Source organism: Lolium rigidum, chromosome 4 (genome assembly GCF_022539505.1).
Source record: "Lolium rigidum isolate FL_2022 chromosome 4, APGP_CSIRO_Lrig_0.1, whole genome shotgun sequence".
Taxonomy (NCBI): Eukaryota; Viridiplantae; Streptophyta; class Magnoliopsida; order Poales; family Poaceae; genus Lolium; species Lolium rigidum.
Window position 1 is genome coordinate 56,760,721 of NC_061511.1, and position 72,089 is coordinate 56,832,809.

Genomic DNA, 72,089 nt, shown 5'->3' on the forward strand with positions numbered 1-72,089 from the left:
CGCGACCTCCTTCCCAGTCCATCCATCCATCACATCGCCTGCACTCCCGAGTGCCCCTACTTGTTCATCAATCCAATTGACCTCAATTGCCCCTCCCGGTCGCCTCCTCTCCGCGTCCTCTTTGACTCTCTGGTATACGCCGCCGCGTGCCGGCGCATCGCCAGTTACTACGGTCCTACGCCCACGCTCTCCGACCCGCTCCCAGTCGCCCCGCTCTCCACTGCATCCCACAGATCCGGTGGCAAGCTGCAGTTCACCTGCATCCGTGCTGTCTGGCGGCAGATTGCATCTCCCCTACACACCGAGATGGTGCTTTGGCCGATGATATCGAGTTGAGGCCCAGCTCCTCCTCATCTCTGGCAGCAGGTCGGTCTTCTTCGGCAAAGGAGTCCCCCGCTACGACGAAGTCAGTTTGGAGTATTTATATGTTGCCCCTCGTGATTCTTCCAGCGTCAGTATACAGAAACCAGCCTGCAGTGAAGCCTAGCAGGCAAAGGTCAGACCTGAGCTGTGTGGAAACGGCCAGTAGTAGCAGATAGGTATCATTGAATCGATATATTTTCGTCTCACGGTTGTATTAGTTCGGCAGATTTTGGGGGAGTTTGATGGCTGATCTAGATTGGTGGGAAGTTGATGGATGAGTTGGTCTTGGTAAGTAACCAAGTTTGTTTATAGTGGCTATTTGATGCAATTGATAGCAATATTTTTGTTCCTTATGGAATATTTCTGATGAAATTGTTTGTTGTGATGGCCACATCGCATCCTATGATCCTTTGAAGTTTGTTGAACTTTACTATTGCAAGTAGATGTGATGTATTCATGTAGAAGGAAAAGGTAGGATCAGAAGCAGCATATGTTGTGTAGTGATAGATTAGATGGATAGACTAATGATGGTTGATCAGAAGTGCTAGAATAACTAAAAGGAGATTAGAGGTAGTGGTGGTCATTAGCAGATTGGGAATCCAGTTTTCAGATTTTGTTTGCATCTCTCTCGGTTATTTTACTTAAATTCTGTTATAATCCAGTTTTCATTTTTTTTTGTTCTGAAAAGCCCACCTCAAAGCTACATTAATCCATTAATTTTCTTTGAGTTCTCTGTGCTGGTGAGATGGGAATGTATTTCTTGTTAAATTGGTTGATGTGCCCTATGGTAAGGGATACATGCCAAAATGAATCTTATTTTTCCCTTTATGAAGTGTTTAGAATTTTATCGGATACATGTAAAGTCATGAGCAAGTGCAAAAGGATCTTGGCAAGGTGTAGGCAACGCGACGATTGACACTTGAACGGAATGGGCAGCTCTGTGGTGGGTTTGTCAATTCTTCAAATAGTGTACATGCATGCAGAAGCCACAACCATAACAGAGGGGAGGGCGCTCTCTATCGGAGATGCCACTCCGATCGCTTTGGCGTCGGCGACCAGACCACACCAGACCAGAGGAGAGGACGCTCGACAACGCAGAGGAAATGGCGCCCGTCGGCGACCGGATCAGAGGAGAGGGCCCTCTGTATCGGCGAGGCACAAGAGAGAGCGCTCCGAGGTAGAGGAGACGCCACTCCGAATCGCTTCGACAACCGAGCACCGTCGGCGACCAGACCAGACCAGAGGAAAGGGCGCTCTATATCAGCGACGCAGAGGAGATGCCACTCCGGATCGCTGTGAGCACGAATTGACGGCCGCGACCTCCTTCCTGGTCCATCCATCCATCACATCGCCTGCACTCCCGAGTGCCCCTACTTGCTCATCAATCCCATTGACCTCAAGCATCTCCCTGTAAGTTACTTCTTCTTTTCATTCCCACACCCCCTCCAATCTTCAAACAACTCGCCAGGACGCACAGTTCAGCTTGGCAGCCACTGCTCGACCGGCCTGACATGTATCTACATCCATGGCCGGTCAATCTACGAGGCCTAGGGTCGTGCCAAACTGCTAGGAACATGGCTCACATTATCGTGGGCGAGCCGGTGCAATCGAAAGCAGACCCACATTCTCCCTCCCAGGCCTATAGTAGTAGTGTCTCCATCGACCGGCCATCAAAGTACCAGAGACCAACTCATCGGTGGATTTTCAAGGCAGCTAATTAACTCGCATTCGTTCCAGATTGATGCCTCGATGGACTAATTCCTGTCATGAATCGAGGCTATATATTAACCAATCTTTCAAGACCTGAGTTTTCATGATCTCGCTCTCTACCTCATCGGTGGATGCTACTGCCGTGGAGCTCGACAGCTCATGACAGGAATAGAGACACACGCACATAGCTGCCGACCGAGCTAGCTGATGGAGGCGGCAGCTAGCTCACATGAACGTACCGTACTCGAGTGGGAAATTAGTCAATTGGCTCACGCATTTAATTGCATCGCATTATTTCTCTTAGCCTGGCTCGATCGGTTTTCTCAGACCACACCAGAGCTACCACATCGGAACAGCTACCATGCATCAAAAGTCGACCAAAAGTATTCATGCTCTACATCGGTTTCACGATTCCACGACCTCCCTTCATACGCCGGAACCAGCAACACGAACAACAGCTAAAACACGGATCGATTCGAGTGAGCTAGCTACTTTTGTTTCTTCTTCATCTGCTAGCTTGCTCACGTACCGCAGCGATGATTGATTCTAGCTTTGACTGCCTCACAGTACCAGGAAAGATTCTAGCTTTCATATGTGCACTTATGAAACTAAACTGCTTTTACTGATTGATTTATCATTTAATGGTGTTGCTTCGAGGAGCTTGAAGAGATAAAAAAAACAAAGTATTCAATAAATAGCTAAGCCGATCAAACATTCCAATACCAGCGAATTATAACCTATTAGTGTCAATTCTAACTTCTTATTTCTCTTCTCGCACCAGCGAATTATAACCAACTAATAAAGGGGAGAACAAATACCCAGCTACATGAATAAAAAATGGCAGGGGGTGCTTAAATTTTTGGCATGACCTTGCCTGCTTTGGGACATCCAAACATGTACAGCAAATAGAGTACTTCGATTCAAGGCAATATAAGTAGCCCATGCGACATACAAACTCGACCGCAACTCTAATCAGCGGGAAAACTGCCCAATAATCAGCATCAAATCAAAGCTGATGCACTAAAGCACAAGTTTCCGCAAATCCCGTCCTAGGCTCCGAGCTCACTGTTACACATACAACAGCGACATGATGCAATACGAGATTCTTCCAAATCTGAAGTCTCAGCTGTGTTGCATTAATTACAACCAGAGTAAATAAATAGAGCTGCTGCACCTAGCAAGGCGTGTATAAAGACGGCTCCTTCCTCAATTGATCATCAGGCTGCAGGTTCCTTGCTGCCATGTTGCCCTCCTATTGTATATCCTTCCTAAATGAAGGGAGTTCATGTCCAGTTCTTGCTGCTTAAATCCTCACAAGCATACCATTCTCCAAAGCACCAATCTGATATCCACAAACCTGGAACACAATAGGATAGCAGATCAAATATTACAAGCCTGAAAGCACTCTAGCAATTCAATGAAGACTAGCTGGAACACAACACCATAGCAGATCAAATCATTTTCGAGCTAAAGTTACAGGAATCATAACTTGGTGCGTCAACACGATACGCCTCCTTTAAATCATCAACTGTATATAACTGCCCTGCCAAGAATCACAAATCAATATTCGACTGTAACAACAACAACAAAGAATGGTATTTTTCTGTGAGATCAGCTTGCCACCTGGGGATGAAGATGAAGAAAGTAAGGGCAGGCATGTGTGAGTCTTCTACTTCTTCGGCTGCTCATAAGGGCTGGCTCGCCCTTTGGGGGGCTCCTGTTCCAGGAAAGGTGAAGATTCATGTGTGGAGGCTGTTGAAGAATGGCTTAGCCGTTGGCTCTGAGTTGCAGGCTTGCAGCACAGGAAAATCAAGGTAGGAGTTCGATGTGTCGCTTGTGACCGAGAGGAGATGGCCTTACACTGCCCTCATTCCATGCAGACCTGGGAATTCGTGGCACAACTTTTCGGCTCCTTGGCGATCCACCTGTGAACGTGAGTACTCATCGTGATCTGACTCAATGGATGCTAGAGTGGCTTGGGTTGGTCAAGGATTCAGATATGGACATTACCATGATGGTCCTTTACCAACTGTGGCTGGCGAGAAATAATGCCAGGGATACAAGGATGATGGAGAACCCGGAGTTGATTGCCAAGAGGGCTTTGCACCTCACTGAGGAGTGGCGGAACATCCAGAATCCAAAACCTGCTAAAACCCCTGTTCAGAAGGAGCACTGGCTCCCTCCGACAATGGGATGGACGAAGATAAATGCACACGGTGCGTTGGCAAAGCCTTCTGGAAATGGAGGCGGAGGAGTGGTTGTCCGTGACCACCATGGAAGTTACCTTGCTGGTGCTTGCCATTTTTTCCCTTCTGTTTCTCACCCTGAGGAGGCGGAGCTTCGAGCCTGCAAACAGGTGTTGACCCTGGCAAAGGAAATGAACCTCGCGAAGGTTATCCTGGAGACGGACAGCAAGGGGGTGGTGTCGAAGCTAACAAACAAGGAGCAGGACAGATCGGTCCTTGGACCTCTGGTTGAGGAAGTTAAAAGTATGCTTCATTTGGTTGATGACCATTCGGTCAGGTGGGCTAGGCGTTCAGCAAATGAAGTAGCTCACAAATTAGCTAAGGCTGCGAATCTGAATTATGTAATTCTTGGTTTCTTTTACCTCCGATTTGTATTGTGAGCTTTTGGCTACGGACATGTCCGGGCAGTAATAAAACGCAGCTTTTCCCTCAAAAAAAAAAAAAAAACAACAACAGCAACAACAGCAAAAAGCTACCAACTTGTTCGACATGGAAAACTTTGGACCTGGCATGAACATGTAAAATACAAATAGATGAACCTTTGATTCTATCCGTTCCGGATTTGTCAACACAAGAAAGAATACCAACAGCAAGTGAGTTGTTTGAAACAGAAACCGAGATCATTCCAAGCACCGCAAGAGTGACATGCACTAATAACACAGTTTGAAATTCTAATCATGACCATCCAAAGACTGAAGTACATTAATGCATAAAGTGAACTTAGGCTATTATTTAGCATGGGAAATTCAGCTCCGCAGACTGTACTTTAGAACCAAAACAACATGCACTAACCAGATTAATAGCCAGCAGACCAACAAGATCATGGCATGACCAAATCCTAGAAACCATCCCACTACCACCAAAGTCAAAACCAACACTTCACCTGCTTGATTGCTGGAGCAAATTACAGCCACGACTCCACGGCTGGGGTGTCACAGAGCACACAAATGAGAAAGGATATGAATCGGAAACTTTACCTGGAGGCAGAGAAGGAAAGCCACTGCTGCCTGAAATTGTCAGGCCACGTCATCCTCGACACCGATCGATGTCACGCTCCCTATACCAGACCAAGCGGAATCAGCAAAAAACAGAAAATACATTATTAATATGGTCATCATCAGATTTTTATTCAAATAATAAAAGCTTGAAATTTTTGTATGGACTTCCTTCATTTCTGAACATTTATAAACCACAAATTCAGGTTGGCACGTGATAATATTAACATTCACCCAACATGGTATATCCACAAGCTCAGACTTCACAATCCAGGAAGAGTACAAACAATGGAAGTGCTCCACTAATTAATTCAATCAAACAACAAAGGAAACTAACATTGCATAGCAAGTAGTTAGTCACAAAACTTCTCAACTTCATCATATGCAAATAAGATAGACCATTTTTTTCAAATAATATGGATTGAGAATTGAGCATGTCAAAGTAAGAGTAAAAGTTAAACAACTAACTTGCTACATGCAGCGGATAGCTACTTTGATCTCTGTATGGCTAGTTAGAGAGGTCCCAGGCTCCCAGGTGAAAAGAATGAAAAATAGCACAAATGGTCCCAGGTCTAGGACCAACGAGTTGACATCACCCATTCCAATAATTTGATTCGAAAGAATGGAATACAAAAAATAGTATTTTTTTTCCAATCACAGAAGTAACCAGGAAGCTACTAAGTGGAAATTCCTGACACACACAAACACGCAGAAAAAGTGCTCATGAACTGGTACAATTCTTAAATTCTTATGAAAAGAAGGAATTACTAAAGCAAATTCCCAAAAAATATTTGTCCCAAAATCCCTCACCTCCTAGGCACATTTTGCATTTAATGTGGGAGTAAACTAATTCATTTTTGCATGCAAACACTTCTCTTTTCATCTCCCACCACGCACTAGTACTCCATGCATGTGAAACCACCGCGCACTAGTACTCCATGCATGTGAAAGGCAAAGTTTTTGCATGTTTTAACGTGCAAATTTAGAGCCAATGAGAATTCACCTTGGGCCAAGATATTTGAAAACTTTGCCTTGCGAACTGGGACGGAGGGAGTACATGTAGATGTCATTTCCAAGCTAGGCAAGAATTTGTCTACTGTCTCCACACTTAATTCAAACTGGAAAAGAGAAACAATTTCCAAGTCACAACAGGGATATATCGTGCATTTTAATCGACCAATTGCAGCTGGCCCACACCGACAATCAACATACATGCAAAACAACCAATATTTGCTTCACTGACCCAAGTCTGAACCTAGCAACTTACACATCATCCTAAAAGCCAAGTAAATACTATATACATCTAGAGAGCATTTTGGAGCAAAATTTAAAAGGAACCACAAATTGGTCCGGTTTCAATATTCCTTGCTAAAACAAGTTATCAAGCTAGCAAATATTCTCCAAGTCAGGCAACAGTCAGTTTAGGGGCATCTTTAGATAAGGAAGCAACAAAATTATTCTCTAAAAGGAAGCAATTTGTTTGTTGAATTAAAAAAAAACTAACTTTGATCTAGTCCGGATATGAGCTCTAGAAGCGCAACCAAGCCCACACACTACCACAATAATATACAACACACCCTCTTAAATAAGAACTCAAGCTCCAAATGAAGCCCACACTAAAAAAAAATCCAGTTCATGGTTGACATCAATAAATTCAACAAAACCAAGCCAGCAAGCACATGACATTTGCGCCCTCTGGTTTAATGGAGTTTACCATGTCAGCATTTGCTGCGTCTGCCTGCATCCGCTTCATGGTTGGTTGGCTGCACCTGCACCGAAACAAGCAAACTGTAGCGAGTGAACCAACACGGCAAACCCAACAGAGAGGAAAAAGACACTTGTGCTGCTAGTACAAAGGCACCACCACAACACAAACATGGACAAGCTTGCAGACTAGAAGGAGCAGCAAGAGCACGAACATTAGTGTTGTAACCGAAGCAGAACACCACCGCCATCACCATAGTTGCGGTGCAATGGTCACACCACCACCACACGACAGCGGGACCACTTAAAGCCACCGAATAACACCAAAAAACATCATCGCTGCGGGATTTCCTTTGCGATATGCTGAACAGCTTCTTCCAGTTTCCCTGCAAAGTAAAACCAAAAATACCCATAGTTTAGTAAACGAAGCAAACTTTGATGTGAACTAATGGAGAGGGAAACAGGAGCACCTTGTGCCACATGGCTTCCATCATCATGCCCATTCCTTCCTAGGAGACGTCGCTGCTCTCCTCGGTCGCCTCCACCGAACATCCCCTAGTTGGAAACATAGGTAAAAGGTAAGTGCTATAATTTGATTCATCATGTGATGATCAGACCAGATGGATAGATAAGGATAACAAGCAAGAAGAAAGAAGTTGTGTCCTGAGACTGCAGTCCACAACATGTACATGACGTACCAAACAACCACAATATCAAATGAATCATTCTTCAAGACAATGTATATATGATAACATCAGACTTTACATATGTTTTCACCATCACAGAGAACACCCAACAGCAATATCGACTACTTGGCTAATGCAAGCAATCAAACAATTAGGAACTAGAAACTTACCTAAAACAGCACATGGAGTCAAAGACGAAGGACACAACTGTCATTGTTTAGCCCTCCTCGTTATCCTCGAATAAGAACAATGCATGGTCAGCAAAGCAAATACTGATAGTTAGAAAAGACTCCAAAATAACTGCCACTACAAAATACACTTGTACCCTGCATTAACTCATTCCTTACCCAGCAAGCAAAAAACACTTGAACATAAGAAGCATGCCAATATGTATGAACTACAGAGATCGACAAGTCTAAGTAACTGTGAGTGCAATGAATAAATCCTAGCGCCAGCTCTTATCAGATTGATAAAAACAAAGTGAGAAAATGACTTGGGCAACTTGAATAAAATCCATTTTAACCAAACCAAACAGTAGAGTTCTTTTAACACCCAACACGAGCATATATTGTTCTTATAAGCTGCCTGGGTAAGAGTGCAAGTATGTCTATTGGCTAATAAACACACTTGTTCTCTTCATTCATTCATTTACTCAAGACCCAGCAAACCAAAAACTAATATTTATAAAAGAACAAACCATGTTCAGGTCAACAAAAAAGAAAACACTAACACTTCAAAAATTGTAACTCCAAATAATAGCCGGTAAAGAACACACGTTTAAGCTAGTTAATCAATCGAAATTAATTAGCAGAGAGTGCTCAAAATTTGGAGCACGATTTAAACAACAAGGAGGATAATAAAGTAGGCAAGCACAATGTGTAACATGTAGTGTAATTTTCAAATTCAGGAACAATGGAGGAGTCTAAATCTCGCAACAAGAAACAAGACAGCAAAAGAAGTCTGCTGCTAATTTAGAGCAGCACATTGACTAATCTACTTGTACAGACCAAGGCTTGATATATTTATACCACATGGTTAACGACTAATAGACATCTACATAAAGGTAAAATATCCACAACTTCATAACTGAGGATATACAAACAAACAACACTGACAGTGTCATGTCAAGTTTAACTCGGAAGCTACACCATAACATGACCGCAAACAAAGACTTGCAAATTTTCGACCAAAATGCTATATCACTCATACTACGATGTGCATATGTTTCAATCAAGCCAATAGCAAAACTGATTAGAAAGGCGGCAAGCTTCTAGAAATATTTGGAAGGCAATCCAGAGACAACATGAGAACAATGGGATATGCAAGGCCTACATGACTCAAATAATATTACATTAGTAAAGTACTTCTGCACATACTGCCATACTAGTTGTGCTAGTGAACACAACTAATCTATGAAGCATATGAATAATCAAGAGCTCAGCATAGTTCACTCAAGACCTGATGTGCCAGGCTATATGTGGCAGGCTTGTAATATTCAGCACTAAAGAATTTTCAAATATGTGCTCAGACCATTGTATCCATCCCTAGCTCTGATGCAATGACTCAAAACAGCCTAACCTGATGCGTGACATGCCACTGAACTACTCAAATATAACAAGGCAAATAACATCATGCATTCGTCCATGCATTTGGCATATAATAAGCCAAGTGATAATAAGTACGCAACTGCGTTCGTCCATGACCACATGTTCAGTAGCTACAACTAGATAACAAAAACCATCAAGTGAGCAAGTGAATCCTTAATAATTTCATAGCTACACAATATAATTTCCCTTGGAGATCAACACATGATACTAAACCAAAGCAGTGCCAATACAAAATTCTAAGCAGCATAAGCAAGCAATGCTGACATAGACCAGCCATAAAAACACCACAGGCCGTCAAATTTCCTAGCTACCTAATATAGCTTCCATTGGAGATCATAACAGAACACTAAACCAAAGCAACGCCAATGCAATATATTTACAACCACACCACCAATGTCCTAATTCAGAAGAGACAAGTGAGGAACCTGACAATCACCTAGAACCACCAAGTCGAAGACGATGGTCACTACTACCAGCCAGATAGATCCAGCAGCCATGGCTACCAAGTGGAAATTCCTGACACACACAAACACGCAGAAAAAGTGCTCAGGAACTGGTACAATTCTTAAATTCTTATTAAAAGAAGGAATTACTAAAGCTAGAAAACTTTCAAGTCAGGCAACAATTTCCAAGCTAGGCATACAGCGTACATGTAGATAACATTTCCAAGCTAGGCAAGAATTTGTCTACTGTCTCCACACTCAATTCAAACTGGAAAAGAGAAACAATTTCCAAGTCACAACAGGGATATATCGTGCATTTTAATCGACCAATTGCAGCTGGCTGACACCGACAATCAACATACATGCAAAACAATCAATATTTGCTTCACTGACCCAAGTCTGAACCTAGCAACTTACACATCATCCTAAAAGCCAAGTAAATACTATATACATCTAGAGAGCATTTTGGAGCAAAAGTTAAAAGGAACCACAAATTGGTCCGGATTCAATATTCCTTGCTAAAAAAAGTAATCAAGCTAGCAAATATTCTCCAAGTCAGGCAACCGTCAGTTTAGGGGCATCTTTCAATAAGGCAGCAACAAAATTAATCTCTAGAAAAAGGAAGCAATTTTTTGTTGAATTAAAAAAAAGCAACTAACTTTGATCTAGTCAGATCATATGAGCTCTAGAAGCGGAACCAAGCCCACACACTAAGCGAGGTCATGCTAGCAAATATTCTCACAAGTCAGGCAACAGTCAGTTTAGGGGCATCTTTAGATAAGGCAGCAACAAAATTATTCTCTAAAAGGAAGCAATTTGTTTGTTGAATTAAAAAAAAACTAACTTTGATCTAGTCCGGCCCACACACTACTACAATATACAACACACCCTCTTAAATAAGAACTCAAGCTCCAAATGAAGCCCACTCTAAAAAAATTATTCAGTTCATGGTTGACATCAATAAATTGAACAAAACCAAGCCAACAAGCACATGACATTTGCGCCTTCCGGTTTAAGGGAGTTTACCATGTCGGCATTTGTTGCGTCTGCCTGCATCCGCTTCATGGTTGGTTGGCTGCACCTGCACCTAAACAAGCAAACTGTAGCGAGTGAACCAACACGGCAAACCCAACAGAGAGGAAAAAGACACTTGTGCTGCTGGTACAAAGGCAACACCACAACACAAACATGGACAAGCTTGCGGACTAGAATGAGCAGCAAGAGCACATACATTAGTGTTGTAGCCAAAGCAGAACACCCCCGCCATCACCATAGTTGCGGTGCAATGGTCAGACCACCGCCACACGACAGCGGGGCCACTTGAAGCCACCGACATAACAACAAAAAAACATCATTGCTGCGGGATTTCCTTTGCGATATGCTGAACAGCTTCTTCCAGTTTTCCTGCAATGTAAAACCCAAAATACCCGTAGATTAGTAAACGAAACAAACTTTGATGTGAACTAGTGGAGAAGGAAACAGGAGCACCTTGTGCCACATGGCTTCCATCACCATGCCCATTCCTTCCTAGGAGACGTCGCTGCTCTCCTCGGTCGCCACCACCGAACATACCCCTTGTTGGAAACATAGGTAAAAGTTAAGTGCTACTATTTGATTCATCATGGGATGATCAGACCAGACGGCTATATACGGATAACAAGCAAAAAGAAAGAAGTTGTGTCCTGAGACTGCAGTACACAACATGTACATGACGTACCGAATAACCACAATATCAAATGAATCATTCTTCGAGACAAAGTATATATGATAACATGAGACTTTACATATGTTTTCACCATCACAGAGAAGACCCAACAGCAATATCGACTACTTAGCTAATGCAAGCAATCAAGCAAATCTGCACAAACAGTCTATGCATAAGAAGAAAATTCATGTGTTCTGCACCTCATAAGTGCAAGATTCAGCACTGTCCTATGCATAATCATCAGCAAACTACCCAAAAAAAAAACACTCTACCGCTGACCAAATAGTTTGCCCATATAAGCATCTATGCATAAGCAGAGAAAATCGTATGTGCCGTGAACCTGGAACTGTACAAAATTCAGTGTTGCCTATTGGCACAACTCCATTTGTTGCTACAATGCACGGATAATGAATGAGCAGCAACCAATAATAAAAAAAAAGAATAGCAACTGTAGTTGCTACGCATGTAGTACCAATTCAGACGCCGGAGTTTAATTAGTGGAAACGATTTCCATGGATGCATCTACCGTCTGTCTACACATTCGATTCAGCAGCAAAAGGAAGGATTTTTTTTTTGGCAAAAACACAAGTAGGAGGGGGAGGAGATGGACCTCACCGGCAGCAGCAGCAGGTCGGGGATGTCGCGCGCCGGCAGCAGGAGGAGAAGCTCGGCGCTGTGGCCGGCGGCTGCAGCAGCATGTGGAGGAGGTCGGTGAAGTCGCCCACTTCTTCCCCGGAGGGGACGCCGGCAGCAGCGCCTCGGAGGCGACCACCAGAAGCAGCTCGGGGAACCAGGGAGCACCTAGGATTTCGCGGCTGCGACGCTTCACAGTCGATTGGAGTCGAGGGATTCGATGGCGGGGAGGGTGCTGGAGGTTAGGCGGACGATGGTGAGGTCGGGCGGCGTTGGAGCTGGGGCGTGGCTGGGATCTCACGGGAGGTCATGGAGAGAGGGGGTTTCGGGAGAGGATTGGGTCGACGGAGGGGAGGTCTTGGGCCGGTGGCCGGCCGGCCGGCCGGCGGCTGTGGGTGGAGGTGAGGAATCGGGCTGTGGGTGGAGCGTGAGATAGGTTTGGTCTCCCGCTGGGTCTGGTCACGCCGCTCTCATGTGTTTGTACCTACGAAGCGACGCCTCTTTGATTAACGAGACCTACTCCTCGTAAGTGGTAATACATAATTAATCAAGCTATAATGGCCTCTTGGCTCCTCGGGACTATGCAGATATGCGTCTTATTACTATTCATGCATGGCTATTAATTAACTAGGCTGAGTTCACTTGCATCTCACATGTGGTTATATCAAATCACCTAACATCGAGGAGTTCCCTTTTTTATTAAGAAGAAGCGATGTGGTTATATCAAATCACCCAAACATCTGACACAAGAAGGTTCTAAACAATGCTAGCTCGCAGCCAAGACCTAAAAATTTGCCTTATTTTGCTAACACATGTGCATCACCATTTGTTGTTCTTCGTACCGCACTAACTGAGGCATCATCAAAATCTTTTAGGAGAAGCTTTATTTCCTCCATGAGGGAACTATATAGAGATCTCGTTCCTCCTTTTCAAGCTTTATCGCAACCCTAGAGTTGTCTGTCTCCAGCACCACTCGTTGTTACTAACGATCTTTATCAATCAACAAACCATGTTGACACGCGAAGAGTTTAACGCCCTCGGCATCAACAACATGGGTGAAAAAAATGGCATGCTCCCACTTCGAAGCATCCATTGTGGTCTCTAATGACCACCACCCCCCCCCCGCCAGTTGCCCTCCGCTTGACAAAAAGCAGCAGCAATCTTCACTGCCACTGCGTTCGGGTTTTGCAAATTCTTAGTTTCTCTAGCATCGTTCGTGGATTGCTTGACAAAGATTGTACAACACCATGAACATCCATGAAACCTGACCCACATAACTCTTCCCCATCCAGTCCGGGAGCCACCCTTAAGTTATACGTGACATGCTAATTTCTTTGGAGGGGCCTCATCGAGGAGATCCTATATTAATTGTTGTTCACCTGAAAATAGCCATGACCATGCAAAGACGAGCTCCATCTTAATTTGGTGTGCCTCTACTTTCTTTAGCCTCTCATGCATCTTTTTATGTACAACGTATGATCTTTGGAGTATACGCGTGAGCACAATTTCTTGTCACTAGATTATCTGGCTAGAATAGTTATGCACGAACGATAGTGCCGCACTGCCGCCTCCCTCGTCCCGCGCCCCCTCCTCATCCCCCCTACCCCGCTATCATCGGCGTGCGTCGTCGGGCAAGGCCTGGACGGCGGCGGGCCCTCGGCTTTCCCTCTCGGTGTTGCACCTGCGCAGGGTAGGTGCGGCCGGGTGGTGCTCGTCTGCCGTCGGCGGTTCGGCGTGGCGGCTTGAGACCCGCATGTCGAGTGGGAGGAGGTGTAGCGGCGCCATCGTTGGCGGCGAAGCGGTGCAAGCGGAGGTGCTAGGCGGGCTAGTTCGACCCAGATTGGGGCCCATATAGGCGGGATGGGCCGTCTGTCCCTGGCGCGCCGGCGATGCTCCCTGGAGGCATAGAAGGTGCGGCGGTAGTGGCTAGGTGGCAGCGGTGCTCCGACCGGCCTACTGCAGTATGGCTATGGGGACTTTGCGGGTCTGTGAGGGCCCGACCGGGCCAGTGTGGGGTAGGTTTGACCTCGATGCCATGTCCGGTTGGCTACCGCGAAGGCAGGTAGTTCCCTCCCGCGTGGCTGAGGTGCTGCTACCCCCGACCCGGCTGTCTCTCTTTTCTACGTCCATGCCCTGCTCCGGTGACCATAGCGAGATGGCGAGGATGGCTTCAAGACCACGGTGAAGTATGCTGGTGTGGGCGGAAAGTTAGGTGGAGCACCTCGAATCGTCCGGGTTTGTGGGTTCGGTGGGTAGGAGAAATCCAGGTCGGCATGCCCGACACCAATGCGGTGATGCATGCTTGTATCGGTTGGTTGCTATATTAATATAGCGGGGTGAAAACCTATTGAGAGAGAGAGAGAGAGAGAGAGAGAGAGAGAGAGAGAGAGAGAGAGAGAATAGTTATGCCTGGCTAGCTATAGGTAGCTTTGTACTTTTAGTGGGGAGAGAAAACTTCGAGAATAGTATATGCATGGATTTTATTATTTTAAAAAAGTCAAACTATGTTAAGTATGATCGAGGTTCTACCAAAAAACGTTAACATGCAAAATATAAAATCAATACCATTAGACAGATAATGAAATATATTTTCATATGGCATCTATAAAATATGATATTTTTTGATAGATTCTTCAAAAAAATCATCAAACTTTACTTGCTTTGACTTTCTAAAAAAATCTAAACCTTAAACTTTGGGATGGAGGTAGTATATGCATGGATTTTCACACGCACCGAATTGTTTGGAAGCGGCCAGACCAAGGTAGCTATATTCACACGTGTAGAGTTTTCTGATTTATCCTCAGATAAATGAGTGTAGGCTATAATTTTATATGTTTAAAAAAATTTAAATATTATGTTTACAATGATGCATCTCACATAAAATCACAGGGATCTCTTTGTTATTGTCACCGTCGGGGAGAAACCACCTCCCCTCGAATGGGGTCATAATATGAGCTTATAAGCGTGGTTTGAAGAGGAAAACCCCTATAGTCAACTGTGAATAAAAAAGAGCTTTTGTTGAGTGTCCAAGATTCTACACTAGACAAAGGGCTTAAGGTGGTGCAAAAAGCCCAGCCATGCCCTAGATCGAGCCCCCTCTACTTTCGCAAGACATTGGTGTCGCTAGGTAGTCTCGTCTATTATGCTCTTGGTGTCTAACCAATCTCCCTTATGTTCTTCCCAGAGGAGGAGCTACTACATGGTTGGGTTAGCTAGAGGGACTTGAGCCCTGCAATGGCGAGGAGGATGGGACGTTTAGTCGTCCGAGGTTCTGGCAGTTGTAAGGCCTAGAGAGTTTCTCCATATACATAGCCCTGTAGTGCAAGTGTGTAGTATATGGGTGCTCCTTGTGAAAGGAAAAAAACATGGGTCCGATGTATCTAGGCGGGATGGGTCGTCTGCCCCTGGCGCGCCGGCGATGCTCGCTCGAGGCAGAGAAGGCGCGGTGGCGGTGCTCCAGCCAGCCTGCTGCAGTATGGCTGTGGGGACTTTGCGGGCCTGTGAGGGCTCGGCCGAGCCAGTCTGGGCCTGGTTTGACCTCGCTGCCATGTCCGGTTGGCTACCGCGAAGGCGGTGGAGGTAGTTCCCTCCCGCGTGGTTGAGGTGCTGCTACCAACGACCCGGCTTCCTCTCTTCTCTACGTCTAGGCCCTACTCCGGTGACCATAGAGAGATGGCGAGGATGGCTTCAAGACCGTGGTGGAGTGTGCCAGTGGGCGGCAAGTTAGGTGGAGCACGTTGAATCGTCCGGGTTTGTGGTTTTGGTGGGCGGGACAAATCCTGGTCGGCATGCCCGACACCGACGCAGTGACGCCTACAGGTGTCACCCAACCTTCCTGAAGGGCGTCGGTTGTCCCTCTTCTCCAATCCCTTCCGCGTATCCGGGGAAACCCTAGGACTAGTCCGTGCAATAGCGACGTTGTCATCACTTTCTTTGTTGAAGGCGTTGCCTGATATGCAGCGCTTCGGTGCGCTAGGAGTGTTGTGGAATTCTCCGGAGGGCGCAATGGTTGCGAGTCGTGGGAGAGATGCATGCTCTCGGTGCCCAACCAGTCTCGTCTATTAGATGCATTCCGATCATGGGAGAGATGCATGCTCTCGGTGCCCAACCAATCTCCCCTATGTTCTTCCCAGGAGGATGGGACGTCATCGGAGGTTGTGGCAGCTATAAAACCTATAGAGTTTATCCATATACATAACCGTGTAGAGCAAGTGTGTGTAGTATATGGGGTGCTCCTTGTGAAAGGAAAAACATGGGTCCGATGTATCTATACACACACACACACGTTTGAGAAGCTTGTATAAGGTGACAAAATACATCAATAGACATGCATGCTTGTGTAAGGTGACGAAATACAACAGTTCATACTAATCGAGCGCCAAAACCAAATTTAGAAAGTCAGCCATGGAAAACGAAAACTGATTTTAGAGCCGAAATTTAGACCAGACCAGATCAGAGGAGAGAGCGCTCTCTATCGGAGATGCCACTCCAATCGCAGAGGCAGAGGAGATAGCGCGCTGCATCGGAGATGCCACTCCGATCGCTTTGGCGGCGGAGCACCATCGGAGAGGGCGCTCTGTATCAGCGACGCGAAGGAGATGCCACTCCGAATCACTTCGCATTGTCAGCGAGGGCGCCGTGAGCGCGACTTGCCGGCCGCGACCTCGTTCCAGGTCCATCCATCCATCCATCACCCCTACTTGTTCATCAATCCCATTGACCTCAATTGCCCCTCCCGGTCACCTCCTCTCCGTGTCCTCTTTGCCTCTCTGGTATACGCCGCCGTGTGCCGGCGCATCGCCGGTTACTACGGTCCTACACCCACGCTCTCCGGCACGCTCCCAGTCGCCTCCTCTCCATGTCATATCTGTATACGACAGCGTGTCGGCAAATCGACAGCGTGATTGACATCCATTCCTTCTTCAGTGGTGAGGAGCGGACTCGGCCATTAGAGCTCCAGGCCTCCAGGCCGGGGAGAGACGTGATCTGCTTGCCGTGGAGTGGCACGCGCGGTCGCTGCCGGTGTCGAGCAGGCAGCAGCATCGATATGTCCATGGCTGCTTCCGTGCGTTGGTGCGTGTGCTGCTTCGCTAACTCTTTGAACAAACAGTTCTATCTCAACTATTTCCGTAAACGGTTCTAACCCACGGTTGAAGACATGGTTTAGTTTCGGGAGTTTATCCTGGGCGAGCCGGTGCAATCGAAAACAGACCCACATTCTCCCTCCCAATCTAATAGTACTACAGTAGTGTCTTCATCAATCGGCCATCAAAGAACCAGAGAGCAACTCATCGGTGGATTTTCAAGGTAGCTAATTAACTCGCATTCGTTCGAGATTGATGCCTCGGTGGACTAATTCCTGTCATGAATCGAGGCTATACATTAATCAATCTTTCAAGACCTGAGTTTTCATAATCTCGCTATACCTCATCGGTGGATGCTACTGCCGTGGAGCTCGATAGCTCATGACAGGAATAGAGACACACGCACATAGCTGCCGACCGAGCTAGCTGATGGAGGCGGCAGCTAGCTCACATGAACGTACCGTACTCGAGTGGGAAATTAGTCAATTGGCTCACGCATTTAATTGCATCGCATTATTTCTCTTAGCCTGGAGCGATCGGTTTTCTCAGACCACACCAGAGCTACCACATCGGAACAGCTACCATGCATCAAAAGTCGACCAAAAGCATTCATGCTCTACATCGGTTTCACGATTCAACGACCTCCCTTCTTAAGCCGGAACCAGCAACACGAACAACAGCTAAAACATGGATCGATTCGAGTGAGCTAGCTACTTTTGTTTCTTCTTCATCTGCTAGCTTGCTCAGGTACGACAGTTCTAGATTTGACTGCTCACAGCACCAGGGGAGATTCTAGCTTTCATATGTGCACTTACGAAACTAACTGCTTTTACAGATTGCTTTATCATTTATTGGTGTTGCTTCGAGGAGCTTGAAGAGATAAAAAAAAAACAAAGTATTCAATAAATAGCTAAGCTAATCAAACATTCCACTACTCAATCACCTCAAGTACCTATTAGTGTCAATTCTGACTTCTTATTTCTCTTCTCACACCAGGGAATTATAACCAACTAATAAAGGGGAGAACAAATACCCAGCTACATGAAAAAAAAAATGGCAGGAGGTGCTTAACATTTTGGCAGGACCTTGCTTGCTTTCGGACATCCAAACCTGCACGGCAAATAGAGTACTTTGATTCAAGACAATATACGTTGCCCATGCGACATACAAACTCAACCGCAACTCAAATCAGCGGGAAAACTGCCCAATAATCAGCATCAAATCAAAGCTGATGCACTAAAGCACAAGTTTCCGCAGATCCCGTCCTAGGCTCCGAGCTCACTGTTACACATACAACAGCGACATGATGCAATACGAGATTCTTCCAAATCTGAATTCTCAGTTGTGTTGCATTAATTACAACCAGAGTAAATAAATAAAGCTGTTGCACAGAGCAAGGCGTGTATAAAGATGGCTTCTTCCTCCATTGATCATCAGGCTGCAGGTTCCTTGCCGCCATCTCGCCCTCCTATTGTATATCCTTCCTAAATGAAGGGAGTAAGGGAGTTCATGTCCAGTTCTTGCTGCTTAAATCCTCACAAGCATCCCATTCTCCAAAGCACCAATCTGATATCCACGAACCTGGAACACAATAGGATAGCAGATCAAATATTACAAGCCTGAAAGCACTCTAGCAATTCAATGAAGACTAGCTGGAACACAACACCATAGCAGATCAAATCATTTTCGAGCTAAAGTTACAGGAATCAGTAACTTGGTGCGTCAACACGATACGCCTCCTTTAAATCATCAACTGTATATAACTGCCCTGCCAAGAATCACAAATCAATATTCAACTGTAACAACAACAACAAAGAATGGTATTTTTCTGTGAGATCAGCTTACCACCTGGGGATGAAGATGAACAAAGTAAGGGCAGGCATTTGTGAGTCTTCTACTTCTTCGGCTGCTCATAAGGGCTGGCTCGCCCTTTGGGGGGCTCCTGTTCATGGAAAGGTGAAGATTCATGTGTGGAGGCTGTTGAAGAATGGCTTAGCAGTTGGCTCTGAATTGCAGCACAGGAAAATCAAGGTAGGAGTTCAATGTGTCGCTTGTGACCGAGAGGAGATGGCCTTACACAGGTTTTGGCAGTGCCCTCATTCCATGCAGACCTGGGAACATATTCGTGGCACAACTGTTCGGCTCCTTGGCGATCCACCTGTGAACGTGAGTACTCATCGTGATCTGACTCAATGGATGCTAGAGTGGCTTGGGTTGGTCAAGGATTCAGATATGGACATTACCATGATGGTCCTTTACCAACTGTGGCTGGCGAGAAATAATGCCAGGGATGCAAGGATGATGGAGAACCCGGAGTTGATTGCCAAGAGGGCTTTGCACCTCACTGAGGAGTGGCGGAACATCCAGAATCCAAAACCTGCTAAAACCCCTGTTCAGAAGGAGCACTGGCTCCCTCCGACAATGGGATGGACGAAGATAAATGCAGACGGTGCGTTGGCAAAGTCTTCTGGAAATGGAGGCGGAGGAGTGGTTGTCCGTGACCACCATGGAAGTTACCTTGCTGGTGCTTGCCATTTTTTCCCTTCGGTTTCTGACCCTGAGGAGGCGGAGCTTCGAGCCTGCAAACAGGTGTTGACCCTGGCAAAGGAAATGAACCTCGCGAAGGTTATCCTGGAGACGGACAGCAAGGGGGTGGTGTCGAAGCTAACAAACAAGGAGCAGGACAGATCGGTCCTTGGACCTCTGGTTGAGGAAGTTAAAAGTATGCTTCATTTGGTTGATGACCATTCGGTCAGGTGGGCTAGGCGTTCAGCAAATGAAGTAGCTCACAAATTAGCTAAGGCTGCGAATCTGAATTATGTAATTCTTGGTTTCTTTTACCTCCGGTTTGTATTGTGAACCTTTTGGCTACGGACATGTCCGGGCAGTAATAAAACGCAGCTTTTCCCTCAAAAAAAAAAAAACAACAACAACAAAAAGCTACCAACTTGTTCAACATGGAAAACTTTGGACCTGGCATGAACATGTAAAATACAAATAGATGAACCTTTGATTCTAACCGTTCCGGATTTGTCAACACAAGAAAGAATACCAACAGCAAGTGAGTTGTTTGAAACAGAAACCGAGATCATTCCAAGCACCGCAAGAGTGACATGCACTAATAACACAGTTTGAAATTCTAATCATGGCCATCCAAAGACTGAAGTACAGTAATGCATAAAGTGAACTTAGGCTATTATTTAGCATGGGAAATTCAGCTCCGCAGACTGTACTTTAGAACCAAAACAACATGCACTAACCAGATTAATAGCCAGCAGACCAACAAGATCATGGCATGACCAAATCCTAGAAACCATCCCACTACCACCAAAGTCAAAACCAACACTTCACATGCTTGATGGCTGGAGCAAATTACAGCCACGACTCCACGGCTGGGGTGTCACAGAGCACACAAATGAGAAAGGATATGAATCGGAAACTTTACCTGGAGGCAGAGAAGGAAGCCACTGCTGCCTGAAATTGTCAGGCCACGTCATCCTCGACACCGATCGATGTCACGCTCCCTATACCAGACCAAGCGGAATCAGCAAAAAAACAGAAAATACATTATTAATATGGTCATCATCAGATTTTTATTCAAATAATAAAAGCTTGAAATTTTTGTATGGACTTCCTTCATTTCTGAACATTTATAAACCACAAATTCAGGTTGGCACGTGATAATATTAACATTCACCCAACATGGTATATCCACAAGCTCAGACTTCACAATCCAGGAAGAGTACAAACAATGGAAGTGCTCCACTAATTAATTCAATCAATGAACAAAGGAAACTAACATTGCATAGCAAGTAGTTAGTCACAAAACTTCTCAACTTCATCATATGCAAATAAGATAGACCATTTTTTTCAAATAATATGGATTGAGAATTGAGCATGTCAAAGTAAGAGTAAAAGTTAAACAACTAACTTGCTACATGGAGCGGATAGCTACTTTGATCTCTGTATGGCTAGTTAGAGAGGTCCCAGGCTCCCAGGTGAAAAGAATGAAAAATAGCACAAATGGTCCCAGGTCTAGGACCAACGAGTTGACATCACCCATTCCAATAATTTGATGCGAAAGAATGGAATACAAAAAATAGTATTTTTTTCCAATCACAGAAGTAACCAGGAAGCTACTAAACACTTTCGGAAACCTGAGTTTCATAAAGTGTCCTTCCACTGTAAAACCTTGAGTAGTAGAAGTTTGTACAAACAAACAGATAAAACATGAGGCCAACAATCGGAAGGCACATGTACAAAGAAATCACAACAATTAGGAACCAGAAACTTACCTAAAACAACCGTCATTGTTTAGCCCTCCTCGTTATCCTCGAACAAGAACAATGCATGGTCAGCAAAAGAAAATACTGATAGTTAGAAAAGACTCCAAAATAACAGCCACTAAAAAATATACTCGTACCCTGCACTAACTCATTCTTTACCCAGCAAGCAAAAAACACTTGAACATAAGAAGCATGCCAATATGTATGAAATTCAGAGATCCACAAGTCCTCGACATAACACTAGTAAGTAACTGTGAGTGCAATGAATAAATCCTAGCGCCAGCTCTTATCAGATTGATAAAAACAAGTGAGAAAATGACTTGGGTAACTTGAATAAAATCCATTTTAACAAAACCGAACAGTAGAGTTCTTTTAACACCCAACACGAGCATATATTGTTCTTATAAGCTGGCTGGGTAGGAGTGCAAGTATGTCTATTGGCTAATAAACTTCACTCATTCATTCATTTAATCAAGACCCAGCAAACGGAAAACTGACATTTATAAAAGAACAAACCATGTTCAGGTCAACAAAACGAAAACACTAACACTACAAAATAATTGCCGGTAGAGAACACACGTTTATGCTTCGTTCACTACCCAACCGGTAATAAAAGCTAGTGATTAATCTAGTTAATCAATCGAAATTAATTAGCAGGGAGTGCTCAAAATATGGAGGACGACAAACAACAAGGAGGAGAATAAAGTAGGCAAGCACAATGTGTAACATCTAGTGTAATTTTCAAATTCGGGAACAGTGCACGAGTCTTAATCTCGCAAACCACAACAAGTCAGCAAAAGGAGGCTGCTGCTAATTTAGAACAGAACATTGACTAATCTACTTGTCCAGACCAAGGCTTGACATAAAGGTAAAACATCCACAACTTCATAACTGAGAATATACAAACAAACAACACTGACTGTGTCGGATTTATTCTAACTCGGAAGCTACACCATAACATGACCGCAAACAAATACTTGCAAATTTTCAATCAAAATTCTATATCACTCATACTACAACGTGCATATGTTTCAATCAAGGCAAGAGCAAAAATGATTAGAAAGGCGGCAAGCTTCTAGAAATATTTGGAGATCATCACAGAACACTAAACCAAAGCAGCGCCAATACAATATATTTACAACCACACCACCAGAGTCCTAAATGAGAAGAGACAAGAGAGGAACCTGACAATCACCTAGAACCACCAAGTTGAAGACGAAGGTCACTGCTACCAGCCAGATAGATCCACCGTCCATGGCTACCAAGGGGAAATCCCTGACACACACAAACCCGCAGAAAAAGTGCTCAGGAACTGGTACAGTTCTTAAATTCTTATTAATAGAAGGAATTACTAAAGGTAGAAAACATTCAAGTCAGGCAACAATTTCCAAGCTAGACATACATAGTACATGTAGATGTCATTTCCAAGCTAGGCAAGAATTTGTCTACTGTCTCCACACTCAATTCAAACGGGAAAAGAGAAACAATTACCAAGTCACAACAGGGATATATTGTGCATTTTAATCAACCAATTGCAGCTGGCCGACACCGACAATCAACATACATGCAAATCAATCTATATTTGCTTCACTGACCCAAGTCTGAACCTAGCAACTTACAAATCATCCTAAAAGCCAAGTAAATAATATATACATCTAGAGAGCATTTTGGAGCAAAAGTTAAAAGGAACCACAAATCGGTCGGGTTTCAATATTCCTTGCTAAAACAAGTTATCAAGCTAGAAAATATTCTCCAAGTCAGGCAACATGCAGGGAAGGAAAACAAGTTATCAACGCACAAAGTAAACTTAGGCAATTATTTAGCATAGTAAATTCAGCTCCGCAGACTGTTCTTCAGAACAAAAACAACATGCAGTAACCAGATTAATAGCCAGCAGAACAACAAGATCATGGCATGACCAAATCCTAGAAACCATACCACCATCACCAAAGTCAAAACCAACACTTCACCTGCTTGATGGCTGGAGCAAATTACAGCCACAGCTCCACGGCTGGGGTGTCACAGAGCACACAAATGAGAAATGATAGGAACCGGAAACTTGACCTGGAGGCAGGGAAGGAAGCCACTGCTGCCTGAAACTGCCAGGACACATCATCCTCGACACCGATCGATGTCACGCTCCCTATACCAGACCAAACGGAACCGGCAAAAAACAGAAAATACATTATTAATATGGTCATGATCAGATTTTTATTCAAGTAAGAAAAGCTTGAAATTTTTGCATGGACTTCCTTCATTTCTGAACATTTATAAACCACAAATTCAGGTTGGCACGTGATAATATTAACATTCACCCAACATGGTATATCCACAAGCTCAGACTTTACAATCCAGGAAGAGTACAAACATGGACTTTGGCGACGGCGACCAGACCAGAGCAGAGCAGAGCAGAGGAGATGACGCTCGACGAAGGAAATGCCACTCCGATCGCTATGGCGATGGAGCACCATCGGAGAGGGCGCTCTGTATCGGCAAGGCAAAGGAGATGCCACTCCGGATTGCTTCGCACCGTCGGCGAGGACATGAGCGCGACGTGACGGCTGCGACCTCCTTCCCGGTACATCCATCCATCACATCGCGTCCACTCCCTACTTGTACATCAATCCAATTGACCTCAATTGCCCCTCCCGGCCGCCTCCTCTTTGCCTCTCTGGTATACGCCACCACGTGCAAGCGCATCGCCAGTTACTACGGTCCTACACCCACGCTCTCCGGCCCGCTCCCAGCCGCCTCCTCTCCATGTCCTATCTGTATACAACAGCGTGCTGGCAAATCGACAGCGTGGTGGTGAGGAGCGGACTCGGCCATTAGAGCTCCAGGCCTCCAGGCCATTAGAGGAGCGGACTCGGCCATTAGAGCTCCAGGCCTCCAGGCCGGGGAGAGACGTGATCTGATTGCCGTGGAGTGGCACGCGCGGTCGCTGCCGGTGTCGAGCAGGCAGCAGCATCGATATGTCCATGGCTGCTTCCGTGCGTCGGTGCGTTTGCTGCTTCGTTAACTCTTTGAACGAACAGTTCGATCTCAACCATTTCGTAAACGGTTCTAACCCACGGTTGAAGACATGGTTTAGTTTCGGGAGTTTGGCTTTGGTTGGACCAACATAAAGATCAAATAGGTTCAGTTTTGGTTCGGCTGCCATTTGGTCACGTGGATTTGGTTGAGGTATGGTTCAGTTGTCCAACCATCCTCAGGTTTACTCCACTCCCAAGTGACCCTATTTGTTCATCAATTCAATTAACCTCAGGCATCTCATATAAGGTCGATCTTCTTCTTTTCATTCCCACACCCCTTCCATTCTTCAAACAACTCGCCAGGACGCACATTTCATCTTGGCAGCCGTTGCTCGACCGGACTGCTATGTGTCTACATCCATGGCCGGTGAATCTACAAGGCCGGGGCCGTGCCAAACCGCTAGGAACATGCATGGTTCACATTATCCTGGGCGAGCCGACACAATCGAAAACAGACCCACATTCTCCCTACCAGCCCTATAGTGGTACTGTCTTCATCGACCGGCCATCAAAGAACCAGAGAACAACTCATCGGTGGATTTTCAAGGTAGCTACTTAACTCGCATTCGTACGAGATTGATGCCTCGATGGACTAATTCCTGTCATGAATCAAGGCTATTAATTCATATTTCAAGACCTGAATTTTCATGATCTCGCTCTACCTCATCGGGATGCTACTGCCGGAGAGCTCGACAGCTCACTGTGGATTTTCAAGGTAGCTAATGGACACATAGCTAGCTGATGGAGGCGACAGCTAACTCACGCGACCGTACCGTACTCGATCGAGTGGGAAATTAGTCAATTGGCTCACGCATTTAATTGCATCGCATTATTTCTCTTAGCCTGGCTCGATCGGTTTTCTCAGAGCCAAAACAGAGCTACCACATCGGAATAGCTACCATGCACGGTTTTCTCAGAGCCAAGATAGAGCTACCACATCAGAACAGCTACCATGCATCAAAAGCAAGAATTCATGCGCTACATATCGCTTTCACGATTCCACGACATCCCTTCATAAGTCGGAACCAGCAACACCAACAGCTAAAACATGGATCGATTCGAGTGACCTAGCTACTTTTGTTTCTTCTTCATCTGCTAGCTTGCTCACGTACCACAGTGATGATTGATTCTAGCTTTGACTGCTCACAGTACCAGGAAAGATTCTAGCTTTCATATGTGCCCTTACGAAACTAAACTGCTTTTACTGATTGATTTATCATTTAATGGTGTTGCTTCGAGGAGCTTGAAGAGATAAAAAACAAAGTATTCAATAAATAGCTAAGCTGATCAAACATTCCAATACTCAATCACCTCAGTACCTATTAGTGTCAATTCTGACTTCTTATTCCTCTTCTCACACCAGGGAATTATAACCAACTAATAAAGGGGAGAACAAATACCCAGCTACATGAATAAAAAATGGCAGGAGGTGTTTAACATTTTGGCATTACCATGCTTGCTTTTGGACATCCAAACCTGCACAGCAAATAGACTACTTCGATTCAAGACAATATAAGTAGCTCATGCGACATACAAACTCGACCGCAACTCTAATCAACGGGAAAACTACCCAATAATCAGCATCAAATCAAAGCTGATCCACTAAAGCACAAGTTTCCGCAAATCCCATCCTAGGCTCCAAGCTCAAGCTCACTGTTACACATACAGCAGCGACATGATGGAATACGAGATTCTTCCAAATCTGAAGTCTCAGCTGTGTTGCATTAATTACAACCAGAGTAAATAAATAGAGCTGCTGCACCTAGCAAGGCGTGTATAAAGACGGCTCCTTCCTCAATTGATCATCAGGCTGCAGGTTCCTTGCTGCCATGTTGCCCTCCTATTGTATATCCTTCCTAAATGAAGGGAGTAAGGGAGTTCATGTCCAGTTCTTGCTGCTTAAATCCTCACAAGCATCCCATTCTCCAAAGCACCAATCTGATATCCATGAACCTGGAACACAATAGGATAGCAGATCAAATATTACAAGCCTGAAAGCACTCTAGCAATTCAATGAAGACTAGCTGGAACACAAAACCATAACAGATCAAATCATTTTCGAGCTAAAGTTACAGGAAGTAACTTGGTGCATCAGCACGATACGCCTCCTTTAAATCATCAACTGTATCTACCTGCCCTGCCAAGAATCACAAATCAATATTCGACTGTAACAACAACAACAACAACAACAACAAGCTACCAACTTGTTCGACATGGAAAACTTTGGACCTGGCATGAACATGTGAAGTACAAATAGATGAACCTTTGATTCTATCCGTTCCAGATTTGTCAACACAAGAAAGAATACCAGCAGCAAGTGAGTTGTTTGTAACACAAACAGAGATCATTCCAAGCACCGCAAGAGTGACATGCACTAATAACAGAGTTTGAAATTCTAATCATGACCATCCAAAGACTAAAGTACAGTAATGCACAAAGTGAACTTAGGCAATTATTTACCATAGGAAATTCAGCTCCGCAGACTGTGTACTTTAGAACTAAAACAACATGCAGTAACCAGATTAATAGCCAGCAGAACAACAAGATCATGGCATGATCAAATCCTAGAAACCATCCCACCACCACCAAAGTCAAAACCAACACTTCACCTGCTTGATGGCTGGAGCAAATTACAGCCACAGCTCCACGGATGGGGTGTCACAGAGTAACAGAGCACACAAATGAGAAAGGATAGGAGCCAGAAACTTGACCTGGAGGGAGAGAAGGAAGCCACTGCTGCCTGAATCTGCCAGGCCACATCATCCTCGACACCGATCGATGTCACGCTCCCTATACCAGACCAAGCAAAACCGGAAAAAAACAGAAAATACATTATTAATATGGTCATCATCGAATTTTTATTCAAGTAAGAAAAGCTTGAAATTTTTGCATGGGCCTCCTTCATTTCTGAACATTTATAAACCACAAATTCAGGTTGGCACGTGATAGTATTAACATTCACCCAACATGGTATATCCACAAGCTCAGACTTTACAATCCAGGAAGAGTACAAACAATGGAAGTGCTCCACTAATTAATTCAATCAATGAACAAAGGAAACAAACATTGCATAGCAAGTAGTCAGTCACAAAAGTTCTCAACTTCATCACATGCAAATAAGATAGACCAATTTTTTCAAATAATATGGATTGAGAATTGAGCATGTCAAAGTAAGAGTAAAAGTTAAACAACTAACTTGCTACATGCAGCGGATAGCTACTTTGATCTCTGTATGGCTAGTTAGAGAGGTCCCAGGCTCCCACGTGAAAAGAATGAAAAATAGCACAAATGGTCCCAGGTCTAGGACCAACGAGTTGACATCACCCATTCCAATAATTTGATCCGAAAGAATGGAATACAAAAAATAGTATTTTTTTCCAATCACAACAGTAACCAGGAAGCTATTAAACACTTTCGGAAACCTGAGAAGTTGAAATTTTTGTAAACAAACAGATAAAAACATGAGCAGATGATCACTGCTGGGACCTGACCTAGAAACCTGAGTTTCATAAAGTGTCCTTCCACTGTAAAAAACTTGAGAAGTAGAAGTTTGTACAAACAAACAGATAAAACATGAGGCCAACAATGGGAAGGCACATGTACAAAGAAATCACAACAATTAGGAACCAGAAACTTACCTAAAACAACACATGGAGTCAAAGACGAAGGCCACAACTGTCATTGTTTAGCCCTCCTCGTTATCCTTGAACAAGAAGAATGCATGGTAAGCAAAGCCAATACTAATAGTTAGAAAAGACTCCAAAATAACAGCCACTACAAAATACACATGTACCCTGCATTAACTCATTCTTTACCCAGCAAGCAAAAAACACTTGAACATAAGAAGCATGCCAATATGTATGAACTACAGAGATCGACAAGTCCTCGACATAACACTAAGTAAGTAACTGTGAGTGCAATGAATAAATCCTAGCACCAGCTCTTATCAGATTGATAAAAACAAAGTGAGAAAATGACTTGGGCAACTTGAATAAAATCCATTTTAACCAAACCGAACAGTAGAGTTCTTTTAACACCCAACACGAGCATATATTGTTCTTATAAGTTGGCTGGGTAAGAGTGCAAGTATGTCTATTGGATAATAAACACACTTGTTCTCTTCATTCATTCATTCGTTTACTCAAGACCCAGCAAACCAAAAACTGATATTTATAAAAGAACAAACCATGTTCAGGTCAACAAAAAGAAAACACTAACACTTAAAAATTGTAACTCCAAATAATAGCCGGTAAAGAACACAAGTTAATGCTTCGTTCACTACCCAACCAGTAATTAAAACTAGTGATTAAGCTAGTTAATCAATCGAAATTAATTAGCAGGGAGTGGTCAAAATTTGTAGGACGGTTTAAACAAGGAGGAGAATAATGTAGGCAAGCACAATGTGTAACATGTAGTATAAGTTTCAAATTTGGGAACATTGCAGGAGTTTAAATCTCACAACAAGCAACAAGTCAGAAAAAGGAGGCTGCTGCTAATTTAGAGCAGAACATTGACTAATCTACTGTCCAGACCAAGGCTTGAGATATTTATACCACATGGTTAACGACTAATAGACATCTACATAAAGGTAAAAGATCCACAACTTCATAACTGAGAATATATAAACAAACAACACTGACAGCGTCAGGTTTATTCTAACTCAGAAGCTACACCATAACATGACCGCAAACAAAGACTTGCAAATTTTCAATCAAAATGCTATATCACCCATACTACGACGTGCATATGTTTCAATCGAGGGCAAAACTGATTAGAAAGGCGGGAAGCTTCTAGAAATATTTGGAAGGCAATCCAGAGACAACATGAGACCAATGTGATATGCAAGGCCTACATGACTCAAATAATATACTAAGGGGACAACGAACATTAGTAAAGTACTTCTGCACATACTGCCATACCAGTTGTGCTAGTGAACAAAACAAATCTAGGAGCATATGAATAATCAAGAGCTCAGCACAGTTCACTCAAGACGTGATGTGCCAGACTATATGTGGCAGGCTAGTAATATTCAGCACTAAAGAATTTTCAAATATGTGCTCAGACCAAAGCTTTTTTTTTGTATCCATCCCTAGCTCTGATGCAATAGCCTAACCTGATGCGTGACATGCCACTGAACTACTCAAATATAACAAGTCAAATAACATCATGCGTGCAAGCATGCATTTGGCATATAACAAACAAGTGATAATAAGTACGCAATTGCAGATAGTTCCATGACCACATGTTCAGTGGCTACAACTAGATAACAACAACCATCGAGTGAGCCAGCGAATCCTTAATAATTTCATACCTACACAATATAATTTCCGTTGATCAACATAGGATACTAAACCAAAGCAGTGCCAATACAAAATTCTAAGCAGCATAAGCAAGCAATGCTGACATAGACCAGCCATAAAAACACCACAGGCCGTCAGTTTAGCCTAACCTGATGCGTGACGTGCCACTGAACTACTCAAATATAACAAGGCAAATAACATCATGCGTTCGTCCATACATTTGGCATATAACAAGCCAAGTGATAATAAGTATGCAACTGCGTTCGTCCATGACCACATGTTCAGTAGCTACAACTAGATAACAAAAACCATCAAGTGAGCCAGTGAATCCTTAATAATTTCATAGCTACACAATATAATTTCCCTTGGAGATCAACACATGATACTAAACCAAAGCAGTGCCAATACGAAATTCTAAGCAGCATAAGCAAGCAATGCTGACATAGACAAGCCATAAAAACACCACAGGCCGTCAAATTTCCTAGCTACCTAATATAGCTTCCATTGGAGATCATAACAGAACACTAAACCAAAGCAGCGCCAATGCAATATATTTACAACCACACCACCAGTGTCCTAATTCAGAAGAGACAAGTGAGGAACCTGACTATCACCTAGAACCACCAAGTCGAAGACAAAGGTCACTGCTACCAGCCAGATAGATCCAGCGGCCATGGCTACCAAGTGGAAATCCCCGACACACACAAACACGCAGAAAAAGTGCTCAGGTACAATTCTTAAATTCTTATTAAAAGAAGGAAGTACTAAAGCTAGAAAACATTCAAGTCAGGCAACAATTTCCAAGCTAGACATACAGCGTACATGTAGATGACATTTCCAAGCTAGGCAAGAATTTGTCTACTGTCTCCACACTCAATTCAAACTGGAAAAGAGAAACAATTTCCAAGTCACAACAGGGATATATTGTGCATTTTAATCGACCAACTGCAGCTGGTACGACACCGACAATCAACATACATGCAAAACAATCAATAATTTCCAAGTCTGAACCTAGCAACTTACACATCATCCTAAAAGCCAAGTAAATACTATATACATCTAGAGAGCATTTTGGAGAAAAAGTTAAAAGGAACCACAAATTGGTCCGGATTCAATATTCCTTGCTAAAACAAGTTATCAAGCTAGCAAATATTCTTCAAGTCAGGTAACCGTCAGTTTAGGGGCATCTTTCAATAAGGCAGCAAAAAAATTAATCTCTAGAAGGAAGCAATTTGTTTGTTGAATTTAAAAAAAGCAACTAACTTTGATCTAGTCAGATCATATGAGCTCTAGAAGCGAAACCAAGCCCACACACTACAACAGTATACAACACACCCTCTTAAATAAGAACTCAAGCTCCAAATGAAGCCCACTCTAAAAAAAATTATTCAGTTCATGGTTGACATCAATAAATTCAACAAAACCAAACCAACAAGCACATGACATTTGCGCATTCCGGTTTAAGGGAGTTTACCATGTCGGCATTTGTTGCGTCACGCTCGCATCCGCTTCATGGTTGGTTGGCTGCACCTGCACCTAAACAAGCAAACTGTAGCGAGTGAACCAACACGGCAAACCCAACAGAGAGGAAAAAGACACTTGTGCTTCTGGTACAAAGGCAAACCACAACACAAACATGGAAAAAGACACTTTGATTCTATCCGTTCCGGATTTGTCAACACAAGAAAGAATACCAATAGCAAGTGAGTTGTTTGAAACAGAAACAGAGATCATTCCAAGCACCGCAAGAGTGACATGCACTAATAACAGAGTTTGAAATTCTAATCATGACCATCGAAAGACTAAAGTACAGTAATGCACAAAGTGAACTGAGGCAATTATTTAGCATGGGAAATTCAGCTCCGCAGACTGTACTTTAGAACCAAAACAACATCCAGTAACCAGATTAATAGCCAGCAGAACAACAAGATCATGGTATGAACAAATCCTAGAAACCATCCCAGCTCCACCAAAGTCAAAACCAACACTTCACCTGCTTGATGGCTAGAGCAAATTACAGCCACAGCTCCACGGCTGGGGTGTCACAGAGCACACAAATGAGAAAGGATAGGAACCGGAAACTTGACTGGATGCAGAAAAGGAAGCCACTGCTGCCTGAAACTGCCAGGCCACGTCATCCTCGACACCGGTCGATGTCACGCTCCCTATACTAGACCAAGCGGAACCGGCAAAAAACAGAAAATACATTATTAATATGGTCATCATCAGATTTTTATTCAAATAAGAAAAGCTTGAAATTTTTGCATGGACTTCCTTCATTTCTGAACATTTATAAACCACAAATTCAGGCTGGCACCCCCGTGATAATATTAACATTCTCCCAACATGGTATATCCACAAGCTCAGACTTTACAATCCAAGAAGAGTACAAACAATGGAAATGCTCCACTAATTAATTCAATCAATGAACAAAGGAAACTAACATTGCATAGCAAGTAGTCAGTCACAAAACTTCTCAACATCATCACATGCAAATAATATAGACCAATTTTCTCAAATAATATGGATTAAGAATTGAGCATGTCAAAGTAAGAGTAAAAGTTAAACAACTTGCTACATGCAGCAGATAGCTAGTTTGATCTCTGTATGGCTAGTTAGAGAGGTCCCAGGTGAAAAGAATGAAAAATAGCACAAATGATCCCAGGTCTAGGACCAACGAGTTGACATCACCCATTCCAATAATTTGATGCCAAAGAATGGAATACAAAAGATAATATTTTTTTTTCAATCACAACAGTAACCAGCAAGCAATTAAACACTTTCAAAAATCCGAGAAGTCGATTTTTTTTATAAAAAAACAGATAAAAACATGAGCAGATGATCACTGCTGGGACCTGATCTAGAAACCTGAGTTTCATAGTGTCCTTCCACTGTAAAAAAAACTTGAGTAGAAGATGTTTGTACAAACAAACAGATAAAACATGAGGCCAACAATGGGAAGGCACATGATGTCCTTCAAATATGTGCTCAGACCAAAGCTTCTTTTTGTATCCATCCCTAGCTCTGATGCAACGACTCCAACAGCCTAACCTGATGCGTGACATGCCACTGAACTACTCAAATATAACAAGGCAAATAACATCATGCGTGCATGCGTGCATTTTGCATTTGGCATATAACAAGCCAAGTGATAATAAGTACGCAACTGCAGATAGTTCCATGACCACATGTTCAGTAGGTACAACTAGCTAACAAAAACCATCGAGTGAGCCAGCGAATCCTTAATAATTTCGTAGCTACACAATATAATTTCCGTTGGAGATCAAAACAGGATACTGAACCAAAGCAGTGCCAATACAAAATTCTAAGCAGCATAAGCAAGCAATGCTGACATAGTGCAGCCATAAAAACACCACATGCCGTCAAATTTCCTAGCTACATAATATAGCTTCCATTGGAGATCATCACAGAACACTAAACCAAAGCAGCGCCAATACAATATATTTACAACCACACCACCAGAGTCCTAAATGAGAAGAGACAAGAGAGGAACCTGCCAATCACCTAGACCCACCAAGTCGAAGACGAAGGTCACTGCTACCAGCCAGATAGATCCACCGTCCATAGCTACCAAGTGGAAATCCCTGATACACACACACACGCAGAAAAAGTGCTCAGGAACTGGTACAATTCTTAAATTCTTATTAAAAGAAGGAATTACTAAAGGTAGAAACATTCAAGTCAGGCAACAATTTCCAAGCTAGAATACATAGTACATGTAGATGTCATTTCCAAGCTAGGCAAGAATTTGTCTACTGTCTCCACACTCAATTCAAACCGGAAAAGAGAAACAGTTTCCAAGAGACAACAGGGATATACTGTGCATTTTAATCGACCAATTGCAGCTGGCCGACGCCAACAATCAACATACACGCAAAACAATCTATATTTGCTTCACTGACCCATGTCTGAACCTAGCAACTTACACATCATCCTAAAAGCCAAGTAAATACTATATACATCTAGAGAGCATTTTGGAGCAAAAGTTAAAAGGAACCACAAATTGGTCCGGATTCAATATTCCTTGCTAAAACAAGTTATCAAGCTAGCATATATTCTCCAAGTCAGACAACCGTCAGTTTAGGGGCATCTTTCAATAAGGCAACAAAAAAATTAATCTCTAGAAGGAAGCAATTTGTTTGTTGAATTAAAAAAAAGAAACTAACTTTGATCTAGTCAGATCATATGAGCTCTAGAAGCGGAACCAAGCCCACACACTACAACAATATACAACACACCCTCTTAAATAAGAACTCAAGCTCCAAATGAAGCCCACTCTAAAATAATTTATTCAGTTCATGGTTGACATCAATAAATTCAACAAAACCAAACCAAGGTCACTGCTACCAGCCAGATAGATCCAGCAGCCATGGCTACCAAGTGGACATCCCTGACACACACAAACACGCAGAAAAGGTGCTTAGGAATTGGTACAATTCTTAAATTCTTATTAAAAGAAGGAATTACTAGAGTTAGAAACCATTCAAGTCAGGCAACAATTTCCAAGCTAGACATACATATTACATGTAGATGTCATTTCCAAGCAAGGCAAGAATTTGTCTACTGTCTCCACACTCAATTCAAACTGGAAGAGAAACAATTTCCAAGTCACAAAAGGGATATATTGTGTTCTCCAAAAAAAAAAAAGGAATATATTGTGCATTTTAATCAAACAATTGCAGCTGGCTGACACCGACAATCAGCATACATGCAAAACAATCTATATTTGTTTCACTGACCCAAGTCTGAACCTAGCAACTTACACATCATCCTAAAAGGCAAGTAAATACTATATACATCTAGAGAGCATTTTGGAGCAAAAGTTAAAAGGAACCACAAATTGGTCCTGTTTAAATATTCCTTGCTAAAACAAGTTATCAAGCTAGAAAATATTCTCCAAGCCAGGCAACAGTCAGTTTAGGGGCATCTTTCGATAAGGCAGCAACAAAATTAATTTTAAAAGGAAGCAATTTTTTTGTTGAACTAAAAAAAAGCAACTAACTTTGATCTAGCCCGGATCATATGAGCTCTAGAAGGGCAACCAAGCCCGCACACTATAACAATATACAACACACCCTCTTAAATAAGAACTCAAGCTCCAAATGAAGCCCAGACTAAAAAAAAATCAGTTCATGGTTGACATCAATAAATTCAACAAAACCAAGCCAACAAGCACATGACATTTGCGCCTTCTGGTTTAAGGGAGTTTACCATGTCGTCATTTGTTGCGTCTGCCTGCATCCGCTTCATGGTTGGTTGGCTGCACCTGCACCTATACAAGCAAACTGTAGCAAGTGAACCAAGACGGTAAACCCAACAGAGAGAAAAAAACACTTGTGGGAATTAACAAGCCTCAAACAACTACAGTAACAGACAGTTGCAAGCTATTGCTGCTGGTACAAAGGCACCACCACAGCACAAACATGGACAAGCTTGCGGACTAGAAGGAGCAGCAAGAGCACGTACATCACCATAGTTGCGGTGCAATGGTCACGTCACCGCCACACGACAGCTGGACCACTTGAAGCCACCGACATAACACCGAAAAACATCATTGCTGTGGGATTCCCTTTGTGATATGCTGAACAGCTTCTTCCAATTTCCCTGCAAAGTAAAACCAAAAATACCCATAGTTTAGTAAACGAAGCAAACTTTGATGTGAATTTATGGAGAGGGAAACAGGAGCACCTTGTGCCACATGGCTTCCATCATCATGCCCATTCCTTCCTAGGAGACGTCGCTGCTCTCCTCGGTCGCCTCCACCGAACATCCCCTTGTTGGAAACATAGGTAAAAGTTAAGTGCTATTATTTGATTCATCATGTGATGATCAGACCAGATGGTTATATATGGATAACAAGCAAGAACAAATAAGTTGTGTCCTGAGACTGCAGTACACAACATGTACATGACGTACCGAATAACCACAATATCAAATGAATCATTCTTCAAGACAAAGTATATATGATAACATCAGACTTCACATATGTTTTCACCATCACAGGGAACACCCAACAGCAATATCGACTACTTGGCTAATGCAAGCAATCAAGCAAATCTGCACAAATAGTCTATGCGTATAAGAAAATTCATGTGTTCTGAACCTCACAAGTGCAAGATTCAGCACTGTCCGATGCATAATCATCAGCAAACTACCAAAAAAAACTCTAGCGCTGACCAAATGGTTTGCCCATATAGCCATCTATGCATAAGCAGATAAAATCGTATGTGCTATGAACCTGAAACTGTACAAAATTCAGTGTTGCCTATTGGCACAACTCCATTTGTTGCTACGGTGTACGGATAATGAGCAGCAAACAATAATAAAAAAAAGAATAGCAACCGACGCATGTAGTACCAATTCGGACGCCGGATTTTAATTACTCGGAAACGATTTCCATCAATGCATCTACTATCTACACATTCGATCCAACAGCAAAAAGAAGGAATTTTTTTTTGGCGAAAACACAAGTAGGAGGGGAGGAGATGGACCTCACCGGCAGCAGCGAGTAGCAGCAGGTCGGGGACGTCGCGCGCCGGCAGCAGGAGGAGCAGCTCGGCGCCGTGGCCGGCGGCTGCAGCAGCATGTGGAGGAGGTCGGTGAAGTCGCCCACTTCTTCCCCGGAGGAGACGCCGGCAGCGGGGCCTCGGAGGCGGCCACCGAAGCAGCTCGGGGAACCAGCGAGCACCTAGGATTTCGCGGTTTACAGTCGATTGGAGGCGAGGGATTGGACCGCGGGGAGGGTGCTCGAGGTTCGGCGGAGAATGGCGAGGTCGGCCGGCGGTGAGAATGGAGCGGTGGAGCTGGGGCGTGGCTGGGATCTCACAGGAGGTCATGGAGAGAGGGGTTTCGGGAGAGGATTGGGTCGACGGAGAGGAGGTCTAGGGCCGGTGCCGGTGGCCGGCCGGCGGCGCCGCGGTGAGGGGAGGAAGTGGCCGGCGGCTGTGGGTGGAGGACCGGAGGTGAGGTAGGTTTGTTCTCCGCGCGGTGGGTCGTCGTCATGTGAGAGATAATGGGAGAGTTGGAGTGCTCACCCGATGTGTTTGTCGTGCGTGCCCGAAGGCCGAAGCGACGCCTCTTTGAGTAACGAGACGTTAATTAATCACGCTATAATAATGGCATCTTGGCTCATCGGGACTATGCAGATATGCGACTTTTACTCCTCGGAGTAGGACTACTATTCGTGCATGGCTATTAATTAACTAGCCTGAATTCACGTATTTTAGATGACATCCAATACTACTAACAATATGCATACACTTCATCTACCCAACACATGCACTTATACCCAAGTAATTGGGACAAACACAATAGCTAAATTCTCCCCTCTTCCTCCGCCTCTCGTTGCGACCATGATGCAACTCGTCAAGCGGGTAACCACACATGCCCTTGAACGTCGCCACCATTTCCCACATTTCAATGAAAAGCAGCGACGGCGGTTTCACACTAGCGATGTCTTTGTCGGCGATCTGTCCCTTGCCAACAGCAGGGGGTTGAAGATGCGAGCCGCGAGGGTATGTGTCGCTTGCTTTCTACCGCTAGATCGTCCCTTTCGATCGATCCCCACCGCCATGCTGACTACGGCTCGCCTGTCCGTGTCGCGGCCTTTGTCATGGGCGGAAATGTGTGTAGGCTGCCAAGGCCCTCACCCAATGGCATCGCCAAGGACAAAATCTTTTATAAGGGTCGAAAATTCACCAAAGTGGTGGACAGGCCTGTTATGTTCTTGATGAAATGTTCGTTCTTCCTCGTGCTCATTTACCCATTTGACGACCGAGAGAATCCACATTGTAAAATAATGTTATGCATGAGAATGAGTTCACTGCAACAGGAAAACCCCACTCGCGACCTGCGTTGTCCCCCGCGAACGATAGTGCCGCACCGCCGCCTCCCTCGTCCCGCGCCCCCTCCTCATATTCTCCCCCGCCATCATCAGCGTGCGTCGTCGGGCAAGGCCCGGACTGCGGCGGCGGACCCTCGACTTTTCCCTCTCGATGTTGCGCCCGCACGGGGTAGGTGCGGTCGGTTGGTGCTCATCCGCCGTCGGCGGTTCAACGTGGCGGCTTGAGACCCGCACGCCGGGTGGGAGGAGGTGCAGCAGCGTCGTCGTTGGCGGCGAAGCGGTGCAAGCGGAGGTGCTAGGCGGGCTCGTTCGGCCCGGATTGGGGCCCATCCGGGCGGCACGGGCCATATGCCCCCGGCGCGCCGGCGATGCTCCCCGGAGGCGGAGAAGGCGCGACGGTGGTGGCTAGGTGGTGGCGGTGCTCCGGCCGGCCTGCTGCGGTATGGCTATGGGGACTTTAATTTGCGGGTCCGTGAGGGCCCGACCGGGCCGGTGTGGGCTAGGTTTGACCTCGCTTCCATGTCCGGTTGGCTACCGCGAAGGCGGTGGAGGTAGTTCCCTCCGCGTGGCTGAGGTGCTGCTACCCCCGACCCGGTTGCCTCTCTTTTCTACGTCCAAGCCCTGCTCCGATGACCATAGCGAGATGGCGAGGATGGCGAGAATGGCTTCAAGACCGTGGTGAAGTGTGCTGGTGGGTGCCAAGTTACGTGGAGCACGTCGAATGGTCCCGGTTTGTGGGTTTGGTGGGCGGGAGAAATCCTTGTCGGCATGTCTGACACCAACGCGGTGACGCCTGCGGGTGTCGCCCTACCTTACTAAAGGGCGTTGGTTGTCCCTCTTCCCCAATCCCTTCCGTGTATCGGGGGAAACCCTAGGACTAGTCTGTGCAGCTGCGATGTTGTCGTCACTTTCTTTGTTGAAGGTGTTGCCTGATATGCAGCGCTTCGGTGTCGTCGATTGGAGTCGAGGGATTCGACAACTGGGAGGGTGCTGGCGGTGAGAATGGAGCGGTGGAGTTGGGGCGTGGCTGGGATCTCACAGGAGTTCATGGAGATAGGGGGTTTCGGGAGAGGATTGGGTCGACGGAGGGGAGGTCTAGGGCCGATGCCGGTGGCCGGCCAGTCGGTGCAGCAGATGAGGAGACATAGTGGCCGGCGGCTGTGGTTGGAGGTGAGGAATAGCGGCGGTTGTGGGCGTGAAATAGGTTTGGTCTCCCGGTGTGTTTGTTGAGCGAGTGGACGGTTGTCGCGCGTGCCCGAAGCGACGCCTCTTTGAGTAACGAGACGTTAATTTTTTTTTAGAGGAATAAGACGTTAATTAATCAAGCTATAATGGCCTCTTGGCTCCTCGGGACTATGCAGATAGAGTACGCGACTTTTACTCCTCGGAGTAGGAGTACTATTCGTGCATGACCAACTAGGCTGCATCTCACGTGTTAGATGACATCCAATACTACTAACAACATGCATACACTTCATCAACCCAACACATGCACTTATACACAAGTAATTGGGACAAACACAATAGCTAAATTCTCCCCTCTTCCCCCCGCCTCTGGTTGCGGCCATGATGCAACTCGTCAAGCGGGTAACCGGCGAGCTACACATGCTCTTGAACGTCGCCACCATTTCAATGAATAGCGGCGACGTATGTGTCGCTTGCTCTCTACCGCAACATTGTCCCTTTCGATTCATCCCCGATCCCCACCGCCATGCTGACTACGCTTCCCATGTCCGTGTCACAACCTTTTTCATGGGCGGCAATGTGTGTAGGCAGCCAAGGCCCTCGCCCAATGGCACCTTCAGGGACAAAATCTTCTGTAAGGGTTGAAAATTCACCAAAGTGGTGGACATACCTGTTATGTTCTTGATGAAATGTTCGTTCGTCCTCGTGCTCATTTACCCATTTGATGACCGAGAGAATCCACATTGTAAAATAATGTTATCGCTACAAGCAAAAATATTTGCAAGTCACCCCTTGATGACTTGTATGTCTTTGGCAAGGCCATGATGATAACACATGAGAGACACCAGCCGTCATCGAGGAGTTCCCTTTTTCGATTGAGAAAAGGCGATGCGAATATATCAAATCACCCAAACATCTGATAGAAGAAGGTTCTAAACAATGCTAGCTGGCATCCAAGGCCTACAAATTTGCCTTCTTTTGCTAACACATGTGCATCACCATTTGTTGTTCTTTGTACTGCACTAACCGATGCATCATCAAAACCAACATCAAACCGATGGCCACGATGCTCGTTCGGACCAGATTGGGGCCCATCTGGGCGGGATGGCCCGTCTGCCCCAGGTGCGCCGGCGATGCTCCCTCGAAGCAGAGAAGGCGCGGCGGCGGTGGCTAGGTGGTGGCGGTGCTCCGGTCGGCCTGCTGCAGTATGGCTGTAGGGACTTTGCGGGCCTGTGAGGGCCCAGCCTGGCCAGTGTGGGTCTGGTTTGACCTCGCTGCCATGTCCGGTTGGCTACCGCGAAGGTGGTGGAGGTAGTTCCCTCCCGCGTGGTTGAGGTGTTGCTACCCCCGACCCGGCTTCCTCTCTTCTCTGCGTCTAGGCCCTACTCCGGTGACCATAGAGAGATGGCGAGGATGGCTTCAAGACGAGTGTGCTGGTGGGCGGCAAGTTAGGTGGAGCACGTTGAATCGTCTGGGTTTGTGGTTTTGGTGGGCGGGAGAAATCCGGGTCGGCATGCCCGACACCGACGCGGTGACGCATGCGGGTGTCACCCTACCTTCCTAAAGGGCGTCAGTTGTCCCTCTTCCTCAATCCCTTCCGCGTATCGGGGGGAAACCCTAGGGCTAGTCCGGGCAGCAGCGACCTTATCGCCGCTTTCCTTGTTGAAGGTGCAACTACTATTTGTATAGTCTAATTAAGCATTGACGTGCAAGTCCATGCAAAAACTACCTAGCAACATTTCCTGGCGACGTTTCATATATTACCTCCATGCAAAGGCTTGTATTGTTTTAAAAAAAAGTCAAACTATGTTAAGTATAACCAGGTTTTTACCAAAAAAAAAGTTAGCATGTGAGATACGAAATCAATACCGTTAGATAGATAATGCAATATATTTTCATATGATATCTATAAAATATAATATTTATTGATAGATTCTTCAAAAAAATTGGTAAAACTTTACTTGGTTTGACTTTCTAAAAAAATCTAAGCCTTAAGCTTTGAGATGGAGCTAGTATATGCATCGATTTTCACACGCACCGAATTGGTTGGAAGCTGCCAGACCAAGCTAGCTATACTCACACGTGTAGAGTTTTCAGCTGAAACCTCAAATAAATAAGTTTAGGCTATAATTTTATATGTTTTTAAACATTAAATATTAACTGAAGACGTTTACAATGATGCATCTCACATAAAATAATTGATAAGAGGAAATTTTTCCAGTTAACAAAGCATCCCGCCAAAGGATCTCACCGATACAAAATATAGAATCTAATTTATAGGTTGGCTCAGGAAATTTAGAAGGACCGAAAATACACAATTAATTAGAGGAAGAGATAGAGTGAACAGTGGAGAGATCTGAAAGTGCGGTCTCCAAAGCACCAATCTGATATCCACGAACCTGGAACACAATAGGATAGCAGATCAAATATTGCAAGCCTGGAAGCACTCTAGCAATTCAATGAAGACTAGCTGGAACACAACACCATAGCAGATCAAATCATTTTCGACCTAAAGTTACAGGAATCAGTAACTTGGTGCATTAGCACGATATGCCTCATTTAAATCATCAACTCTATCTAACTGCCATGCCAAGAATCACAAATCAATATTCGACTGTGACAACAACAACAACAAAAAGCTACCAACTTGTTCGACATGGAAAACTTTGGACCTGGCATGAACATGTAAAATACAAATAGATGAACCGTTGATTCTATCCGTTCCGGATTTGTCAACACAAGAAAGAATACCAACAACAAGTGAGTTGTTTGTAACAGAAACAGAGATCATTCCAAGCACCGCAAGAGTGACATGCACTAATAACAGAGTTTGAAATTCTAATCATGACCATCCAAAGACTAAAGTACAGTAATGCACAAAGTGAACTTAGGCAATTATTTACGATAGGAAATTCAGCTCCGCAGACTATGTACTTTAGAACTAAAACAACATGCAGTAACCAGATTAATAGCCAGCAGAACAACAGGATCATGGCATGATCAAATCCTAGAAACCATCCCACCACCACCAAAGTCAAAACCTACACTTCACCTGCTTGATGGCTGGAGCAAATTACAGCCACAGCTCCACGGCTGGGGTGTCACAGAGCACACAAATGAGAAAGGATATGAATCGGAAACTTGACCTGGAGGGAGAGAAGGAAGCCACTGCTGCCTGAATCTGCCAAGCCACGTCATCCTCGACACCGATCGATGTCACGCTCCCTATACCAGACCAAGCGGAACCGGCAAAAAACAGAAAATACATTATCAATATGGTCATCATCGAATTTTTATTCAAGTAAGAAAAGCTTGAAATTTTTGCATGGGCTTCCTTCATTTTTGAACATTTATAAACCACAAATTCAGGTTGGCACGTGATAATATTAACATTCACCCAACATGGTATATCCACAAGCTCAGACTTTACAATCCAGGAAGAGTACAAACAATGGAAGTGCTCCACTAATTAATTCAATCAATGAACAAAAGAAACTAACATTGCATAGCAAGTAGTCAGTCACAAAACTTCTCAACTTCATCACATGCAAATAAGATAGACCAATTTTTTCAAATAATATGGATTGAGAATTGAGCATGTCAAAGTAAGAGTAAAAGTTAAACAACTAACTTGCTACATGCAGCGGATAGCTACTTTGATCTCTGTATGGCTAGTTAGAGAGGTCCCAGGCTCCCAGGTGAAAGAATGAAAAATAGCACAAATGGTCCCAGGTCTAGGACCAACGAGTTGACATCACCCATGAGCTTGTAATCTAAAAAGGATTATCAATGGGAAGAGTAAAATTCTGTTCTACACCTACTTTCCTAAATTAGATGACCTGGCAAAAAATTATCGCTATGTCTTATATCCGAAAAAAATGCAAGCAAACACAACACAACAAGCTTCCTAAATTAGTATCCAAGCTTAAAACTGGATTACCACACCTATGGGTTTTCAGAAAAGGACCCATAGGGCTTAGGACAGCCATACCTCACCGCCAAAACTCCACAACTCCAGCACACAATAGACCACGGTGACAGTATACACTCAAAAGTCAATACCAAAAGCAATAAGGGGCTCACAGGTGTTCGGTCAAGAAGCGCCCCAGAATGACGCCGTAGCCAACCAGCGTAGCCCAACCCCTAACAATGACCACAGCAACATATAACCTACAACAGCAGCAACAAAAAAAATAGAGCAGTGCATCCCATTGGTTTCGTCCATGAACGAACAGAGGTTAGCTAAAAACAATGAATCCAGCCTGATGAGTCCACTACTTCTAAGGCAGTGTCAAGAAAGTAAGAGTTGAGCAATGCAGCCTACAACAGCTGTACACTCATATCTAAGGCAGGAACCACACACTGATACATAATAGTTCCATTTTAACATGTAATACATTCTTGTCTTAAACCAAAAACATATCAAGTTTCTCTAGGCATCGTACGTCCAAGGGAAACATGTGAAGCATGCATTACTATCGTAACTTACGAAAAACTCAAGTAATCTAGCATAAGGATATCATCAAACCTATCACATGACCTAACTAACTTGATTTCAAAACTAAATACACATCACTAGCATGTTTAGTGTTGAGACGATTCAATCAAACTAATCCACGCCTTCCATAACTCATCTCGAGTTTGCATTCACATAGCCATTACTTGCACTATACTCTACCTAAATCCAGGCAAAGACTTTGGAACAAAAAGTAGCACTTATGACACTACCCTTGAGTAGGAATTTACATCCATTCACCATTTTCCATAACCAAAACTTGAGTAAGATGATTAATGCCTATAACAAGGGAACTACACCAATAAGAACGATTATTTAGCATGGCGATTATTGTACCATACTGGAAGCGTAGAATTATTTGAATGGAAATCCGTAACACCTTGATGAGCCGCCATGTCCTCAGGTATACCAAATGTTCCCATCAGGTCAGAGTCCTCTAAATAAAAGAAAGAAGACTATTGTATATAGGAGGTTTCTCCACTATCAGTTCACTCATGAGCTAGAAACAACTTCCATCTCACTACAAAAGAACTGCACCTAGCACACACAACTTAACTAGCTAGGCTCCAGGAAAACACATACATCACACTCATGCATCCTAATGGGTTAACCTAAACCCACACAGTAACATATCTTGGGCATCAACTTTCTTGCTTGGACAATGCACCAAAAGCAGAGGCGTGAATTCAGGTGCCAACTACATAGGAGAAATGCAAAATATCTAGAAAACACTCTCTTCCAAAGTATGAACAGATTCCTTTTACCCAATATTTTTGGACAAAACGAATCACTTAAGGTGATGGAAGTTAATAGCAGAGGGGTTTTTTTTTGAGCTGGAGGGCGTGTTGTGAGCATGTAAATTGAGTTTTAATAAAAAGCTAGGCCACTAGAACTTTCATGACCATCCAAAGACTAAAGTACAGTAACGCACAAAGTAAACTTAGGCAATTATTTAGCATAGTAAATTCAGCTCCGCAGACTGTTCTTCAGAACAAAAACAACATGCAGTAACCAGATTAATAGCCAGCAGAACAACAAGATCATGGCATGACCAAATCCTAGAAACCATACCACCATCACCAAAGTCAAAACCAACACTTCACCTGCTTGATGGCTGGAGCAAATTACAGCCACAGCTCCACGGCTGGGGTGTCACAGAGCACACAAATGAGAAATGATAGGAACCGGAAACTTGACCCGGAGGCGGGGAAGGAAGCCACTCGCTGCCTGAAACTGCCAGGACACATCATCCTCGACACCGATCGATGTCACGCTCCCTATACCAGACCAAACGGAACCGGCAAAAAACAGAAAATACATTATTAATATGGTCATGATCAGATTTTTATTCAAGTAAGAAAAGCTTGAAATTTTTGCATGGACTTCCTTCATTTCTGAACATTTATAAACCACAAATTCAGGTTGGCACGTGATAATATTAACATTCACCCAACATGGTATATCCACAAGCTCAGACTTTACAATCCAGGAAGAGTACAAACAATGGAAATGCTCCACTAATTAACTCAATCAATGAACAAAGGAAACTAACATTGCATAGCAAGTAGTCAGTCACAAACTTCTCAACATCATCACATGCAAATAAGATGGACCAATTTTCTCAAATAATATGGATTGAGAATTGAGCATGTCAAAGTAAGACTAAAAGTTAAACAACTAACTTGCTACATGCAGCAGATAGATAGTTTGATCTCTGTATGGCTAGTTAGAGAGGTCCCAGGTGAAAAGAATGAAAAATAGCACAAATGATCCCAGGTCTAGGACCAACGAGTTGACATCACAAATTCCAATAATTTGATGCGAAAGAATGGAATAAAAAATAGAATTTTTTTCAATCACGGCAGTAACAAGGAAGCAATTAAACACTTTCGGAAACTTGAGAAGTTGAAATTTTTATAAACAAACAGATAAAAACATGACCAGATGATCACTGCTGGGACCTGACCTAGAAACCTGAGTTTCATAATGTGTCCTTCCACTGTAAAAAAACTTGAGTAGTAGAAGTTTGTACAAACAAACAGATAAAACATGAGGCCAACGATGGGAAGGCACATGTACAAAGAAATCACAACAATTATGAACCAGAAACTTCCCTAAAACAACACATGGTGTCAAAGACGAAGGCCACAACTGTCATTGTTTAGCCCTCCTCGTTATCCTCGAACAAGAACAATGCATGGTCAGCAAAGCAAAATATAAATAGTTAGAAAATACTCCAAAATAACAGCCACTACAAAATACACATGTAACCTGCATTAACTCATTCTTTACCTACCAAGCAAAAAGCACTTGAACATAAGAAGCATGCCAATATGTATGAACTACAGAGATCGACAAGTCCTCAACATAACACTAAGTAAGTAACTGTGAGTGCAATGAATAAATCCTAGCACCAGCTCTTATCAGATTGATAAAAACAAAATGAGAAAATGACTTGGGCAACTTGAATAAAATCCATTTTAACCAAACCGAACAGTAGAGTTCTTTTAACACCCAACACAAGCATATATTGTTCTTATAAGCCGGCTGGGTAAGAGTGCAAGTATGTCTATTGGCTTATAAACATACTTGTTCTCTTCATTCATTCATTTACTCAAGACCCAGCAAACCAAAAACTGATATTTATAAAAGAACAAACCATGTTCAGGTCAACAAAAAGAAAACACTAACACTTCAAAATTGTAACTCCAAATAATAGCCGGTAAAGAACACACGTTTATGCTTCGTTCACTACCCAACCGGTAATAAAAACTAGTGATTAAGCTAGTTAATCAATCGACATTAATTAGCAGGGAGTGCTCAAATTTTGGAGGACAGATTAAACAACAAGGAGGAGAATAAAGTAGGCAAGCACAATGTGTAACAAGTAGTGTAATTTTCTCGGGAACAGTACAGGAGTCTAAATCTCGCAACAAGCAACAAGTCAGCAAAAGGAGGCTGCTAATTTAGAGCAGAACATTGACTAATCTAGTTGTCCAGACCCAGGCTTGAGATATTTATACCACATGGTTAACGACTAATAGACATCTACATAAAGGTAAAACATCCACAACTTCATAACTGAGAATATACAAACAAACAACACTGACTGTGTCAGGTTTATTCTAACATAGAAGCTACACCATAACATGACCACAAACAAAGACTTACAAATTTTCAATCAAAATGCTATATCACTCATACTACGACATGCATATGTTTCAATCAAGGCAAGAGCAAAACTAATTAGAAAGGCGGCAAGCTTCTAGAAATATTTGGAAGGCAATCCAGAGACAACATGAGACCAATGTGATATGCAAGGCCTACATGACTCAAATAATATAATAAGGAGTCCGACGAACATTAGTAAAGTACTTATGCACATACTGCCACACCAGTTGTGCCAGTGAACAAAACTAATTTATGGAGCATATGAATAATCAAGAGCTCAGCACAATTCACTCAAGACCTGATGTGCCAGGCTATATGTGGCAGGCTAGTAATATTCACCACTAAAGAATTTTCAAATATGTGCTCAGACCAAAGCTTCTTTTTGTATCCATCCCTAGCTCTGATGCAACGACTCCAACAGCCTAACCTGATGCGTGACATACCACTGAACTACTCAAATATAACAAGTCAAATAGCATCATGCGTGCAAGCATGCATTTGGCATATAACAAGCAAGTGATAATAAGTACGCAACTGCAGATAGTTCCATGACCACATGTTCAGTAGCTACAACTAGATTACAAAAACCATCGAGTGAGCCAGCGAATCCTTAATAATTTCATACCTACACAATATAATTTCCGTTGAAGATCAACACAGGATACTAAACCAAAGCAGTGCCAATACAAATTCTAAGCAGCATAAACAAGCAATGTTGACATAGACCAGCCATAAAAACACCACAGGCCATCAAATTTCCTAGCTACATAATATAGCTTCCATTGGAGATCATCACAGAACACTAAACCAAAGCAGCGCTAATACAATATGTTTACAACCACACCACCAGAGTCCTAAATGAGAAGAGACAAGAGAGGAACCTCACAATCACCTAGAACCACCAAGTCAAAGACGAACGTCACTGCTACCAGCCGGATAGATCCACCGGCCATGGCTACCAAGTGGAAATTCCTGACACACACAAACACGCAGAAAAAGTGCTCATGAACTGGTACAATTCTTAAATTATTATGAAAAGAAGGAATTACTAAAGCTAGAAAAAATTCAAGTCAGGCAACAATTTCCAAGATAGACATACAGAGTACATGTAGATGTCATTTCCAAGCTAGGCAAGAATTTTTCTACTGTCTCCACACTTAATTCAAACTGGAAAAGAGAAACAATTTCCAAGTCACAACAGGGATATATTGTGCATTTTATTCGACCAATTGCAGCTGGCCCACACCGACAATCAACATACATGCAAAACAACAAATGTTTGCTTCACTGACCGAAGTCTGAACCTAGCAACTTACGCATCATCCTAAAAGCCAAGTAAATACTATATACATCTAGAGAGCATTTTGGAGCAAAATTTAAAAGGAACCACAAATTGGTCCGGTTTCAATATTCCTTGCTAAAACAAGTTATCAAGCTAGCAAATATTCTCCAAGTCAGGCAACAGTCAGTTTAGGGGCATCTTTAGATAAGGAAGCAACAAAATTATTCTCTAAAAGGAAGCAATTTGTTTGTTGAATTAAAAAAAAAACTAACTTTGATCTAGTCCGGATCATATGAGCTCTAGAAGCGCAACCAAGCCCACACACTACCACAACAATGTACAACACACCCTCTTAAATAAGAACTCAAGCTCCAAATGAAGCCCACACTAAAAAAAAAATCCAGTTCATGGTTGACATCAATAAATTCAACAAAACCAAGCCAACAAGCACATGACATTTGCGCCCTCTGGTTTAAGGGAGTTTACCCTGTCATCATTTGCTGCGTCTGCCTGCATCCGCTTCATGTTTGGTTGGCTACACCTGCACCCAAACAAGCAAACTGTAGCTAGTGAACCAAGATGGCAAACCCAACGGAGAGAAAAAAGACAAGCTATTGATGCTAGTAGAAAGGCACCACCACAACACAAACATGGACAAGCTTGCAGACTAGAAGGAGCAGCAAGAGCACAAACATTAGTGTTGTAACCGAAGCAGAACACCACCGCCATCACCATAGTTGCGGTGCAATGGTCACACCACCACCACACGACAGCGGGACCACTTGAAGCCACCGAATAACACCGAAAAACATCATTGCTGCGGGATTTCCTTTGTGATATGCTGAACAGCTTCTTCCAGTTTCCCTGCAAAGTAAAACCAAAAATACCCGTGGATTAGTAAACAAAGCAAACTTTGATGTGAACTAGTGGAGAGGGAAACAAGAGCACCTTCTGCCACATGGCTTCCATCATCATTCCCATTCCTACCTAGGAGACGTCGCTGCTCTCCTCGGTCGCCTCCACCAAACATCCCCTTCTTGGAAACATAGGTAAAAGTTAAGTGCTATTATTTGATTCATCATGTGATGATCAGACCAGACGGCTATATATGGATAACAAGCAAGAAGAAAGAAGTTGTGTCCTGAGACTGCAGTCCACAACATGTACATGACGTACCAAACAACCACAATATCAAATGAATCATTCTTCAAGACAATGTATATATGATAACATCAGACTTTACATATGTTTTCACCATCACGAGAGAACACCCAACAGCAATATCGACTACTTGGCTAATGCAAGCAATCAAACAATTAGGAACTAGAAACTTACCTAAAACAGCACATGGAGTCAAAGACGAAGGACACAACTGTCATTGTTTAGCCCTCCTCGTTATCCTCGAATAAGAACAATGCATGGTCAGCAAAGCAAATACTGATAGTTAGAAAAGACTCCAAAATAACTGCCACTACAAAATACACTTGTACCCTGCATTAACTCATTCCTTACCCAGCAAGCAAAAAACACTTGAACATAAGAAGCATGCCAATATGTATGAACTACAGAGATCGACAAGTCTAAGTAACTGTGAGTGCAATGAATAAATCCTAGCGCCAGCTCTTATCGGATTGATAAAAACAAAGTGAGAAAATGACTTGGGCAACTTGAATAAAATCCATTTTAACCAAACCAAACAAGTAGAGTTCTTTTAACACCCAACACGAGCATATATTGTTCTTATAAGCTGCCTGGGTAAGAGTGCAAGTATGTCTATTGGCTAATAAACACACTTGTTCTCTTCATTCATTCATTTACTCAAGACCCAGCAAACCAAAAACTAATATTTATAAAAGAACAAACCATGTTCAGGTCAACAAAAAGAAAACACTAACACTTCAAAAATTGTAACTCCAAATAATAGTCGGTAAAGAACACACGTTTAAGCTAGTTAATCAATCGAAATTAATTAGCAGAGAGTGCTCAAAATTTGGAGCACGATTTAAACAACAAGGAGGATAATAAAGTAGGCAAGCACAATGTGTAACATGTAGTGTAATTTTCAAATTCAGGAACAATGGAGGAGTCTAAATCTCGCAACAAGAAACAAGACAACAAAAGAAGTCTCGCTGCTAATTTAGAGCAGCACATTGACTAATCTACTTGTACAGTACCAAGGCTTGATATATTTATACCACATGGTTAACGACTAATAGACATCTACATAAAGGTAAAATATCCACAACTTCATAACCGAGGATATACAAACAAACAACAACGACGAGTGTCATGTCAAGTTTAACTCGGAAGCTACACCATAACATGACCGCAAACAAAGACTTGCAAATTTTCGACCAAAATGCTATATCACTCATACTACGATGTGCATATGTTTCAATCAAGCCAATAGCAAAACTGATTAGAAAGGCGGCAAGCTTCTAGAAATATTTGGAAGGCAATCCAGAGACAACATGAGAACAATGGGATATGCAAGGCCTACATGACTCAAATAATATTACATTAGTAAAGTACTTCTGCACATACTGCCATACTAGTTGTGCTAGTGAACACAACTAATCTATGAAGCATATGAATAATCAAGAGCTCAGCATAGTTCACTCAAGACCTGATGTGCCAGGCTATATGTGGCAGGCTTGTAATATTCAGCACTAAAGAATTTTCAAATATGTGCTCAGACCATTGTATCCATCCCTAGCTCTGATGCAATGACTCCAACAGCCTAACCTGATGTGTGACATGCCACTGAACTACTCAAATATAACAAGGCAAATAACATCATGCATTTGTCCATGCATTTGGCATATAATAAGCCAAGTGATAATAAGTACGCAACTGCGTTCGTCCATGACCACATGTTCAGTAGCTACAACTAGATAACAAAAACCATCAAGTGAGCAAGTGAATCCTTAATAATTTCATAGCTACACAATATAATTTCCCTTGGAGATCAACACATGATACTAAACCAAAGCAGTGCCAATACAAAATTCTAAGCAGCATAAGCAAGCAATGCTGACATAGACCAGCCATAAAAACACCACAGGCCGTCAAATTTCCTAGCTACCTAATATAGCTTCCATTGGAGATCATAACAGAACACTAAACCAAAGCAGCGCCAATGCAATATATTTACAACCACACCACCAATGTTCTAATTCAGAAGAGACAAGTGAGGAACCTGACAATCACCTAGAACCACCAAGTCGAAGACGAAGGTCACTGCTACCAGCCAGATAGATCCAGCAGCCATGGCTACCAAGTGGAAATCCCCGAAACACACAAACACGCAGAAAAAGTGCTCAGGAACTGGTACAATTCTTAAATTCTTATTAAAAGAAGGAATTACTAAAGCTAGAAAACTTTCAAGTCAGGCAACAATTTCCAAGCTAGGCATACAACGTACATGTAGATAACATTTCCAAGCTAGGCAAGAATTTGTCTACTGTCTCCACACTCAATTCAAACTGGAAAAGAGAAACAATTTCCAAGTCACAACAGGGATATATCGTGCATTTTAATCGACCAATTGCAGCTGGCTGACACCGACAATCAACATACATGCAACAATCAATATTTGCTTCACTGACCCAAGTCTGAACCTAGCAACTTACACATAATCCTAAAAGCCAAGTAAATACTATATACATCTAGAGAGCATTTTGGAGCAAAAGTTAAAAGGAACCACATATTGGTCCGGATTCAATATTCCTTGCTAAAAAAAGTTATCAAGCTAGCAAATATTCTCCAAGTCAGGCAACCGTCAGTTTAGGGGCATCTTTCAATAAGGCAGCAACAAAATTAATCTCTAGAAAAAGGAAGCAATTTGTTTGTTGAATTAAAAAAAAGCAACTAACTTTGATCTAGTCAGATCATATGAGCTCTAGAAGCGGAACCAAGCCCACACACTACAACAATATACAACACACCCTCTTAAATAAGAACTCAAGCTCCAAATGAAGCCCACTCTAAAAAATTTATTCAGTTCATGGTTGACATCAATAAATTGAACAAAACCAAGCCAACAAGCACATGACATTTGCGCCTTCTGGTTTAAGGGAGTTTACCATGTCGGCATTTGTTGCGTCTGCCTGCATCCGCTTCATGGTTGGTTGGCTGCACCTGCACCTAAACAAGCAAACTGTAGCGAGTGAACCAACACGGCAAACCCAACAGAGAGGAAAAAGACACTTGTGCTGCTGGTACAAAGGCAACACCACAACACAAACATGGACAAGCTTGCGGACTAGAATGAGCAGCAAGAGCACATACATTAGTGTTGTAGCCAAAGCAGAACACCCCCGCCATCACCATAGTTGCGGTGCAATGGTCACACCACCGCCACACGACAGTGGGACCACTTGAAGCCACCGACATAACACCAAAAAAACATCATTGGTTCGGGATTTTCCTTTGCGATATGTTGAACAGCTTCTTCCAGTTTCCCTGCAATGTAAAACCCAAAATACCAGTAGATTAGTAAACGAAACAAACTTTGATGTGAACTACTGGAGAGGGAAACAGGAGTACCTTGTGCCACATGGCTTCCATCATCATGCCCATTCCTTCCTAGGAGACGTCGCTGCTCTCCTCGGTCGCCCCCACCAAACATCCCCTTCTTGGAAACATAGGTAAAAGTTAAGTGCTATTATTTGATTCATCATGTGATGATCAGACCAGACGGCTATATATGGATAACAAGGAAAAAGAAAGAAGTTGTGTCCTGAGACTGCAGTACACAACATGTACATGACGTACCGAATAACCACAATCATTCTTCAAGACAATCAAATGAATCATTCTTCAAGACAATGTATATATGCATGATAACATCAGACTTTACATATGTTTTCACCATCGCAGAGAACACCCAACAGCAATATCGACTACTTGGCTAATGCAAGCAATCAAGCAAATCTGCACAAATAGTCTATGCGTATAAGAAAATTCATGTGTTCTGAACCTCACAAGTGCAAGATTCAGCACTGTCCGATGCATAATCATCAGCAAACTACCAAAAAAAACTCTAGCGCTGACCAAATGGTTTGCCCATATAGCCATCTATGCATAAGCAGATAAAATCGTATGTGCTATGAACCTGAAACTGTACAAAATTCAGTGTTGCCTATTGGCACAACTCCATTTGTTGCTACAGTGTACGGATAATGAGCAGCAAACAATAATAAAAAAAAAGAATAGCAACTGACGCATGTAGTACCAATTCAGACGCCGGATTTTAATTACTGGAAACGATTTCCATCAATGCATCTACTATCTACACATTCGATCCAACAGCAAAAAGAAGGAATTTTTTTTTGGCGAAAACACAAGTAGGAGGGGGAGGAGATGGACCTCACCGGCAGCAGCAGTAGCAGCAGGTCGGGGACGTCGCGCGCCGGCAGCAGGAGGAGCAGCTCGGCGCTGTGGCCGGCGGCTGCAGCAGCATGTGGAGGAGGTCGGTGAAGTCGCCCACTTCTTCCCCGGAGGAGACGCCGGCAGCAGGGCCTCGGAGGCGGCCACCAGAAGCAGCTCGGGGAACCAGCGAGCACCTAGGATTTCGCGGTTTACAGTCGATTGGAGGCGAGGGATTGGACCGCGGGGAGGGTGCTCGAGGTTCGGCGGAGAATGGCGAGGTCGGCCGGCGGTGAGAATGGAGCGGTGGAGCTGGGGCGTGGCTGGGATCTCACAGGAGGTCATGGAGAGAGGGGGTTTCGGGAGAGGATTGGGTCGACGGAGAGGAGGTCTAGGGCCAGTGCCGGTGGCCGGCCGGCGGCGCCGCAGGTGAGGGGAGGAAGTGGCCGGCGGCTGTGGGTGGAGGACTGGAGGTGAGGTAGGTTTGTTCTCCGCGCGGTGGGTCGTCGTCATGTGAGAGATAATGGGAGAGTTGGAGTGCTCACCCGATGTGTTTGTCGTGCGTGCCCGAAGGCCGAAGCGACGCCTCTTTGAGTAACGAGACGTTAATTAATCACGCTATAATAATGGCATCTTGGCTCATCGGGACTATGCAGATATGCGACTTTTACTCCTCGGAGTAGGACTACTATTCGTGCATGGCTATTAATTAACTAGCCTGAATTCACGTATTTTAGATGACATCCAATACTACTAACAATATGCATACACTTCATCTACCCAACACATGCACTTATACCCAAGTAATTGGGACAAACACAATAGCTAAATTCTCCCCTCTTCCTCCGCCTCTCGTTGCGACCATGATGCAACTCGTCAAGCGGGTAACCACACATGCCCTTGAACGTCGCCACCATTTCCCACATTTCAATGAAAAGCAGCGACGGCAGTTTCACACTAGCGATGTCTTTGTCAGCGATCTGTCCCTTGCCAACAGCAGGGGGTTGAAGATGCGAGCCGCGAGGGTATGTGTCGCTTGCTTTCTACCGCTAGATCGTCCCTTTCGATCGATCCCCACCGCCATGCTGACTACGGCTCGCCTGTCCGTGTCGCGGCCTTTGTCATGGGCGGAAATGTGTGTAGGCTGCCAAGGCCCTCACCCAATGGCATCGCCAAGGACAAAATCTTTTATAAGGGTCGAAAATTCACCAAAGTGGTGGACAGGCCTGTTATGTTCTTGATGAAATGTTCGTTCTTCCTCGTGCTCATTTACCCATTTGACGACCGAGAGAATCCACATTGTAAAATAATGTTATGCATGAGAATGAGTTCACTGCAACAGGAAAACCCCACTCGCGACCTGCGTTGTCCCCCGCGAACGATAGTGCCGCACCGCCGCCTCCCTCGTCCCGCGCCCCCTCCTCATATTCTCCCCCGCCATCATCAGCGTGCGTCGTCGGGCAAGGCCTGGACTGCGGCGGCGGACCCTCGACTTTTCCCTCTCGATGTTGCGCCTGCACAGGGTAGGTGCGGTCGGTTGGTGCTCATCTGCCGTCAGCGGTTCAACGTGGCGGCTTGAGACCCGCACGCCGGGTGGGAGGAGGTGCAGCAGCGTCGTCGTTGGCGGCGAAGCGGTGCAAGCGGAGGTGCTAGGCGGGCTCGTTCGGCCCAGATTGGGGCCCATCTGGGCGGCACGGGCCATATGCCCCTGGCGCGCCGGCGATGCTCCCTGGAGGCGGAGAAGGCGCGACGGTGGTGGCTAGGTGGTGGCGGTGCTCCGGCCGGCCTGCTGCAGTATGGCTATGGGGACTTTAATTTGCGGGTCTGTGAGGGCCCGACCGGGCCAGTGTGGGCTAGGTTTGACCTCGCTTCCATGTCCGGTTGGCTACCGCGAAGGCGGTGGAGGTAGTTCCCTCCGCGTGGCTGAGGTGCTGCTACCCCCGACCCGGTTGCCTCTCTTTTCTACGTCCAAGCCCTGCTCCGATGACCATAGCGAGATGGCGAGGATGGCGAGGATGGCTTCAAGACCGTGGTGAAGTGTGCTGGTGGGTGCCAAGTTACGTGGAGCACGTCGAATGGTCCCGGTTTGTGGGTTTGGTGGGCGGGAGAAATCCTTGTCGGCATGTCTGACACCAACGCGGTGACGCTCGCGGGTGTCGCCCTACCTTACTAAAGGGCGTTGGTTGTCCCTCTTCCCCAATCCCTTCCGTGTATCGGGGGAAACCCTAGGACTAGTCTGTGCAGCTGCGATGTTGTCGTCACTTTCTTTGTTGAAGGTGTTGCCTGATATGCAGCGCTTCGGTGTCGTCGATTGGAGTCGAGGGATTCGACAACTGGGAGGGTGCTGGCGGTGAGAATGGAGCGGTGGAGTTGGGGCGTGGCTGGGATCTCACAGGAGTTCATGGAGATAGGGGGTTTCGGGAGAGGATTGGGTCGACGGAGGGGAGGTCTAGGGCCGATGCCGGTGGCCGGCCAGTCGGTGCAGCAGATGAGGAGACATAGTGGCCGGCGGCTGTGGTTGGAGGTGAGGAATAGCGGCGGTTGTGGGCGTGAAATAGGTTTGGTCTCCCGGTGTGTTTGTTGAGCGAGTGGACGGTTGTCGCGCGTGCCCGAAGCGACGCCTCTTTGAGTAACGAGACGTTAATTTTTTTTTAGAGGAATAAGACGTTAATTAATCAAGCTATAATGGCCTCTTGGCTCCTCGGGACTATGCAGATAGAGTACGCGACTTTTACTCCTCAGAGTAGGAGTACTATTCGTGCATGACCAACTAGGCTGCATCTCACGTGTTAGATGACATCCAATACTACTAACAACATGCATACACTTCATCAACCCAACACATGCACTTATACACAAGTAATTGGGACAAACACAATAGCTAAATTCTCCCCTCTTCCCCCCGCCTCTGGTTGCGGCCATGATGCAACTCGTCAAGCGGGTAACCGGCGAGCTACACATGCTCTTGAACGTCGCCACCATTTCAATGAATAGCGGCGACGTATGTGTCGCTTGCTCTCTACCGCAACATTGTCCCTTTCGATTCATCCCCGATCCCCACCGCCATGCTGACTACGCTTCCCATGTCCGTGTCACAACCTTTTTCATGGGCGGCAATGTGTGTAGGCAGCCAAGGCCCTCGCCCAATGGCACCTTCAGGGACAAAATCTTCTGTAAGGGTTGAAAATTCACCAAAGTGGTGGACATACCTGTTATGTTCTTGATGAAATGTTCGTTCGTCCTCGTGCTCATTTACCCATTTGATGACCGAGAGAATCCACATTGTAAAATAATGTTATCGCTACAAGCAAAAATATTTGCAAGTCACCCCTTGATGACTTGTATGTCTTTGGCAAGGCCATGATGATAACACATGAGAGACACCAGCCGTCATCGAGGAGTTCCCTTTTTCGATTGAGAAAAGGCGATGCGAATATATCAAATCACCCAAACATCTGATAGAAGAAGGTTCTAAACAATGCTAGCTGGCATCCAAGGCCTACAAATTTGCCTTCTTTTGCTAACACATGTGCATCACCATTTGTTGTTCTTTGTACTGCACTAACCGATGCATCATCAAAACCAACATCAAACCGATGGCCACGATGCTCGTTCGGACCAGATTGGGGCCCATCTGGGCGGGATGGCCCGTCTGCCCCAGGTGCGCCGGCGATGCTCCCTCGAAGCAGAGAAGGCGCGGCGGCGGTGGCTAGGTGGTGGCGGTGCTCCGGTCGGCCTGCTGCAGTATGGCTGTAGGGACTTTGCGGGCCTGTGAGGGCCCAGCCTGGCCGGTGTGGGTCTGGTTTGACCTCGCTGCCATGTCCGGTTGGCTACCGCGAAGGTGGTGGAGGTAGTTCCCTCCCGCGTGGTTGAGGTGTTGCTACCCCCGACCCGGCTTCCTCTCTTCTCTGCGTCTAGGCCCTACTCCGGTGACCATAGAGAGATGGCGAGGATGGCTTCAAGACGAGTGTGCTGGTGGGCGGCAAGTTAGGTGGAGCACGTTGAATCGTCTGGGTTTGTGGTTTTGGTGGGCGGGAGAAATCCGGGTCGGCATGCCCGACACCGACGCGGTGACGCATGCGGGTGTCACCCTACCTTCCTAAAGGGCGTCAGTTGTCCCTCTTCCTCAATCCCTTCCGCGTATCGGGGGGAAACCCTAGGGCTAGTCCGGGCAGCAGCGACCTTATCGCCGCTTTCCTTGTTGAAGGTGCAACTACTATTTGTATAGTCTAATTAAGCATTGACGTGCAAGTCCATGCAAAAACTACCTAGCAACATTTCCTGGCGACGTTTCATATATTACCTCCATGCAAAGGCTTGTATTGTTTTAAAAAAAAGTCAAACTATGTTAAGTATAACCAGGTTTTTACCAAAAAAAAAGTTAGCATGTGAGATACGAAATCAATACCGTTAGATAGATAATGCAATATATTTTCATATGATATCTATAAAATATAATATTTATTGATAGATTCTTCAAAAAAATTGGTAAAACTTTACTTGGTTTGACTTTCTAAAAAAATCTAAGCCTTAAGCTTTGAGATGGAGCTAGTATATGCATCGATTTTCACACGCACCGAATTGGTTGGAAGCTGCCAGACCAAGCTAGCTATACTCACACGTGTAGAGTTTTCAGCTGAAACCTCAAATAAATAAGTTTAGGCTATAATTTTATATGTTTTTAAACATTAAATATTAACTGAAGACGTTTACAATGATGCATCTCACATAAAATAATTGATAAGAGGAAATTTTTCCAGTTAACAAAGCATCCCGCCAAAGGATCTCACCGATACAAAATATAGAATCTAATTTATAGGTTGGCTCAGGAAATTTAGAAGGACCGAAAATACACAATTAATTAGAGGAAGAGATAGAGTGAACAGTGGAGATATCTGAAAGTGCGGCGGGATATGAGGGGGTGGTGTCAGTTGTGGCATGTTGAAAGGTCGGTGGTTGTGCTTGGTAAGGTGACGACGAACCCGACCTCACGGGGATCTCTTCGTTATTGTCACCGTCGGCGATAATGATGATGTCACCGCCGGGGAGAAACCACCTCCCCTTGAATGGGGTCATAATGTGAGCTTATAATCGTGGTTTGGAAGAGGAAAACCCATATAGTCAGCTGTGAATAAAAATGAGCTTTATTGAGTGTCCAAGATTCTACACCAGACAAAGGATTTAAGGTGGGCCAAAAAGCCCTAGATTGTGACCCCTCTACTTCCGCGAGAGACTTCCTAAGAGGATGGGACGTTTAGTCGTCAGAGGTTGTGGCAGTTGTAAGGCCTAGAGAGTTTCTCCATATACATAGCTGTGTAGTGCAAGTGTGTAATAGATGTGTGCTCCTTGTGAAAGGAAAAACATGAGTCCAATGTATCTACACACACGGTTGAGAAGCTTGTATAAGGTGACAAAATACAACAATAGACATGCATGCTTGTATAAGGTGACGAAAAATACAGCAATCCATACTACTCGAGCGCCAAAACCAAATTTAGAAAGTCAGCCAAGAGGAAGATCTGGGGCGTCCAAACCAGCACCATACCAATGTCCACGATGCTCCATGCCACGGATCGGTGACGTGGAGTCACCAATTTAACCACGAATTGGTTGTGGCGGCACAATTTCCGTGGGATGAGCAGTAATGGCGCCTAATTAACCACGGACGTGTTTCGGAGTTAGCAGCTAGTATAATTAATCCCGTGAGTTGTTGAGTGACAAAAGAGCAAAATCCCATTGACTAGTATCCAGAAGTATCCTCACAAACAAATATCATCCAGCAGTAGTGATTTCTGTTTTGCTCAAAATATTGCAGCTATTCACAACTTCTCATTGTGAACATTAAACATTCTCTATTTTGTTGATTATACCAGATGGGAGAGCACTGGGATGATAGCACCCAATCCAAGGAGAAGATTGAGGCAAGTCTAGTAAGCAAGCAAGAGGCTGCGATTAGAAGAGAAAGAGCGCTCGCATATGCATTTTCCCATCAGGTAGGGGGCTTCCTGATTCTTGAGAACAGATGCCAGTCTAAATTTTTTCCTATCATTTGACAACAGCATTCTTAAAATTGTTTCAAAATTTCTACTTTGCAGTGGAAGAGCAGTTCAAGGTCCTCCAACCCAATGTTTGTAGACCCAAACAACCCACACTGGGGCTGGAGCTGGTTGGAGCGCTGGATGGCAGCAAAGCCTTCTGACGGTGGCCGCACTGGGACTAACAAGGAAAGCAACGGTGACAACATATCTGTGAAGAGCATAAGTTTGAACCTTGGAGAGGGTGAGATCACAAAAGCCTTCAAAAGTCGGAGCATCAAGCCAGACAAGTCATCACCAACGACTCCAAAGCTGACCCGCCCAGCCTCCCGGCTGTCCCCTTCAACACCCTCTGCCAAAGTAACACCAATTGTTGAGAAGAAGAAACCTGCTACACCAAAGAACAGGCTTCCGCAGGTGGATGACGATGCAAGGAGTGTCCTCAGCGTGCAGTCCGAGCGGCCAAGGCGGCACAGTATAGCCACCTCAACTGTACGGGACGACGAGAGTCTCGCAAGCTCTCCATCAGTCCCAAGTTACATGGCCGCCACGAAATCCGCAAGGGCCAAGTCCCGCCTCCAAGGGTCGCCATTGGTCGATGCTGCAGAGGCACCAGAGAAAGTAAGCCCTGTTGCATCTGTCAAGAAGAGGCTGTCCTTCCCAGCTGGTTCGGTGTCTCCGTCGCCAATGAGGCGGCATTCTGGTCCTCCCAAGGTGGCAGACAGTGTGGTGAAGGACATTGCTGAGGCACCACAGCTGGAGGCCCTGGCGATCAATGGCTGAAACAAGTAATTCACACACGTGGCAAGAGGGGGCTATGGTTATGCAGATATACAGATTCCACGCATGAACAAAGGTTTAAAGTTCAATCAGATGTATGGATTATTGGCATTTTTTCTTTTGTCCGGTTATGATGGCTGCATTGTTGGCTTCATTAGGACAAGATTCTCGGTGTCTGTCAGTTCATTCCATTTGTTGCTTGTGTAAAACTATATGGGTTTGTCACCGGAACCTTCGATGCTGATGTTTGTACGTAAGAGGTCTTATATTTATGCGAGCAATATATTTCTTCCATGCCTTGTAAACGTCCTAAATTCCCCAATGAGCTTGTCAATGTACCACTCTGCTCTCATCATTATATTGTGCTCTTGCGCACCTGTAATCTTTCATGTTCAACACAACAGCATATCAAATTTCTGTTATTAGAACACTGATCAAAATGTACTATGTCGTCAGGCTGGCCACTCTTAATCTGGGTATATTATTCTAATTCTCACTAAGATTAGGTAGAAATTCTCCAGCAACAGCCAGCAAACAAGGGATGACTACTTAATCTACTAGCACTTCACCCAAGCAAGGCTATACTATTTTGTAGTGCATATGACTGAAAATCCTGATTTTGTGGAAACTGTTTCGCACAAATTGTGCATCATTTGGGACTTAAACCTGCGTGTTGGCAAGAACATCCAGATGCAAGGAATTAGGCCAGGCGAAATAAACAACCATGACAGGTTGCAATGTTTGCTTCTCAGTATTGAAACAAAAAAAGAAAAACGTTGCTGGTTATGTATGTTTCTCATCGCGTTGGAGCTAGTAACTGCAGCAAAATTGCAGTACATCAATTCATGCCTGGAACTCGATTTCTAGAATCTCCTAAACACAACAGCATAAAGAATCTCAAAGAAAATTATAAAAGAAGAATGAATTAGGTTACATCAATTCGTAAGCACTAAAAATACATGCATATATGACAGAATTATAGCTTTATCAGTTCAGAACAAAAACAGTAAAGCCCACGTACATAGCTCACACAGGACATTAGTCGACTTCCTAACCGAATCAGACCTCATATGCATAACCATTAACCAGCAACGTTTTCATTTTTAATCAACTAGTACTTCACCCAAGCAAGGTTATATTTTGTAGTGCATATGACTGATCCTGAGTTTGTGGAAACTGTTTTGCACAAATTGTGCATCATTTGGGACACCTGCGTGTTGACAGGAACATCCAGATGCAAGGAATTGGGCCAGGCGAAATAAAAAAACCATGACAGGTTGCATTGTTTTCCTCTCCGTATATGAAACAAAAAGGGAAAACGGTGCTGGTTAATCGTTATGCATGTTAAGTTGCTAACGGATGATAGGACAATATGTTTCTCATCAGTCAACACGTTGTAGCTAGTAGCTGCAGCAAAATTGCAGTACATCAATTCATGCCGGGAACTCGATATCTAGAATCTCATAAACACAAGAGCAAATGAATTAGGTTACATCGATTCGTAAGCACTAAAAAAATGCATGTATGACATAATTATAGCTTTATCAGTTCAGAACAAAAACAGTAACGCCCACATACATAGCTCAGACAAGACATCAATACTTGACTTCTAACCGAATCAGACCTCATATGCAAGTACTCCCTCCATCCACAAATAAGTGTACATGTGGGTTTTCCAAGATAAATTGTCAAGTGGAGTGAAAAATGCATTGCGAAGATGCATCTCTCCTCTTTAATTATTTCACCTCCAATGAGCTAAGTGCATGTAGAAAACAAGGAGAACATGTGCTTAATATTATTGGGTTTGATTTCCGTAGGATGAAAGAGGAGCAATTAAAGTGCATTGGGAAAATAGGAGTACACTCTTTTGTAGATAAAGTTTAGAGCTAGATATCCACTTATTTGATGACGGAGAGAGTACAAGCCAAGGGCAAAGGGGGTCATAAGTCATAACTAATGTCTTGATTGAACTACACTTGCATGGGCACATCCATTGGTGCACAATAAGAGAGGCAACATAAATGAAAATGTTGTACACATTTCTCCTTGGTCCACCTCATAGATGTTGCCAGACATGCCTCTCTACTGTTTATCAGTTAGCAATGCAGCCATCATGACCAAACAAAGGTTTAAAGATATAATGGCGACTTAACATAAGGCAAAACAAGAAACATATCCTTACTGAAGCATTCACAGGACCTTCGGTGCACTAAATAGTTCGCTCTTTGTCACAAATCACCTTTGTACTTGCATCTGAGTTCGGATTATCTTCCTGACTGAAAGCACAGATCCTCCCAAGAGCTGACATTAAGGACGAGTTCGATATATATTTGGATGGTTGGATGAAAACAAAGTTATTCAGCAGAAGGAATAAGTGGATGCGGCTGAGAAGTAATACTAGCATTTCTGACATTAAGTTTCAAGTTTTTCAGTGTTTCTGCTTCGTCCTGATCTACATAACTTCAGCCACAAGAAAAACAATGCTTGTACAGCAACAATCGGTTTATTTATCTGAAATCCCGGTTTGAAAATACTGAAGCACAAGCAAACAATTATCAAGAGGGGGCAGAAATTTAGATCAGCAGAACATACTGTGCCGTGCAAAATCTAGTAGTGCAGAGCAGGCAAGCTCTCGAAGGGAACGGTAACTGTGCACGAAATGCTTGGCTGAGTACAGGAACACTGCAGTATGATTCTGCCACCGAGGTAGGAAGAATAATCTGAGTTGAGAATACAATGTTGGGCCGAGTTCCTAAATACGGAGTACACAATGAAAGTAGCATCGCTATCCAACTGAGGTGACACCTGCGATCCAGGTGAGGAGGAGAACGATCCCCTTTGCTCCGACTGCCGACTGAATGCCGGGGATACTGGCAGTTGGATTCTGAGCGCGCGACCCGGCTAGGGTTTCGGTGGATCTGGCTGGGAGGAGTGAGAGTCGCCTGCTCCCGCGACGGCGGCGCGCTTGCGGGCGATGAACGCCTCCAGGACCTTGCGCCGCTCGGCCGCCTTGGCGCGCTGGGGCTCGACGTTGGCGTAGGAGAGGCGCGCGGCGACGGCGATGAGCAGGGCGCCGGTGAGGAAGAGGCCGGCCGTGGCGGCGCGCTGCCTCCGGGTCGCCGCGTACTGCAGCCACACCATCTCGCCTCAACTAGCACGGGGTGTGGAAGACGGAACAAAATGAATTGCCGTAAATGGTTCGTGAAGACGTATTCGTGCAAACGCGTGTTTCGAGAGCAGAGCAACACGGTGACGGGAAGCAGAACAGAGCATGAGTATTGTCAGCAAGAACGACATCTATACTCAGTTACTCATTCTTAAAATATTATTTTTTGCATTATCAGCAATTTACATCTAAGGGCCCCTTTGATTCATAGAATTTGTATAAGATTTATGCAGTATTTAGATTTTATGGAATTTTTTTCCTATACTACTTGTTTGATTCGTATTAACATTCATATAGGAATCTTAAAGTGTAACTATATGAACAAAATATTAAGTCATACATCATGAAGATAATTTAAAAATTATTTTTCCATAAAATTCAAGTAGTCATGACATCTTAATCCGACCTTTTCCATTTCTGTGATTCTCCTATCTTAGAAGCCTTAATTTGCTCCAATTCGTTGATGCCTCGATGGAGCAATTAAATTACATCAGCATGGACAAAATGGAGAAGAGTCTAATTGTTCCAGCTCGTGGACGAGACTATTGATAACTTTGGGCAAGGTCGACGGCGTTGGAGCAGCTGCTTGTGTATGTGTCGAGCGAGCCAACAACAAGGACGTCGTGCTCCTCGTCCTCCTCGTCCTCCTCCGACGACCTCAGGACCGGCCCTAGTACGAGGTATGGTTGTGAATAGAGATCTTGGTGGTCTGATAAGCTAGCCGGCCGGCCGGCGGAGTGGTGGCTGCCCGCGTACGAACGTGCTGCTGGCAGCTTGATACGGGCATGGAGGCCTATGTGATGGCCAATTTCAGGACTCCACAAAGCTAGGTGCTACGCTATCGAGGATTCAGGAGTGACACGCTAGGACGACCTACGCTATGTAATAATTAAGTCTAAGGTTGTGTCATTCATTCTATGTTAGGAAATAATGTAGCCAGGTCATGTGGTGGGCCAATTAGGATTAAATTAGTGTTGTGTTTGGTTTTGGGCCTGTCCAAACCAAACCAGGGTAGGCCCATAGTGGGGCGCCCCAGCCCAGCAAGGGTTGGCCGGCCACCTTCCCCTCATATAAGGAGGTGAGACGGCTAGGGGTTAGGGTTAGATAAGTTTAGACTAAAGTTTAGGTTACACCTATCATGAGAACACAGTCATCAACATAGTCATCAACTGCAAATGGCACACGCGCCTTATGAGTAATCTTCGGCATATATACCACAGCTATCCAACCACTCAAGACGCTTAGGTTCAGGAAGACGCCATGTACACAATCCCAATGCTGCCACCATCGCCTTGTTAATGTCATTAGTACAGCTGCCACCATCAATCATCAACTTGCAAGCCTTGCCCTTGATAATGCACTGAGTCTGAAACAAACTTCACAGCTGAACCTTGTCAACTGCCTTGCAAGCATACCTTCTTGAGTTGCATATTCAGCCCGCTCAATGGTACATCCTCCTCAACAGTCACAGTAGTGTCCATGGTATCAGAGCCAGGTTCCATCTCCTCTGAAGATATTACCTCGCCCTTAGTGACTGGTGGGAGTGGAACAAAACCTCCTGAATAGGAACTATGCACTTGCCCACTTCCTTTATTGCATGCACAACTCCGGACGGCTGCTCACTCTCCTCCATATATGGTAACACGAAACGATCACGAAGAAAAGTTTTGTAGTCCTCCCAAGTACAAGCAAATTCACCTCTGTCAACCGCATCACGTCAATAATGGTCTAACTCCTCGTCCACACGCCATTGAGCAAGAACAAAAGCATGAGACCCATCGAACTTCCTATTGTATATGTGATACGTCCCAAACGTATCTATAATTTCTTATGTTCCATGCTACTTTTATGATGATACTCACATGTTTTATACACATTATATGTCATTATTATGCATTTTCCGGCACTAACCTATTGACGAGATGCCGAAGAGCCAGTTGTTGTTTTCTGCTGTTTTTGGTTTCAGAAATCCTAATAAGGAAATATTCTCGGAATTGGACGAAATCAACGCTCAGGGGCCTATTTTTGCACGAAGCTTCCAAAAGTCCGAGGGAGAGACGAAGTGGGGCCACGAGGCGCCGCCACAACAGGGCGGCGCGGCCCAGCCCCTGGCCGCGCGGCCCTGGCGTGTGGGGCCCTCGTGTGGCCCCCTGACCTGCCCTTCCGCCTACTTAAAGCCTCCGTCGCGAAACCCCCAGTACCGAGAGCCACGATACGGAAAACCTTCCAGAGACGCCGCCGCCGCCAATCCCATCTCGGGGGATTCCATACGTTTACTTATGGGCACCGCAAAACGTGCTCAATTTCTTGGTTTTAATTGGCCGGCCGACTTCCATAACAGTATCAACCATCATCATAGACCGATTAACTGGAAACTCACTTGTTTTGGTGTAGTAGCTTGAGTTAATTAAGAGAGTACGCCTAGCTGGCTATGACGTCGTGGTCGCCAATCTTGTTTCTTTGTTGTCCTGTAAGCTAGCTAACTGCATGTCATAATCAGATAAATGGGGACGATGTAACTAACTATTTACAGAAAAATAATTAAAATAGAGATTCTACCTCAAACCTCTGCATCAAAATGATGCACGCATCTTTTTTATTAGAAATATTTCAACAATGCTTTACAAAGATAACACAGTGATCAACCGAAAGCTGATGTCACAACACTTCACACCACGCGCATCATCTAAAATTGTAGGCTACACCAAGCGGAAGCACAATCCAGTGTGGCAGATAGTGAGGATGCACCATTGCACATTCTCGAGAAGTCACCGCACCTATATATCACCGACCCATCTTCAGGACATGGATCAATGTATTAACCTTGCCAGGCCCGCTATCGATGTCACCATGGTACCAGACAACACCACCACCTTGCGCGAGATCATCCTGCCACGTCCGACACCGAGTACCCGATGCACCACGCTGCCGGCGACAAGGAAGATGCAAACTGCTTCACCTTGCCTCCACCATCCAGCAGCTGCTCCAAACACAGTGCCTTCATGAGCAAGATTGACGCCGAAAGCGCCGGCATCGTTCAATTCGGGATCCCAGATCTAGTGTTTCCTCGGAGCATGACGAGTGAGGAGATGCCGACGGCAAAGGCGATGCCTTCAACAAGGTGACAACGCGAGACACCGCCATCACCCGCCATGACCATAGTCAGAGCTCGGTTTTCACCGGCAGTTGCACTTCCCCAAATCACCGCAGGCCACGACCAACCGGCCGACCACCTCCGACGGAGGAGAATCCGAGAATGGCACCATCGCCATGTCTAGTTTCCTCATAATTAATGCGGACGAAGCCTGGGTTAACGGGGTGTCGACGTCGAACAACGAAACGTGTGCTATAGGTCAAGACCTGTCCGAGCCCATCTAGGCCGAGATCCGGCCCGCCTGAACCTCGTCGCCATCGCCCGCACACCATGCTCGTGGCCGCCAAGTTCCTAATATACACTCAAATAGTGTAAGTTCATAATACGGAATACATTGCTGGGCCAAGTTCCTAATATACACTCAAAGTACTGAGTAGCATCGCTATTCAACTGAGGTAGCATCTGCAAGTGCATCCAAGAGGAGATGGGTCGCCTTTGCTTCGACTAGAGAACATATCTAGTGATACCATCCACTAAACGATATCATGATACAAATTCTCAAAATTCAAATTCTGAAGTATCTAAAATTCTTGGAAAAGATTATGAGTGTTCACAAGATGCCTGGACTCCTTACTCGCCGGCACAGGGTGTGGAAGTTGGAACAGAATGGTTTGTTGTAACCGGCTCGTGAAGACATATTACCATGACCACAGGTTTCGTATCGGGAAAGCAGAGCAACACGGAACAGAGCATGGCTCGAGTCCTTTTATTTACGACAAAGAGTATATATTAATACTAAAATACCCTATCAGCATTATGGATGTAGAAGAGAGCTCAAGCGATGTCAGAAAGAACGACATAGACAATTGACATCTAATTAACTCGGATTCGTTTGTTGTTGCCTCGACGGATAATTACAGAATGCACGCGTGCACGAATTGGAGTACTAGGTGTGTATTACAGCGAGAGAAGAGTCTAATTGGTCCAGCTGTTGGACGACCCTATCGGTGACTTTGTGCAAGGTCAACGGCGCTGGAGCTGCTGCTTGAGTATGCGCCAGGCGAGCCGGCGGCGGGGACCTCGTCGTCCTCCTCCTCCTCCGCGATGGGGTCGAGGCAGCCAGTCGCTGCCCGGCGGAGGCGGAGGCGCTGCAGGCGCAGGACGCGGAGGGTGTCCGTGGGCGCCACCTCGTCGGCGGCGGCGAAGCAGCAGACGGCGCAGGATCTCGCGGCGGAGGCCATGGACGATGAGTCGATGATGGTATCTGCACTTGTACGACGACCGATCAGTTGCAATGTAAGAAGGGCCGGTGGAGTCGAGGTTTCTTAAACTCTGTGGCTCGGTGCTTCAGTGCTTGACTGGTTGTTCATGGAGATCTTGGTCTACTTATATAAGCTGGCCGGCCGGCCGTCGGAGTGGTGGTGGAGCAGGCTACTGATTTGTGGCTGCCCACGTCGGCTGCCGCGTGCGTACGTGCTGCAGGCAGCTTCCAGGTAGTTGGTTTAGCATCGCTTTCGCACGCTTTGCTCCATGGCCACGCGCGCCTTTCATTTAATTTTCGATTGCGCCACGTACGTGTACGTCTTTGCTTGGCCGAGCTACTCTACTCCTCTTCACCAATCATATGCACGTGGATACACGTACGTGGCCTACCTAGTGTAACACGTTACACGTTTACTTATGGGCACCACAAAACGTGCTCGATTTCTTGGTTTTGATTGGCCGGCCGGCATCCACAACAGCATCATGTAAATTGCACCCGAAGCTCACTTGTTGTCAGAGCATCTCCAGTCGTGTCCCCAAAGCATTTTGGGGCGCGCCGGACCAAAAAACAGTTGCAGCCGCGTCCTCTAAAGTCCATTTTTGTCCGGCGCGCCCCGATACGGTGTCCGGCGCCCCGAGCCCGTCCCCGTCCCACAGGGGCGTTCCGGGCACGCCGGATACAACGAAAAGCGACGCTTAGCGACGCGGGCTCCCACATGTCGGCGACATGTTGCATAAACCGTTGATTCACGCCTTTTTCTCGTCGCTCCTTCCTTCCCGCGCCTCCCACCCCTCCGCCGCCACTGGATTTGCCGGCCGTTTGAGCGGCTGATCTCTTCTGAGAGTCGGCGCCGTCGCCGCGGTTGGCGCTCCCGCCGGTCGTTCCGCCGCCGCCGCTTGGCAAAAACACAAGTAGGAGGGGGAGGAGATGGACCTCACCGGCGGCAGCAGCAGCAGCAGGTCGGGGACGTCGCCGGCAGAAGGAGGAGCAGAAGCTCGGCGCTGTGGGCCGGCGGCTGCAGCAGCATGTGGAGGAGGTCGGTGAAGTCGCCCGCTTCTTCCCCGGAGGGGACGCCGGCAGCAGGGCCTCGGAGGCGACCACCAGAAGCAGCTCGGGGAACCAGCGAGCACCTACGACGATTTCGGGGTCGCGACGCTTGACAGTCGATTGGAGACGAGGGATTCGACAGCGGGGAGGGTGCTGGAGGTTCGGCGGAGAATGGCGAGGTCGGACGGCGGTGAGAATGGAGCGGTGGAGCTGGGGCGTGGCTGGGATCTCACAGGAGGTCATGGAGAGAGGGGGTTTCGGGAGAGGATTGGGTCGACGGAGGGGAGGTCTAGGGCCAGTGGCCGGCCGGCCGGCACGTCGTTGCAGAGGAGGAGACGTAGTGGCCGGCGGCTGTGGGTGGAGGTGAGATAGGTTTGGTCTCCCCACGGTGGGTCGTCTAGGACTGCTCACGCGATGTGTTTGTCGTGCGTGCCCGAATGCCGAAGCGACGCCTCTTTGAGTAACGAGACGTTAATTAATCAAGCTATAATAAATGGCCTGTTGGCTCCTCGGGACTATGCAGATATGCGAATTTTACTCCTCGGAGTAGGACTACTATTCGTGCATGGCTATTAATTAACTAGCCTGAATTCACGTGTTTTAGATGGAATCCAATACTACTAACAATATGCATACACTTCATCGACCCAACACATGCACTTATACACAAGTAATTGGGACAAAACTATAGCTAAATTCTCCCCTCTTCCTCCGCATCTCGTTGCGACCATGATGCAACTCGTCAAGCGGGTAACCGGCGAGCTACACCTGCCCTTGCACGTCGCCACCATTTCCCGCATTTTTCATGGGCGGCAATGTGTGTAGGTTGCCAAGGCCCTCATGCAATGGCATCGTCAAGGACAAAATCTTCTATAAGGGTCGGTTCACCAAAGTGGTGGACGCACCTGTTATGTTCTTTAAATGTTCGTTCGTCCTCGTGCTCATTTACCCATTTGACAACCGAGAGAATCAACATTGTAAAATAATGTTATCGCTACAAGCAAAAATATTTACAAGTCACCCCTTGATGACTTGTATGTTTTTGGCAAGGCAATGATGATAACACACGAGAGACACTAGCCGGCATCGAGGAGTTCCCTTTTTTGATTGAGAAAAGGCGATGCGATTATATCAAATCACCCAAACATCTGATACAAGAAGGTTCTAAACAATGCTAGCTTGCAGCCAAGGCCTACAAATTTGCCTTCTTTTGCTAACACATGTGCACCACCATTTGTTGTTCTCCGTATCGCACTAACCGAGGCATCATCAAAACCTTTTAGGAGAAGCTTTATTTCCTCCATGAGGTAACTATATAGAGACCTATCTCGTTCCTCCTTTTCAAGCTTTATCACAACCCTAGAGTTGTCTGTCTCCAGCACCACTCGTCGTTACTCACGATCTTTACCAATCAATAGACCATGTTGACATGCCAAGAGTTTAGCGCCCTCGGCTGAAAATTATGGCATGCCCCCACTTGGAAGCATCCATTGTGATCTCTAATGACCACCCCCACCCCCTGCCAGTTACCCTTCGTCTGACAAAAGGCATCAGCAATCTTCATCGCCACTGCATTAGGGTTTTGCAAATTCTTAGTTTCTCTAGTATCGTTCGTTGCTTGACAAAGATTGTACAACACCATGAACATCCATGAAACCTGATCCACATAACTCTTCCACATTCAGTACGTGACATGCTAATCTCTTTGGAGGGGCCTCATCGAGGAGATCCTATACTAATTGTTGTTCACGTGAAAATAGTGATGACCATTCAAAGACGAGCTCCATCTTAATTTGGTGTGCATGTACTTTCTTTAGCCTCTCATGCATCTTAGTTGTCCCTCTTCCCCAATCCCTTCCGCGTATCGGGGAGAAACCCTAGGACTAGTCCGGGCAGCAACGATGTTGTCGTCACTTTCCTTGTTGAAGGTGTTGCTAGGAGTGTTGTGGAATTCTCCGTAGGGTGCAACGGTTGCGAGTCGTCTTCGTTCTTGTCGAGCTACCGGTGTCGGCATTTTTTCTCTTTTGTTTTTTTGGGCTTGGGTTTTGCTGCGGCCCCAACATGCTTGTTGTATCGGTTGGTTGCTATATTAATATAGCGGGGCGAAAGCCTATTTCAAGAGAGAGAGAGAGAGAGAGAGAGAGAGAGAGAGAGAGAGAGAGAGCATAGTATATGCATGGATTTTATTATTTTTTAAAAGTCAAACTATGTTAAGTATGATCAAGGTTTTACCAAAAAAAGTTAACATACAAAATATAAATAAGTGTAGGCTATAATTTTATATGTTTTCAAAAATATTTATTGATAGATTTTTCAAAAAAATTAATCAAACTTTACTTGGTTTGACTTTCTAAAAAAAATTAAGCCTCGAGCTTTGGGATGGAGGTAGTATATGCATGGATTTTCACACGCACCAAATTGGTTGGAAGCGGCCAGACCAAGGTAGCTATATTCACACGTGTAGAGTTTTCTGATTTATCGTCAAATAAGTAAGTGTAGGCTATAATTTTATATGTTTTCAAAACATTAAATATTATGTTTACAATGATGCATCTCACATAAAATCACAGGGATCTCTTTGTTATTGTCACCGTCAGGGAGAAACCATCTCCCCTCGAATGGGGTCATAATATGAGCTTATAAGCGTGGTTTGAAGAGGAAAACCCCTATAGTCAACTGTGAATAAATAAAAGCTTTGTTGAGTGTCCAAGATTCTACACTAGACAAAGGGTTTAGAGCATCTCCAGCCGCGTTCCCCAAAGCGTCCCCCAAATAGCGCCGGATCGAGCGTTTGGGGGACATGTATTCGTGCAAACGCGTGTTTCGAGAGCAGAGCAACACGGTGACGGGAAGCAGAACAGAGCATGAGTATTGTCAGCAAGAACGACATCTATACTCAACACGGTGACGGGAAGCAGAGTAGAACATATTTTTTTGGGAAATGCATTTTGCGAATAGGTGTACTCAATTACTACACCTATTATTCAAAAAGCCTATTTTAAAATGTCAAAAAATCTGAATTTTTTTAATAGCTGTACACCCGTATATTCTATGTTCGCACACAAATTTTCGCGAATGAATGATATTTTTTATTACTTGTATAAAAAAGACAATTTTCAATGCTCCCAAATAGCTTCCCACGAGACATTTATTTGTCATTTTTACACAGCCCATACAAAATGTTTGTGGGATACAATACCGACTACATCATGATTTATTTTCAGATCTTTTTGAAATTTAGAAATATGATTTTAATTAATTTTCTAAAAAGGGATCACTAGTTCTCATGTGCACCAAATCTCTGTCCCCACTATGGTGCTACATGATCTAAAAAAAATAACCAGCTGACTACATCGTAAATAAAAGTTGGAAGTATAGCCGGCTGACGATGCCCTCCGGTATTTCGATATGGAGATTTCACAGAATAAACATCAAACCGGTACCACCTACGCTCCAAATTGCACTCAAAAGGTTAACACCTATTTTTGCAAGTTTTGATAAAAGAGAAATAATTTCTCCTA

The 72,089-nt window shown here is 44.7% G+C and overlaps 3 protein-coding genes and 2 long non-coding RNA genes across 12 annotated transcripts in view; 1 reads left to right on the top strand and 4 right to left on the bottom strand.

Annotated features, from left to right (window-relative positions):
* Window positions 1-18,386: 18,386 nt before the first annotated feature.
* LOC124708410 lies at window positions 18,387-30,691 on the bottom strand. 3 transcript variants are annotated; one of them, XR_007005133.1, is made up of 5 exons: window positions 30,617-30,691; window positions 30,409-30,471; window positions 28,133-28,197; window positions 27,206-27,284; window positions 18,387-18,757 (listed from the first exon to the last, which is right to left on the bottom strand). It is a non-coding gene; the product is annotated as an uncharacterized LOC124708410 (long non-coding RNA). The 3 variants fall into 3 exon arrangements; XR_007005131.1 differs by lacking the exon at window positions 30,617-30,691 and having other exon boundaries at window positions 30,409-30,512; XR_007005132.1 differs by lacking the exons at window positions 18,387-18,757; window positions 30,617-30,691 and adding an exon at window positions 26,208-26,447 and having other exon boundaries at window positions 30,409-30,512.
* LOC124708411 lies at window positions 19,482-23,824 on the bottom strand. Its single transcript, XR_007005134.1, has 3 exons — window positions 23,527-23,824; window positions 20,622-20,700; window positions 19,482-19,774 (listed from the first exon to the last, which is right to left on the bottom strand). It is a non-coding gene; the product is annotated as an uncharacterized LOC124708411 (long non-coding RNA).
* Window positions 30,692-44,602: 13,911 nt separating the features above from the next.
* On the bottom strand, window positions 44,603-52,189 carry LOC124708407. Of its 6 annotated transcripts, none has more exons than XR_007005128.1 (5): window positions 52,103-52,189; window positions 51,898-51,958; window positions 51,023-51,085; window positions 48,761-48,845; window positions 48,510-48,676 (listed from the first exon to the last, which is right to left on the bottom strand). XR_007005128.1 is itself a non-coding variant. In XM_047240083.1 (5 exons), exons 1-5 carry the CDS (start codon window positions 52,142-52,144, stop codon window positions 48,624-48,626), a joined length of 315 nt encoding a protein of 104 aa, XP_047096039.1. In that variant the 5' UTR covers window positions 52,145-52,183; the 3' UTR covers window positions 48,510-48,623. The 6 variants fall into 6 exon arrangements, 2 of the variants coding, with proteins under 2 accessions (XP_047096039.1, XP_047096040.1); XM_047240083.1 differs by having other exon boundaries at window positions 51,012-51,085; window positions 52,103-52,183; XM_047240084.1 differs by having other exon boundaries at window positions 51,012-51,085; window positions 51,898-51,952; window positions 52,103-52,179.
* A 3,451-nt stretch (window positions 52,190-55,640) lies between these two features.
* LOC124647100 (protein IQ-DOMAIN 2-like) overlaps window positions 55,641-72,089 on the top strand; it is a 35,529-nt gene continuing 19,080 nt past the window's right edge. Inside the window, exons 1-3 of the mRNA XM_047187086.1 lie at window positions 55,641-55,706; window positions 59,056-59,175; window positions 59,278-60,005. Coding sequence (XP_047043042.1) covers window positions 55,641-55,706; window positions 59,056-59,175; window positions 59,278-60,000 — 909 coding nt within the window. The 3' untranslated portion in view covers window positions 60,001-60,005. The remainder of the gene's footprint in view (window positions 55,707-59,055; window positions 59,176-59,277; window positions 60,006-72,089) is intronic.
* Window positions 62,449-63,138, bottom strand: LOC124708409. The gene has a single exon (XM_047240085.1). The coding sequence runs from the start codon at window positions 63,136-63,138 to the stop codon at window positions 62,899-62,901; it is 240 nt and encodes a 79-aa protein (XP_047096041.1). The 3' UTR covers window positions 62,449-62,898.

Excerpts from the sequence above, each read along its gene's own strand:
- LOC124708409 (XM_047240085.1), bottom strand. The coding sequence starts at position 63,138 with ATGGTGTGGCTGCAGTACGCGGCGACCCGGAGGCAGCGCGCCGCCACG.
- LOC124708407 (XM_047240083.1), bottom strand. The coding sequence starts at position 52,144 with ATGGTGATGGCGGGGGTGTTCTGCTTTGGCTACAACACTAAT. Across the intron at positions 51,959-52,102 it reads GCTTTGGCTACAACACTAAT|GTGCAGGTGCAGCCAACCAA; the intron begins GTATGTGCTCTT and ends TTGCTTGTTTAG. Across the intron at positions 51,086-51,897 it reads ACGCAACAAATGCCGACATG|CCATGGCTGCTGGATCTATC; the intron begins GTAAACTCCCTT and ends TCCACTTGGTAG.